At 34.4% G+C, this 72089-nt stretch overlaps 4 protein-coding genes and 1 long non-coding RNA gene across 5 annotated transcripts; 4 read left to right on the top strand and 1 right to left on the bottom strand.

Moving 5' to 3' along the window:
* Window positions 1–31052: 31052 nt before the first annotated feature.
* LOC146957961 (phosphoenolpyruvate carboxylase 4-like) lies at window positions 31053–39392 on the bottom strand. Its single transcript, XM_085739623.1, has 20 exons — window positions 39188–39392; window positions 38771–38934; window positions 38281–38395; window positions 37962–38039; window positions 37783–37851; window positions 37577–37655; window positions 37380–37456; window positions 37199–37294; window positions 36792–36930; window positions 36259–36363; window positions 35935–35987; window positions 35592–35858; window positions 34864–34989; window positions 34685–34786; window positions 34468–34614; window positions 33644–33742; window positions 33454–33542; window positions 32922–33048; window positions 32627–32833; window positions 31053–32093 (listed from the first exon to the last, which is right to left on the bottom strand). Exons 1-20 carry the CDS (start codon window positions 39341–39343, stop codon window positions 31269–31271), a joined length of 3120 nt encoding a protein of 1039 aa, XP_085595749.1. The 5' UTR covers window positions 39344–39392; the 3' UTR covers window positions 31053–31268.
* Window positions 39393–44867: 5475 nt separating this feature from the next.
* LOC146957960 (putative isoaspartyl peptidase/L-asparaginase 2) lies at window positions 44868–48182 on the top strand. The gene is made up of 4 exons (XM_085729054.1): window positions 44868–45029; window positions 47166–47399; window positions 47503–47589; window positions 47703–48182. Exons 1-4 carry the CDS (start codon window positions 44868–44870, stop codon window positions 48180–48182), a joined length of 963 nt encoding a protein of 320 aa, XP_085585180.1.
* A 9983-nt stretch (window positions 48183–58165) lies between these two features.
* LOC146957959 (uncharacterized) lies at window positions 58166–59738 on the top strand. Its single transcript, XR_015024495.1, has 2 exons — window positions 58166–58654; window positions 59290–59738. It is a non-coding gene; the product is annotated as an uncharacterized LOC146957959 (long non-coding RNA).
* A 1187-nt stretch (window positions 59739–60925) lies between these two features.
* LOC146957958 (uncharacterized) lies at window positions 60926–62184 on the top strand. Its single transcript, XM_085729005.1, has one exon. It carries the CDS (start codon window positions 61036–61038, stop codon window positions 62149–62151), a length of 1116 nt encoding a protein of 371 aa, XP_085585131.1. The 5' UTR covers window positions 60926–61035; the 3' UTR covers window positions 62152–62184.
* Window positions 62185–64833: 2649 nt separating this feature from the next.
* On the top strand, window positions 64834–68276 carry LOC146957957 (protein S-acyltransferase 24-like). Its single transcript, XM_085739622.1, has 3 exons — window positions 64834–65089; window positions 65443–65539; window positions 66315–68276. Exons 1-3 carry the CDS (start codon window positions 64871–64873, stop codon window positions 68150–68152), a joined length of 2154 nt encoding a protein of 717 aa, XP_085595748.1. The 5' UTR covers window positions 64834–64870; the 3' UTR covers window positions 68153–68276.
* The last annotated feature ends 3813 nt before the right edge of the window (window positions 68277–72089 follow it).

The raw sequence follows: 72089 nt of genomic DNA, 5'->3' as shown, positions 1-72089 counted from the left end.
TCACCTAACACGTCATTCTTACATCCAGTCAATTAAAACTCAACACCTCATTAAAATAATTAAAAAAATAATTTAAAATCAGTTAGGGGTGGTGGTGTTGATCAGTTAAAGAAATTGGGGAGAGGATAGATAGAAAACGTAAGACATAATAAGGAAAAAAAATCTGATTTTAAATCATTTTTTAATTATTTTAATGAGGTGTTGGGTTTTAGTTGGCCGGATGTAAGAATGACGTGTTAGGTGAGAGTTCACGTAAGAATTTCTCACTTTCTGTTATGTTTTTATTTTATCTATCTATTGTTTTGGTTTTCATGTCAATATTTAATTTTTTTTGTGTAAATTTATGATTGTCTCATAAGTTATCATGTAAATGATTGTTCAAATAACATTTACCATCTAATAAACGTCATCTTTTGCTTTACTCAATTTTGATTACGATGTAACTAACTTTTTCGGTGCAAACGATGTAATTAACTAACTCAACTCTTATAAAAAAATATTTACATAGTTGTCAGATTCGTTTTTTTTTTAATTTATCAAAGTTTAATTCTCCATTCCACTAACTAGCAATATCCACTTCAATAAGCATGATTCACTCAAGGAAAAAAATAAATAATTGTATGCACCGAAAGGGTACAAATTAATTTCGTTACAAATGTATTCTGCAGAAACAATATTTTCATTGTCCATTGAAAAAATAATTTAAATCTAGATCTTCAACTCTTTATCATTTCTAGTTCAAATAAATTGAGTTATCTAACTCCCAGTTGTCCATGACTCTTCCCCATTTTTTTTCTGAAAAATATTGAGAAAGTGATCATTATTATTTTTTTTTGAAAAGACAAGTGATCATTATTATTGATTGAAGTGATACTATTTTTTTTTTGTCAAGATAATAATGTTCATTTTATTCAAGTTTATTTAAATATTGTCCCTTGAATTTACAATGTAGTAAAACTCTTAGCATGAAGCTTACACTTCATAGACAATTGATTGGTGAAACTCTTAATTTGCATGAGAAATATTACACGTGTATTCATTTTTAAGAAAATATTGCATATGCTGATGTTCATCAATGCTCCATAATGTTTGATAAACTTCACACGTGGAAGGATTTAGTTAGTATTATTACAAGTCTAATTCAAAATTTACTTTGTTGAGTTTTTTAATTATGGACAATCCAACTGAATTACCATCCTCACATGTCTATAGCACAAGCTAATAATAGAGCACTTGTTTTCAACCATATAGAGTATAGACTATAATTTAATCAATTACACTGCATAGTGTTGTGGCGGTTGACCAAATTTTGTGAATTTTGCTGTTATAATAACTTGGTAAATTGAAGGGTCGGCCATAAACAACTAGAGCTAGGGAAAATCCTTGTGTGGATCAGGCACCAAACCCTATTGTGTGGTCACAACCAAAGAAATGAGAGAGAAGAGAGAAGAGAGAAAAAATGGAAAAAGTAAAGAAAGAAAGAAAAAACTATGTGTGTGACCAAACTCAATTGTGTGATCCTGGTCCACACAAGTCTTTCTTCTGGAGCTAGATATATCAAGTCAAAATGGTGAATTATATTGGACTATAGTCTAGTGACGTACCATGTATTTTTATAATATTATATCGGTCAAGCTCTCATATGGTCCACCCAAATTTATAATTTATTAATATGACCAATTTACACACGGAAGCATAATTGTTACTGATATTAATTAATTGTTATTATATCGGTCAGCTAATCATGATATTATTATTTTTTTGAGTATAAAGCACAGAAGCATAGCATTAGCATTAGCGTGATCATCATTAGCAATAAAAATGATTTCATCTTGCATTAAGTAGTCAATTGATTTAACCACGTGTATGGACGGATGCAACTGAATTCATTATGCAAAGTCCTGCAATAAGTAGATATTAAAGTTCGAATTTCGAACATCTTATTTATTCACCTTAAAATAGATGGATTTTTAGTCATTAGATTATTCAACAACAAAAATAATATTTATAAACAAAATACTAACCGTATATATACCCCGACACCGAATAAATTACGCTTAGTTTTGGCGTGTTTAATTTGGATTCCATAAAGAGAAAAATAATTACTCCCTCCGTCTCGCAATACATGACCTATTTGAAAATTTGTAATTTTGACCTAACTTAGTTTGACCATATTTTTCTACTAATATAAAAAGATAAATAATATCATATAAGATGTCGTTAGATTCGTCTCGATGAGTATTTTCAAAATATCAAATTTTCATAATTTTTTCTAACATATTATTCAAGATATTTAAGCTCAAAATTATGCATTGGCATGACGGTTAGCGAGCTAATTGAGGATGACGGTAATGAATGGAAAGCGAATGTCATCCAAGAGGTGTTTAATGAGAGAGACGTCGAAAATATCTAGCCATGCCAATTATGGATGACATGGGAGAAGACAAACGGTATTGGAAATTCACAAACCACGGGAATACATAGTTAAATCAGCATATCACTGTTTTATCTTGGTTATCGGGTGTCAAACATTGATTGCGTTTGAACCTTTTTACCGGTGATATCTTATTTTTTCTTGGGAAGGGAAAAAGTAAGCAAAACCCTTGAGAATCGAGGTCCGGGAGTTGTTTTCGCTATGGGAAGGTGTTAGGCACCCATAACGACTATAGTAACCTATAGGAACCGTCTTTAATTTCTACGCGCGCGCTTTTATTTTTAAATGCTATTTGAAAGTATTTATTTAAAACTAAGAGTTTCTAAGTGAAGAATTGGAGGGAGAAGAATGTTTTTGGATTTTTATTTTAGTTGAATTGAAGGAATTTTGTTCCTTGCCTACGTACCCGTTTAAGGGATCAAATCCACCGTAGTTCTCTTCCAAAAAATGTTTTTGTTTTTGTTGGTTGATTTTAAGTTTGAAAATGGGATTTTGAAGAATGGAAAGAGGCCTCAAGGGCATGAGATTGTAAAAAGTGGGGGTTGAATTAGTCATTTGCAAAAGAAGTCAAATATGATTATTTTCATTGAATTTTTGATTAAGAAAATGAAAAAGGACAATACAATGGGATTTTGATCCCAAGGTTTATTTTGAAAATGGTTTGAGTGAAGTTTGTTCAAGTTTTTTTTTGGAAAATGATTTTTCTAAATGTAAAGCCTAAGCATTCATCTAAACATACAATCCTAAACTTACATCTAAACATGCATCTTCTAACTATATACCTAAGGTGAGGTGTGTGCATGTGTCGGTGCTTGTGTCGGTGTACATCATTAGAGTCCATTGTCCTCATTACATCACACCCTAGATACATTCTATGGCCTCTTTGCCAAGAAATTAAAATGGCATATAGGTAAAATACAAAAACTCCTAAGTATTTACATTCTAATTTTTGTATGGAATTGAAACATAAAGTGCAAGAAATAAGACGGAGAGGAGGATGAAGTGTGGATGCTTATGATGAATATGAGACATGAAATGAAATGGTTAGTAGCATAAGGCAATATCAAAAGAAATAAAGCAAGAAAGACACTATAACATAAAGGATGGAAAACAAGCCAAAATAAGGCAAAATGGGTGCAAACATGACTAAAACTTGTTCATAAAGTGCAAGGTTCATGTGACCTATAATTCTCACATTCCAATACACTTTTAAAGGTTTAGAATCAAGTTTTGGAATGGGAATTTAGGCAACATGACTAACTTGACATTTTTAGAAGCAAACCTAAGCACATTTACATTATTTATTTACATAGGTGACTTGTAAACTAGTAACCTATCAAGATTCACAATTATGCAAAAATATCAAACACAAACAGCAGCTAAAGCCCTATGAAATCAAGTGGTATAGGTCACCAATATTCATCAAAAAATTGGAATTGAAATCAAGCAAATTTCACAAGTTTTAACCAAAAAATATCACAAAAATAGCAAGAAAATCAACACATTATTTTTATCATTTTTTTTTTATATGCAAAAATCATCCCAAAACACTACCAAAATATCAAGAAGTGTATGTGAAAATCTTTTAGAATTTGTCAAGGATTTTTTAGACTTGAAAATGTACAAGAAACTCACAATTTGAACAAAAAAAACTAATAAAAGAATAAAAAATGCTATACCTATTTTTATCAAAGTTTACCACATAAAAGTATCACAAAATATTCAAGAGAAGTATCAAAAGCATATGGGAGATTTCATGGAATTTTAAGCATGAATAGAGGTGTTGAAAGTAAAAAAAGCGTCGAAAATAGTAAAAATAAGAGGAGATAGAAAATCTTGCAGAAAAACATGCCCAGGCCCAAGGTCATGCGTGGATCTGGATTATCCATCAGCTATACAACCATTGGATTGATCCAGGTCCAATTTTGACCAAGATCCAAGGGCTGACAACGCACAGTGCATAGTGAATCAACTCAAGCACGCATCAAGACCATACAGCTCATAACAAAACAGATCTAACGGTCTAAACATGAAGGAGCACAGAACGAACACAACACGTGCGCGCGTGGTATCAAAGGCATGGTATAAAGGCAGTTTTCAGAGAGAGAGAGACACACAATACACATACATTTCTCTCTCTAACGTAAGTTAGAGAGAGAAGCTCTGCAACATAAGTCTTCTTCTCCGATCTTCTTCCGGCGAGTTCAAACATGCCGGTACGGTGGTTCGCCGGTGGCGCCGCCGTACCGGTGTAGTTTTTCAAAGCTTTTCACATCTCTGAACTCGTCTTCTCCTCCTCTTTACGGTTTTGAAACTATTTTTTGAAAGGAAGGTTTAGATCGGAGTAGATCTATGATTTCTTTGTTCGGTTTTGAACTTTTTGAAACTTAGAGAAGAAGAAGAAGAAGAGATTTACCTCTGTTTGTTAGGAGAACGGAGATGAACTGCGACGGGAAAGCCTCGTGTTCTTCTGTTGACGGTGAGTTTCTGGATCTTCGTGTTTTCACCGAAGATAAATCGGTGAAAAGCTTCGTATTCTTCTTCTCCTGCTTCGTCTCTGTGAATTTGTTCGAACCGGTACTGATTCACTTCGATTCCTCTTCTTCTCACTATTCGTCCCTGTGATCGTTTAGATTCGCTACTTCGATAGTGAATTTGAGCTTGAATTGCAGGGAAGAAGGTTCGATGATGAGATTTTCTCAGAAAATCACTGAGAACCGACGTGAATTGAACAAACTTTCTTCGAAATTGGAACTGTTTTGATTAATTTTCTGTGAAATTCGTGTTGAATTCGTATGACTGATGATGAATTTTGTGAGAATCAGTGGAGAATTGAGGTTGAATTGTGATGGTTTTGTGGAATTTTGATGAAGATTGATACGGTTAGGGTTTGAAGTTCATATGTTCTTGATGAGTTTTCTGGAAATTTTTGTGTGTTTGATCTTTGTGATTTTGGAGAGAGATTGTGATTGTGTTTGTGAGTTGGCGTGTATTGAATGGGTGTGGCCTCTGTGGATTGATGAGATGGCTCCTTATATAGGCTGCCATGTGTGCTTGTGAGCCAGTGGCAAACTGCCACGTGTTTTGGACTAAAAAGGACCTGTTTGGACTTTGAGGACCTTTTTGCAATTTTCGAAAGTTAGAGGACCATTCTGCAAAACTTTGGACGAAAAAGGACTTAATTGCAATTGACTCAAAAGGACTTAAAAAAAAAAACTTAAAAAAAATTCGAAAATAAAAAAAACAGACTTAAAAGTAGAATTTAAAACTTAGGAGAAGGACTTGAATGCAAATTTTGGAAGTTTTGGACTTAAAAAAAAAACTAAAAATAAAATTGGAATAAAAATGGTAATTTGACTAAACGTAAAGTGAAACGATTAAAATTTGACAAAACGGACTAAAACGAACCAATGGCCTAAATGAGGTACTTTAAAGTAACCTCTCTCTGCCGAAATTTCGTGTGAAATGACCAAAATGCCCCTGGGGTTAAAACGACTGAAAATGACTCGGATACAAATTTTTAAATGGATTTTTTAATAGGGATTTGAAACAAAAGTTTATTTAAACCAATTTGAAGGACTCAGAGACAATTTTTAAGATTTAAACAGGGCTTTGACACTTGAAAAGACTAAAATGCCCCTAGGGGCAAAACTGACTCAAAACGACTTCTAATGCAATTTTTGAAATGGATTTTGACATGAAATTGAAATGAAGACTTATTCAAACTATTTGAAAGGACTCAAACAATTTTTCAAAGACTGAAAGAAATTTCGACATAGGAAATGACTAAAATACCCTTGCATGTGAATTTTGCAAATAATATTGAAATAAAATGCAGAGAAAGATGTAATTGATCAGAGACAGTTCAAATGACTTGAAATGCAAGAAAAGAAAATTTGAGCTAGTATTTTTAGGTCCAAAATTAGGGTATAACAGCTGCCCCTATTTAAGTTTCTTTGTCCGGAGAGTCAAGAGACGAAGTCTTAGAGTTGACGAGACGAAGATACTTAAATATTAACATTTGCACTGCTTTTGGACATAAAAATACGTTTTCAGATTTTCAAAAATATGAATGCCATGCAATATTTTGATTATGAATGCAAGACAGACAACTGGAGTCCATGGAACATGTCATGCCACTGGGGATTCAGGTGGACATTGACAGGGTGGACAACCCAGGGGATAGAAAAAGGGTACAAGCTGTTCTTTGGGTCGAACTAGCCACTTGACCAAGGAATACAAAATAAGAGATAGGTGCAAGCTGTTCTTGGGACCGAACTTGGCACTTGACCGGAAGCATAGACATATAGGCAGATACAAGCTGTTCTTTGGATCGAACTTGACACTTGATTGAAGATACAAACAGATAGGCAGACACAAACTGTTCTTTGGATCGAACTGGCTGTTTGGCTGGAGATATACACAAAAGGGTAGATACAAACTGTTCTTTGGATCGAACTTGCCGTTGGATTATCACCACATCATGTGGGTAGGTGCAAACTGTTCTTTTAGATCGAACTTGCCGTTTGACCGATAACAAAGCATAAGCTGGGTACAAACTGTTCTTTGGGTTGAACTTGTCGTTTGACCGGGAGCATAGGTATATAAGCAGGTACAAGTGGTTCTTTTTGGATCGAACCTGGCACTTGACCAGTAACAAGATACAATTTGAAAGTCTAGTTTAACAAGATACCAATTGAGGGTAAATTGTCATTGACTTGATTTGAGGGTAGACATGACCATTTTTGTTGGCCCAAAAGCAAATTGAGAGTAAATTGACATTGATTTGAATTGAAAGTTGACATTGAAAGAGAGATTGAGAATTGAGATTGAGCAGAGACATAGGCATAAACATTGGATTGAGAGTTGAAATTGAAAGAGACATTGGAAATTGGAATTGAATTGAGACATAGACATTGACATTTGGATTGGAGAGTTGCATTTGACATTGAAATTGGATTGGAATTGAATTGAAAACTGAAATTGGCATTGACATCGAGATTGGATATTGACATTGACATTGAATTGAAATTGGAGATTGACATTGACATTGTCATTGGATATTGACATTGACATTGACATTGAAATTGAAATTGAGATTGCTTCGAATTTGACAGTTGAAATTGAAATTGAGATTGGAAATTGCTTCGAATTGACATTGAATTGAATTTGAGATTGAGATTGCTTCGAATTTGACAGTTGACATGATTTGGAATTGAGATAGGAAAGTTGAGATTGCATCGAATTTGACAGTTGAAATTGAATTGAATTTGACATTGGGATTGGAATTGAAATTGAAATTGAATTTGACAGTTGACAGTTGGATATGCAACATGTATGTATGGTATAGCAAGATTATTGGATGCATGAGCACATAAAATGCATGATTATGCATGTATGAATGCTTGAAATGCATGATTGGCTTGTAGTTTGACAGAGGAATTTCACAGAGGTAGACAAGACATTGGAAGATTGGGCACGTGGTGGCTCGTGCTGCAACATATTCACAGGGGAAAACCTCTTTGGAGAGACCGTCGTTGAGAGACGCATCGAAACCATGGCTGAGGGCAATAAAACTTTGTAACGGAGGGATCCTTGGAAAGTTCTTGGATACAGGTCGCCGTCGTTAGGCGTGTCAGTGCTGGGTAAACATTGGATGTTCGCATCTGTGGTCAATGCTTTTCAATATTTCATTCTTTCATTCTTCATTTTCAAACCCCATTTTTGCCTGAACCGCCCTTTCGGGTTTTCGATTCACCGGGGAGTAACATTCTTTTCACTGCCCCATTTTTGCCTGAATTGCCTTCATAGGTTGTCAATTAGCGGGGTGCTCATTTTTGCCTAAGCCGCCCTTTCGGGTTTTCAACTTAGCGAGCTTTTCACTTTCATTTTTTCAATTTTTCATTTCCATTCTGTTTTTCATTCTTGCCATTGACCACAGATCATCCCGGGGGGTAACCTGCTTGTAACATGTATTGAAATAGACATTGGCATTCATTTATTCATGCATGTTTCATTGAAATGTACCTTATTGCTCAGGCTTGCTTTCAAAATAGACAGAAAAAGATTTTTCAATTTTCAAAAATGTTTGTTTCAGACATTGATATTATCAAATAGAAAGAAAATGTTTTGTATATAGCATTGAAAGTAGAAAGAAAAATAGAGTTTCAAACAATAGAAAGGCTCAAATTGATGTAGGAGAGTGAAAGTCAGCCAGAGGCATAACTCCACGGATTTACAAAGCTTGGAAAATGGTAATTTTATTGGTTGGTGATACATTGAACACGATGACCACTACATTTCATAGAAATTTTGAATTCACAAGCACAGAAGCTTCTGATGAAGATGATCCTTGACAGTCGCAGATGCCCCAAGGGGTGATGGTGATTTGCCAGATATAGTTACTTGTCTTTTATTGTCAACCTCATTTTTGCATGAACCGCCCTTTCGGGTTTTCGGCTCATCGAGGCGCTCATTCTTGCCTGAGTTGCGTACAATCTCAGCGAGCTTTTTCATATTCATTTTTTTTTTTTGCCCCTAACTTTTGCCTGGATCGCCCTTTCGGGTTTTCGATCCACCGGGTAGCGCATTTTTGCCTAGGCCGCCCTTTCGGGTTTTCGACCTACCACGCTGTTCTTTTCTTTCTAGACAAAGTATTTCTTGACTATATCGGCATTAACAGGATTTGGGAGTTCAACACCATCCATGTGTGTAAGAATCAAAGCACCACCAGAGAAAGCCTTCTTGACAACATAAGGTCCTTCGTAGTTAGGTGTCCACTTGCCCCTTGGGTCGGGTTGCTGACTTATCCTTCTTTTCAATACAAGTTCGCCTTCCTTGAATTCTCGAGGTCGGACTTTCTTATCAAAAGCATTCTTCATTCGCACTTGGTACAACTGTCCATGAGCCATAGCATTCATACGTTTTTCTTCAATCAGATTCAATTGATCATACCGACTTTGACACCATTCAGCCTCAGTTAATTTTTCTTCCATGATCACTCGAAGAGATGGAATCTCTACTTCCAGAGGGAGAACTGCTTCCATACCATATACCAAAGAGAAAGGAGTTGCCCCGGTGGAACTGCGCACTGTAGTACGGTAACCATGCAAGGCAAATGGTAGCATCTCATGCCAATCTTTGTAAGTAGTGACCATCTTCTGAACAATCTTCTTGATGTTCTTGTTAGCGGCCTCAACTGCACCATTCATCTGAGGTCTATAAGGAGAAGAGTTGTGATGTTCAATTTTGAATTCTTCACATAAAGCTTGCATCATGCTATTGTTCAGATTGGAGCCATTGTCAGTGATGATCTTGTTGGGAACACCATATCGACAGATGATGTTATTCTTGATAAACTTGACAACCACTTGCTTGGTCACATTTGCATAGGAAGCAGCTTCAAACCACTTGGTGAAATAGTCAATTGCCACTAGAATGAAACGATGTCCATTGGAAGCTTTTGGCTCAATTCTTCCGATCATATCGATGCCCCACATAGAGAAAGGCCATGGGGAAGATATAACATTGAGAGCGTGTGGAGGCACATGAATCTTGTCAGCATAGATTTGGCATTTGTGGCATCTCTTGGCATGTTTGTGGCAGTCACGCTCCATAGTTATCCAGTAATAGCCGGCTCTTAACAGTTTCCTCGACATAGTGTGGCCCGAAGCATGGGTCCCAAAAGTACCATCATGTACATCATGCATCAACTTCTCAGCTTCTTGTTTATCAACACATCTCAACAAGACCATGTCATAGTTCCTCTTGTATAGGATTTCTCCGTCCAGAAGGAATTTGCTAGCCCATCGCCTCAATGTCTTTTTATCCCTGTTGGAAGCATCAGGTGGATATTCATGATTCTGCAAGAATTGTTTGATGTTGTAATACCAAGGCTTTTTATCATTCACATCTCTATCAGCTTGATCTGGCATATTTTCAATAGTAAACACATGAGCGGGTCTATCAAGACGCTGCACCTTGATCACAGGAACATCATTCCAGTGATTCACACGAAACATGGAAGACAGAGTAGCAAGAGCGTCAGCCATCTGATTTTCATCCCGAGGGATGTGGTGCAGCTCAACCTTGGTAAAGTATGTCAACAGACGTCTTGCATAGTCACGGTATGAGATCAGCTTCTCATGATGACTCTCCCATTCACCCTTTATCTGATTAATAACAAGTGTAGAATCTCCATAGATGTCAAGGTGTTTGATTCTCAGGTCAAGAGCCTCTTCAATGCCCAAGATGCATGCTTCATACTCAGCTATGTTATTTGTGCATTCAAAAGTTATTCGAGCGGTGAAAGGAATGTGGTGCCCCTGCGGTGTTACAATGATGGCTCCAATTCCTTTACCATAAGCATTAACAGCACCATCGAACACCAATCCCCACTTGCTATTGGGATCTGGCCCTTCATTGATCAGTGGCTCTTCACAGTCTTTCGTTTTCAAATACATGATCTCTTCATCAGGGAAATCAAACTTAATTGGCTGGTAATCATCAAGAGGTTGATAAGCAAGATGCTCAGCAAGGACACTTCCTTTGATTGCTTTCTGAGCTTTGTACACAATATCATATTCAGACAATAACATTTGCCAACGTGCAATCCTTCCAGTAACGGCAGGTTTCTCAAAGATATACTTGATTGGATCCATTCGGGATATCAACCAAGTTGTATGATTCACCATATAATGACGCATGCGTTTGGCAGCCCAAGCTAAGGCACAACATGTCTTTTCAAGCATTGTATACCGAGTCTCACAGTCGGTGAACTTCTTGCTCAGATAGTAGATAGCATGCTCTTTCTTACCAGTCTCGTCTTGTTGACCGAGAACACAGCCCACTGAATCATCTAACACTGACAGATACATAATCAAAGGCCTTCCTTCCACCGGCGGGACAAGGATAGGTGGCTCCAACAGGTATTCTTTAATGCTATCAAAAGCTTCCTGACATTCATCATTCCATACAACAGGCTGATTCTTTCTGAGTAATTTGAAAATTGGACCACAAGTAGTAGTCATGTGAGATATGAATCTTGAAATATAATTCAGACGTCCGAGGAAACCTCTGACTTGCTTCTCAGTTTGAGGGGCTGGCATCTCTCTGATAGCTCGAACTTTGTCAGGATCAACTTCAATGCCTCTTTGGCTGACAATGAAGCCTAGCAACTTTCCAGATCTCACACCAAATGTGCACTTATTAGGATTCAACCGCAGCTTGTACTTTCTTAGTCTTTCAAACATCTTTTTCAAATACACAACATGCTGCTCTTCATCACTTGACTTCACAATCATATCATCAACATATACTTCAATCTCTTTGTGAATCATGTCATGAAACAGAGTGGTCATACCCCTTTGATAGGTGGCACCAGCGTTTATCAAGCTGAACGACATCACTTTATAACAGAATGTTCCCCACGGAGTGATGAAGGACGTCTTTTCTCTATCTTCAGGTGACATTCGTATCTGGTTGTAGCCAGAGAAACCATCCATAAAAGAGAACACTTTGGATTGAGCAGTACTGTCAACAAGCACATCAATATGAGGCAATGAGAAGTTATCTTTTGGACTGGCTTTGTTCAGATCTCTGTAGTCAACACACATTCGGACTTTCCCATCTTTCTTTGGCACTGGTACAATGTTGGCAATCCACTCAGGATATTCAGCTGTCATGAGGAAACCCGCATCAATTTGCTTTTGTACTTCAGCCTTGATCTTTAGAGCCATGTCTGGACGAGACCTTCTCAATTTCTGTTTGACAGGAGGACATTCAGGTCTTGTCGGTATCCGATGTTCCACAATCTTGGGATCTAGACCCGGCATATCTTCATAAGACCATGCAAAGACATCTGGATAATCATGGAGAAGCTGAGTGATCTTCTTTTTCACTTCTGGCTCAAGTGCAGCACCGATCTTGATCTCTCGCTTGTTCTCCTCGGTGCCCAGGTTGATGAGTTCAATCTCTTCCTGGTGAGGCTGAATGGCTCTTCTTTCTTGCTCAAGCAGTCGAGTGATCTCATACGGTATCTCTTCATCATCATCCTCATCTTCAGCTTCATATACAGGGAATTCAAAATTTGGAGGAACCATAGGGTCACTGTGTTCAACGGGTTTATTATGGTTCAATCTGCATAATATGATTGGGATGATTTTAGAAAAAATGTTTTTTTTTATGCAGATTTTTAAAATTAATAAGAAAATACAGATGTTTTGGTTTTTTTTGGCATTACCATTATTTCCAAGAAAAAGGCACTAAAAAGTAAAAAACAAGGAGTCGCGGAAAAAGACGACAACTTTTATTGATAACGGCAATGCCGAAACAAACATGCCCTTACAATGATATCACTTTCGCCTTGGGCAGAGCGAAAGGATTGTTATTTTGAAAACAAGGAAAAACATGAGCAACAAGACACATTACATGGAAGCATGCATGACTAAAGGAACATCAATGGCCTCCCAATTTCTCACAGTGCCTCCTGGTTCAACAAATGTAGGCACGTGACTACTTCCAGCAGTATCTTCAGCAATAGCGTTGATGAACCCAGCACTGTAGAAAGTTCCAGTTGAAACGCCAGAGGTTGGGGAGAATCCAAGGCCCTCTTTACGCTTGTTTTCCAGGATCTGAATCACTTTGCCCCAGCCAGCAGCTTGCCCTTCTTGAACAACCTTCTGAGCGTCTTTCAACGAAGCCATACTAGCACCAGCCCTTCGGGGTTCTGCACCCTCCACAGTCAAGCCTTGAAACGACGTCCCTTCAGCGGACCCTGCTTCAACACAAGAGAAAGACGACACTTGGCTAACCAGATATGCCTCTTCACCATGTACAGTGACAATCTTACCGTTCCTCATGAACTTGAGCTTTTGATGCAAAGTAGAAGTGACTGCCCCAGCGTCATGAATCCACGGTCTTCCGAGGAGACAGCTGTACGAAGCGTTGATGTCCATGACCTGGAAAGTAACTTGAAATGTCTCAGGACCAATGGTAATTGACAAGTCTACCTCCCCGAGGACATCCTTGCGGGATCCATCAAAAGCTTTAACCAGATAGCTGCTACCCCTCAGAGAAATTCCGTGATGGCTCAATTGCCTTAGTGTGGATTCAGGCATTACATTCAGAGACGATCCAGTGTCCACCAACACATTGGATATCATATCAGATCTACAATGTACTGAGATATGCAGAGCCAAGTTGTGGTGTTTCCCTGTTGCAGGCAGTAATATTACTCACTATCCCATCAAACTGATCCACAGAGACTTTGTGGTCAACATAAGCTTGCTCCAGTATCTTCATTAATACTTTCCTATGAGCTTCTGAGCTCATGAGCAGAGACAGGATGGATATCTTTGATGGAGTTTGCAGCAGTTGGTCAACAATCTTATAGTCACTCTTCTTGATAAGCCTCAGGATTTCGTCCAGGTTGGACTCTTCAATAGATTGGCCTGCCGGGCTGGTGTTCTTGTCAACAGGAGGAACAACTGGTGGAGTAATCGTGGCAATAGGTGTAACCACTTTCTTCTGGAACAAGGGTTGACGGACTTTCCCGCTTCTCAGAGCTGTAATTTCACTAGCAACATTATCAACTGTAGCTGGGGATACCAGAGGCACCTCCACTCCATTCTCAATCATGGTTGCATTGTACTTGTAAGGAATTGCTTTTGTAGAAGCGTAAGGTACAGGACCAGGTAACCTGATCACCAAAGGTTCCACATTCCTTGTTTGGGATACACTTTCAACAGGAGAGTCATGGAACACTGGCACAATCACACATACATCACTGGCGATCAAGTGTTTGTCATCCATCAGCCTCTGGATATCATCTTGCACAACACAACAGCCCATAGGATTTCGGAGACATTATGAACAAGAAGTATGATCATGTTTGAAGAGAGAAGCCTGGCAGAGTTTGGCATGTAATGGCACTAAAGGAGTGACAACATTGCGGACATCCAATATAGGCTCTTCCTGAAGAACAGGGATTCCTTCGAAGGCCTCGATCATGTTAACAGCAGCATGGTTTGGAAGTGGATTATCAAGAACATGAGGAACACTATTTTCAAAAGTCAACCGTCCCTTTTCTATCAGGTCTTTCACAATATACTTCAGAGCAAAGCAACCTTCCACATCATGACCTTGAGCACCCTGATGGAATTCACATGTTAGATCCTGACGGAACCTGGGAGGCAATGGATTAGGCGGAGGCTTTCCTGGTCTGGTGACACAGTGTCCCTTAGCTAGTAGAGTTGGGAGCAGCTCACCATACCGCATTGGTATTGGTGGAAAAGAAGGTCTGGGTCGGGGACCCTATTGTTGCTGTTGTTGCTGTTGAGCAGGAGGCTGTTGTTGTACTTGCTGAGCAATGGCATTAACGGGCACAGGCGGTTGACCCGGTGGCAGAGGATATTGCTGGTAGAATGGTGGGAAGAAAGGATGTTGAGAGTACTGCATGTAGTGATAGGGCAGAGGTAATTGTGTAGCAGCTGCAGATGGGTTACCAGACACCATCCCTACCTCAGATTCTTTCCTCTTATGGTGGCCATTACCGTACTTCTTTGGTGCACTGGCTGAAGATTCACCCTTCTCAAGGACAATAATACCCTCTCGGACAGCCTCCTCTAGGCGAGTTCCCATTGTAACCATATCAGAGAAGTTGTTCGGAGCAGAGACTATCATTCTCTCCTTATATTCCTTCTTCAAAGTCTTCAGGAATGTCTGTGTTAATTCTTCCTCATCAAGTCGAGGGGAAACCCGGGCAGCTGCCCCTCTCCACCTCTGGGCATACTCACGGAATGTTTCATCTGACTTCTGAGACAGAGCCTTAAGAGAGTCCCTGTTCGGCTTCAGACGAGTATTGAATTCATAATGACTTTCAAAAGCAGCAGCGAGTTCCTCAAAAGTATGGATGTTGTCTTTGCTCAAACTAGTGTACCAATCTGCTGCATCGTCTGTCAAGCTACTCTGGAAGCAGTGGATCATTAGTGCATCATTATCTGCGTAGTTAGCCATCTTTCGGACGTACCGGATAACATGGTTGTGTGGGCAAGAAGTTCCATTGTATTTGTCGAATTCTGGCTCTTTGAATTTCTTAGGAACCTCAAATCGGGATACCAAGCATAGGTCACGAGCTTTAGCAGGAGCACCATTGTTTCCCCGGCTAGCCTTGACCTCACGGAGTTCTCCAGCCAACTCCCTCAACTGTCTTTTCATAGCTTCCATTGCGGGATCTTGTCCACGCGGAGTGTCAACATCAATCACCTGTTGCACAGTGTGTACAATAGGGTCGGTAACAACAGTAGTTACCTGAGGCATAGCAGTGGACACAGGAATCTGTCCTTGACCAGCAAAACCAGAGACACCAGCAGCAGTATTAGGAGAATAGTAAGCCGAGAGACTATAAGGACGGTCGTTGGGCATAACAAAACGAGCATCAGTAGCCACAGTAGACAATGGGATAGAGGGAATCACCTCAGCAGTAACTGGAACAAAAGTGGCTGGTTGTTCTTGTGCAGCCAGCAAAGCAGACATAGTGTCATGAGCCTTAGCCAAGTCTTCTTTCATAGCATCTAATTCGGCACGGAGCTGAGCATTTTCTTCTTCAAAGTTAGCCATAATCCTTCTCTTGTGAAATCTTGTTTGATGAATTCTATCTGGTTGGTAGACTTTGCGAACACGAGCCACTTTTCAGACTGCGGCGGACAAAACCAGGAGGCAATGAGCACGAGAGAAGTTTTTTGTGACCGATGAATGCATATGATGCATGAAATGTGTTAATGCATATGCAAAAAAGACTCTTTTTTGTGTTATCGAAGGGTTTTGGACAAATTAGAAATTTGTAAACATTACTAAACAATAATGAACATAAACGGGAAACAACCAACATATAGTTTTACAAGACAATTCCAACATAAACAAATGGAAATAACAACAGGAAATGGAGATCCTCAAGCACAGGAAGTGGAAGCGTCATCCTCAGACTCAGACTCATAGCTGCAGTATCGTGCATAGAAGTCACGGGCACCCCTAGCCCTCTTGGAGTCTCTCATAAGCAACCTATCTTTCTCTTCAATCTCTCTCTTAGCCTTAGCTAACTCTTTCTTCAGTGTCATCACCTCATGAGTCTTCTGCTCATCCTTTCCATCCAAAGTCATGATCAAATTCTCAGCCTCATAGTATCTAGCCCTCCACTGATGCTTCTCCCGACTCTCCATAGCTAGATGCTCCTGATACATCTCCTGGGTAGGTGGGAGTAGAGGTAAAGGCATGGTAGGAAAAGATGCAGACACATATCTCATAGAGGGGTAAGGCATACCAATCTCCTCAGCTTGGTTTATCACCCACTGTGTATAGGCCTCATGAGCAATACCGGACCTTACACCCATATGCTTCACCTCTTTCTTCCGAAGCTTGGACCAAGCATCCATGAAATCCTCTCTTATTCCTGTGGGAGCATTGGAGTAGTGGAAGAAGTAAGGAGTTGTAGCAAGATTGATGGGCTTTTCTTTCATCGGAAAACCAAATTGTCGCAAGGCGAGCTCCGGGTTATAGTTGATTCCACCCCGGGTACCAAGAAGAGGTACATTAAGAAACTTTCCACCACCAAAGATAATTTCCTTGACTCTAGAAGCTGGAGTGAGCCAAACCACTTCATTAGGAGTGAGAGCCATGATCCTCTGTGAAATAGACCAATTCTCCGGATTGGCGTGGAAAGACTCCCGAAGGTGCGAAATAAACCACCTATAGAGGAGAGGCACACAACAAAGAATGTATCCACGACCCTTGCCGGATCGATCATGAATAGCATGGTATGTGTCAGCTAGCAAAGTAGGAACCGGATTCTTGGAGTGGAAGATCATAATAGCATTCATGTCCACGAAGCCATCAAGATTCGGAAAGAGAATAAGCCCATAGATGAGAAGTGCAAGAATAGCCTCGAGAGTGTCCTGACAGGTGGTATTGAGATTGGCTTTCCCAAGAAGATACTCTGAAGTGAACCCTCGGATGCGTGCCTTAGTGACAAGATTCTTGGAGACATCGGTGGTCTTGAGATAGAGATCCTTAGCAATAACCAATGGAGTAAGAGGAGGCTCAAGTCCTGAGAAAGGTACCCCTCTAGCAATAGATAGACCCATCAAGGAAGAATAAGCCTCTAGAGTAGGCACCAACTGAAAGTCCGGAAAGGTGAAGCACCGGTAGTCCCGATCATAGAATTGCACTAGAGTGTGCACAAGCTTCTCATCCACATTAGTCTGGAGAATAGAAAGTAAAGCCCCGTAACGACGTCGGAAACCAGTCGGATCCTCGATCTTGAGTGCCAAATCTCTCAAACTAGCCAAATCCACTTCCTTGAACTTGTAGGAATTAGTCCTCTTCATTCCTATAATGTTTACAAATTCAACTTGTCTAAGCCCTTCGATAACAATGCATGGAAAAAGTTTATGCATGTATGCATGTATGTATGAATGCATGATTATGTTCAAGTTCGGAGAAAACATGGTGGGTTGAAGTTCAAAGTCGAGGAGTCATGGGTGGACACGGCGTCCGGTGAAACTAGGGCTTTAGGATATAGTAACCGGGTTCTAAAAGGTTCCCAAGTTGCAACCTCTCCGACGTATATCACGGTGTCACGAGACAACACTCGCTCCATGATTACCCGTGGAAGGTCTAACTTGAGTGTAGTATCGCGTGACGACTAAAACTCGAGACAACACTCGGTTTAGCCTCCGCACTACATCCTAGAAAATGGCCATGGATGGGTTTGGTTATCTACGGTACATAGCGTCATAGAACAATTAGAAGTAAAGTGCCTAAACGCGACAGCACGCGCCGACAACATCACCCCCAAAATGCCTTAGCTATGTGGGATTGATCGCATAATCCAAAACACGAGGCAACCCTCGGAATGAATTGTCGATTATATCCCTCCTAAATCCTAAGTTCACTCAGCCCGGGTGTAGGACTTTTGATATTCTCACCCCACACGTTTGCAAGAATTTAAACATTTATTCACATAGGAAAGCAAGTAAAAGAAGCAAGTAAAAATACAAGCGCAAGCGTGGAAATGAAGACTAGGCGTAACTCTCGAATCTCCCCAGTGAAGTCGCCAGCTGTTTTATCTTGGTTATCGGGTGTCAAACATTGATTGCGTTTGAACCTTTTTACCGGTGATATCTTATTTTTTCTTGGGAAGGGAAAAAGTAAGCAAAACCCTTGAGAATCGAGGTCCGGGAGTTGTTTTCGCTATGGGAAGGTGTTAGGCACCCATAACGACTATAGTAACCTATAGGAACCGTCTTTAATTTCTACGCGCGCGCTTTTATTTTTAAATGCTATTTGAAAGTATTTATTTAAAACTAAGAGTTTCTAAGTGAAGAATTGGAGGGAGAAGAATGTTTTTGGATTTTTATTTTAGTTGAATTGAAGGAATTTTGTTCCTTGCCTACGTACCCGTTTAAGGGATCAAATCCACCGTAGTTCTCTTCCAAAAAATGTTTTTGTTTTTGTTGGTTGATTTTAAGTTTGAAAATGGGATTTTGAAGAATGGAAAGAGGCCTCAAGGGCATGAGATTGTAAAAAGTGGGGGTTGAATTAGTCATTTGCAAAAGAAGTCAAATATGATTATTTTCATTGAATTTTTGATTAAGAAAATGAAAAAGGACAATACAATGGGATTTTGATCCCAAGGTTTATTTTGAAAATGGTTTGAGTGAAGTTTGTTCAAGTTTTTTTTTGGAAAATGATTTTTCTAAATGTAAAGCCTAAGCATTCATCTAAACATACAATCCTAAACATACATCTAAACATGCATCTTCTAACTATATACCTAAGGTGAGGTGTGTGCATGTGTCGGTGCTTGTGTCGGTGTACATCATTAGAGTCCATTGTCCTCATTACATCACACCCTAGATACATTCTATGGCCTCTTTGCCAAGAAATTAAAATGGCATAAAGGTAAAATACAAAAACTCCTAAGTATTTACATTCTAATTTTTGTATGGAATTGAAACTTAAAGTGCAAGAAATAAGACGGAGAGGAGGATGAAGTGTGGATGCTTATGATGAATATGAGACATGAAATGAAATGGTTAGTAGCATAAGGCAATATCAAAAGAAATAAAGCAAGAAAGACACTATAACATAAAGGATGGAAAACAAGCCAAAATAAGGCAAAATGGGTGCAAACATGACTAAAACTTGTTCATAAAGTGCAAGGTTCATGTGACCTATAATTCTCACATTCCAATACACTTTTAAAGGTTTAGAATCAAGTTTTGGAATGGGAATTTAGGCAACATGACTAACTTGACATTTTTAGAAGCAAACCTAAGCACATTTACATTATTTATTTACATAGGTGACTTGTAAACTAGTAACCTATCAAGATTCACAATTATGCAAAAATATCAAACACAAACAGCAGCTAAAGCCCTATGAAATCAAGTGGTATAGGTCACCAATATTCATCAAAAAATTGGAATTGAAATCAAGCAAATTTCACAAGTTTTAACCAAAAAATATCACAAAAATAGCAAGAAAATCAACACATTATTTTTATCATTTTTTTTTTATATGCAAAAATCATCCCAAAACACTACCAAAATATCAAGAAGTGTATGTGAAAATCTTTTAGAATTTGTCAAGGATTTTTTAGACTTGAAAATGTACAAGAAACTCACAATTTGAACAAAAAAAACTAATAAAAGAATAAAAAATGCTATACCTATTTTTATCAAAGTTTACCACATAAAAGTATCACAAAATATTCAAGAGAAGTATCAAAAGCATATGGGAGATTTCATGGAATTTTAAGCATGAATAGAGGTGTTGAAAGTAAAAAAAGCGTCGAAAATAGTAAAAATAAGAGGAGATAGAAAATCTTGCAGAAAAACATGCCCAGGCCCAAGGTCATGCGTGGATCTGGATTATCCATCAGCTATACAACCATTGGATTGATCCAGGTCCAATTTTGACCAAGATCCAAGGGCTGACAACGCACAGTGCATAGTGAATCAACTCAAGCACGCATCAAGACCATACAGCTCATAACAAGACATATCTAACGGTCTAAACATGAAGGAGCACAGAACGAACACAACACGCGCGCGCGTGGTATCAAAGGCATGTTATAAAGGCAGTTTTCAGAGAGAGAGACACACAATACACATACATTTCTCTCTCTAACGTAAGTTAGAGAGAGAAGCTCTGCAACATAAGTCTTCTTCTCCGATCTTCTTCCTGCGAGTTCAAACATGCCGGTACGGTGGTTCGCCGGTGGCGCCGCCGTACCGGTGTAGTTTTTCAAAGCTTTTCACATCTCTGAACTCGTCTTCTCCTCCTCTTTACGGTTTTGAAACTATTTTTTGAAAGGAAGGTTTAGATCGGAGTAGATCTATGATTTCTTGGTTCGGTTTTGAACTTTTTGAAACTTAGAGAAGAAGAAGAAGAAGAGATTTACCTCTGTTTGTTCGGAGAACGGAGATGAACTGCGACGGGAAAGCCTCGTGTTCTTCTGTTGACGGTGAGTTTCTGGATCTTCGTGTTTTCACCGAAGATAAATCGGTGAAAAGCTTCGTATTCTTCTTCTCCTGCTTCGTCTCTGTGAATTTGTTCGAACCGGTACTGATTCACTTCGATTCCTCTTCTTCTCACTATTCGTCCCTGTGATCGTTCAGATTCGCTACTTCGATAGTGAATTTGAGCTTGAATTGCAGGGAAGAAGGTTCGATGATGAGATTTTCTCAGAAAATCACTGAGAACCGACGTGAATTGAACAAACTTTCTTCAAAATTGGAACTGTTTTGATTAATTTTCTGTGAAATTCGTGTTGAATTCGTATGACTGATGATGAATTTTGTGAGAATCAGTGGAGAATTGAGGTTGAATTGTGATGGTTTTGTGGAATTTTGATGAAGATTGATACGGTTAGGGTTTGAAGTTCATATGTTCTTGATGAGTTTTCTGGAAATTTTTGTGTGTTTGATCTTTGTGATTTTGGAGAGAGATTGTGATTGTGTTTGTGAGTTGGCGTGTATTGAATGGGTGTGGCCTCTGTGGATTGATGAGATGGCTCCTTATATAGGCTGCCATGTGTGCTTGTGAGCCAGTGGCAAACTGCCACGTGTTTTGGACTAAAAAGGACCTGTTTGGACTTTGAGGACCTTTTTGCAATTTTCGAAAGTTAGAGGACCATTATGCAAAACTTTGGACGAAAAAGGACTTAATTGCAATTGACTCAAAAGGACTTAAAAAAAAAACTTAAAAAAAATTCGAAAATAAAAAAAACAGACTTAAAAGTAGAATTTAAAACTTAGGAGAAGGACTTGAATGCAAATTTTGGAAGTTTTGGACTTAAAAAAAAACTAAAAATAAAATTGGAATAAAAATGGTAATTTGACTAAACGTAAAGTGAAACGATTAAAATTTGACAAAACGGACTAAAACGAACCAATGGCCTAAATGAGGTACTTTAAAGTAACCTCTCTCTGCCGAAATTTCGTGTGAAATGACCAAAATGCCCCTGGGGTTAAAACGACTGAAAATGACTCGGATACAAATTTTAAAATGGATTTTTTAACAGGGATTTGAAACAAAAGTTTATTTAAACCAATTTGAAGGACTCAGAGACAATTTTTAAGATTTAAACAGGGCTTTGACACTTGAAAAGACTAAAATGCCCCTAGGGGCAAAACTGACTCAAAACGACTTCTAATGCAATTTTTGAAATGGATTTTGACATGAAATTGAAATGAAGACTTATTCAAACTATTTGAAAGGACTCAAACAATTTTTCAAAGACTGAAAGAAATTTCGACATAGGAAATGACTAAAATACCCTTGCATGTGAATTTTGCAAATAATATTGAAATAAAATGCAGAGAAAGATGTAATTGATCAGAGACAGTTCAAATGACTTGAAATGCAAGAAAAGAAAATTTGAGCTAGTATTTTTAGGTCCAAAATTAGGGTATAACAATCACTATACCATGGAGAACCCGGTGGATAACAACGAGCTGAGAGAAGAGGGCAACTGGATGAAAATTTGGAGTCTTCAAATCCCACAAAAAGTAAAGGTGTTCTTATGGAGGGCGGCAAGGGGATGTCTACCAAATAAACACAGGCTTCAAACCCGCGGTGTACATGTTTGTGACCGGTGTGTGCACTGTGAGAGCTCCTATGAGAATGATTGGCATGTCTTTTTTGGTTGTGCAAAACTAGAGGAAGTGTGGAGTGCAGCAGGTATATGGCATATCATACAAAACAACTTGGAAACGGCGGATGGTTTTGTAGCTCTTTTCTTCAAGTTACTTGAATCTCTACAACACCAACAACTCTTTGATTTCGTAATGACCCTTTGGGGCATCTGGAAACGGCGAAACGACAAGTTGTGGAACGACGTCGAATCACCACCACATATCTCAGTGAATATGGCGCACGAGGTCTTATTTCAATGGCAACAGGTTCGCATAAATCAGGGAATAAGAGAACAAGGAGAATACCTCAACAGTAGAATGACAGATCACAGACAAGAGAGGTGGATTAAACCGGTAGTCCGGGAAGTGAAGTGCAATGTCGATGCAGCAATTTTTAAGGAACAAGGTTGTTATGGGGTCAGTATGTGTCTAAGAGGGGATCGAGGGGAGTTCATTAGAGCGAAGACAACATGGTACAAATGTCTCCCACAACCAAAAGAAACAGAAGCAAGAGGTCTAAAAGAAGCGATAAAATGGCTTGGTACTATGAGATTTCCTTCGGTGGCTATAGAACTTGATTGCAAGCAAGTGGTCGACGGCATCTCAAGCAATCTTAGCACCAATTCCATGTTCGGCGCGATTCTGAATACTTGCAAAGTTTCACTTATGAATCATCAAAACTTTAAGATAAGTTTCATTAGGAGACAAGCAAATAATGTTGCCCACTTGTTAGCTAGGGCGTAATTATCTTATGTTAGTTCCCAAGTTCATGATTATATGCCATCTTGTATTGAAACTATTATTATAAATGAAATGAGTTAAGTTTGTTTCTGTAAAAAAAAACTTACACCCACCTAAAAACACTAAGGTGCAAGTTAGCAAGCTACACCCACCTAGTTTTGACATAAATACCCTCTATATCTCTTTTAAAAACAACACTTTAACAATGGTATTACGGTAACTTGCTTTTTATTTTATTTTTAAATTATTAATTTCTCTTAACTTACAATGTTGTCCTGATTCACGTGACCGTGTTGCTGGCTTAACATTCGTTTATGTTTGCTAACAGTAAGATGATCTCGTCGATTAAAAAATTACTCATAGAATAAAAGCTTTATTTAAGTGCTGCTGAACATATTTTTTTTTTTTAAAGGAAGTGCTACTGAACATGTCAATCACTGGTCACGAATAACTCTACAATTTCAAGAGTTCTATTTTTATTTTTTTGATGCAAAGCATTTTTTTTTGTTACAAAAGCATATCGTTATTGTTCAACTTAATAATTCACGACAAATAAACGTATATGGCTTCCTTAGGAAACGGTTTCACAAGTGACGTGGTAAATTTAACGACAAACCGCTAACCGTTTCTAAGATTTATTATTATTTATTTTAAAATAAAGTTAAATGTAAATTATAAAATTATCCTTTAACTGAAACTTATTTAAAATAGGGGTAAAAGTTTGTATTGTAAAAAATAAGTGGGCGTAGCTTGCTAACTTGCACCTTAGTGTTTTTAGGTGGGTGTAAGTTAGCAGCCTCATATATATATGGTTTTGCTAGAAGACACCTTTTATGAAGGTGTCTTTTAGCAAGGTTATAACTAAAAAGTGGAAATCACACCTTGAGGTGTGGGTTGGTAAAAGACACCTTTATGGGTGACTTCTAGCAAAACCCATATATATATATATATGTATGTATGTATGTATGTATGTATGTATAAGATTATTAATATTCTTTCCTCTTTACAATGCATTAAATTTTATTCCCTTGGAATGTTTTCCCCTAGTTCCATTCCTATTCACATGGTATATAGTTAAATATTGATGACTTTTTTGAGAAAGAAACATAAAGGCAATGGTAGTTTGTGTTGTGTGCAACTGTGCATGGTAATTCTAGACTTAGGTACATTGGATGTATGTATTCACTATTCAGCCAATTTCATGACAGGTTGAACTGAACTTGTTGATTAACTAACCTAATATACAAAATTAAGTATACATTTTGTTATCTTGGTATCTTCTAGCTGTGTGACTTTATTATATACAATACTTTTTTTGCAAAGAAAAGGATATAAACTTAAAAAAGAGACATAGGACAAAGTACTGAGCTCAATATATCATTATAATGTCTCTGAACTGATATCTCTTTTATGATTTTTGGGACAAACTCTGAACCCTATCAAAAATGTTTGTCCCATCATGGTTAATGGAAATCTCTCATACCTTGAAAGTGGACAAAAGACAAAACACTACAAATGTCCAGGTACATGTCATTTTTCATCAACTTGCATTGTTTGTATTGTAGTAGTACTTCAAATTACCATAATATTCTCCACAAACCAATATCATGAAACCCTACAAACCATACCCTAACATAAGTGCCAAACTCTATAGTTTATAGAAGTTCAAAAACTTCAGTCAAAGTTTTAGTGCCTAGAATAATTGTAATTTGGGAAGCAACTAAAGTTGCTCTATGATAGTTTGAGTAGGGTATACAAATTGAACACTTGTAGTGGGTTTGGTCATAATGAGTATATGTTGTTGTTTTGAGTCATTTTTGCACCATTATATGCAATGAGCAGACAAAAAATATTCATTCAAACTCCACTTTTCACCCCTTATTCTTGGACTCTTCCATTCATACTCTTCTACTGTTCCTTACCCTGGCACTTTAACATTGTGGTGGAAGGAATTAAAATTGCCAATATCGGTAGTGCCCACATTCACACAGTCAACACAAGTGTTTATTGGATCAAAATTGAAGGGTTAAGATTTTAAGCTTGGTATTTAGTTTAAAAAATATATATTGAAATCTACATTAAAATTTAGATTGTTTGATATAAATCCAACTATCACTAATGTACTGACTACATGAATGTGGCATTAATGCGGAGTAAATGCAATCTGAATTCGAGGTGGAAGGCAGACAACTAGGGGATTTGGATTTCAAGCACTATCTGAGTGTCAAAGTTTTTTATTTTGACAATCTAATATTAAATCAATAATATAAATTATTTAGTAATAATTTAGTGAATGCGTAATATGAGTTGATTAATCTTAAATCAATAACTTATTAGATCGATTAATGCGTGTAACTATGGACTTTATTTCCTAAAAGTTGGACTCTCCTCCACTGCATGCAAGTTTGTCTATTTACCATTGCATTATTAAGTTTTTTAAGGAAAGAAACATGAAGTACTCACACGGATGCATTGTTGTAGTATTACATCAATGTGTCGATATACCAAAGATGACCCACGTCAATCCTCTCATGTGTATATAGCTAGGGTAGTTTAACAAATTTTGATACATGATCATAATTTAATACCTCCACAAACTCCTTAAGAACATCCATTCAAGCATGGAATAATCACTTAGTTCTAATGTAACTTTTTTAAGATGGTCTAGATTGGAGTATTTGAGAAGAGCAATGCTATTTATCAAGAAAGATTTTATCAAGAAATTGTCCTGAAATTAATGTTAGCCAATAAAATCTCAGCCTGGCCGGAAATCATGGGGTGGTGGGTGTTATATATATATTTTTTTATGAAACTTTAATAAATAAGATTAAAATCTAAGGGTGATTATTCTGGCATGTCATTCTTGAATTCATCAAGAAAATCCATTCTTGATATCTAGCATTTTCCATTTGAGAATTTTGGGTTATTAATCAGCTATATATATATATATATATATATATATATATATATATATATATATATAGGGGAATGCTAATGCACACCCACTCAAAAATTAGAAGGTGTGCATTAGCATTGTACACCTTTATGTTTTGGACTAAAAATCCAAATAACCCTTTTGAAAAACCACTTAATTTAATGGACAGTAGTGTAATTCTTCATCCTTATTAATTGTGGTGCATCATTTCTCACTCTCTCTCCATTAATTGGAGTGAAGGAAAAGGGAAAAAGAAAAAAAAACACACCTTCTCCTTCTTCGGTTCTTCCCTGTCTTTGCTATAGCTTAAAGCAGATTTTTTTTTTCTCTTGTTATGGCTTTCTTCCTCATTTACATATTTTAATTTATCAAATTCTGATGAAAGAAAAAAGTTACTGTTGTTATTTGCTCTTTCTTCATCTTTTGCTAAACTCTAATTAATCTAATTTTGAACAAACCCTAAAAGTAACCAAACTATGATTTCTATTCACTTAAACTTTGAAAAATGAAGCATGTGATATATTCCAATCTTAACAGTTCAATCTTTGCCTTGTGAAATTGTTCCTTTTTTGTTGTGCTACTTCATGCTTTTGCACAGTTAAATAATTCCTCAACATACAAATTACAAGAACTGACGAATAAGCCAATGGTGAGATGTTTGTTTTGAGAGGGATGACTCATTTATTGTAACGTAAGGAGAGAGAAAATAAATAAACAAAATTACATTCCTGCCCATTAAATTAAGTGGTTTTTCAAAAGGGTTATTTGGGTTTCTAGTCCAAAACATAAAGGTGTACAATGCTAATGCACACCTTCTAATTTTTGAGTGGGTGTGCATTAGCATTCCCCATATATATATATACTCCCTCCGTCTCTAAATTATAGTCGTTTAAGGTTTGTGCACGGTTATTAAGGAAATGATTAGTTGGGTTGATTTTGATAGTAAAATTAATGTTATTTACTAAAACACCCTTATTAATTGTAGTTAGTGGAGTAGTTAAGTTGGATGAAATTCAATAAATAAGGGTATATTAATGGAAAAAAATAATAAATGTTGCATTGGTATTCTAAAGTGACAATTATTTTGAGAAAAAGAAAAAATGGTAAAGTGACAATTATTGTGAGACGGAGGGAGTATATTACATCATACTATTAGTTTAAAAGAAATTGACCCAATTAAGTGTCAACTTATTCAGTGTTTAAGGCTCTGACAGCATAGGCTCACAATGATAGTTTTCTTGATTATGCTATTTAGTGGACTCCTTTGCCTTAGAATTAAAAAGAAATATTAAAAATTCCAATTGTTATTAAATAGATTCTACATATTCTACCTTAAAGTTTACAGGAAAAGAAATTGATGCTCTCACATCTCATAATATATATTTTTCATAAAGGACATCTAAAGTAAGATAGGTTATGCCATGTTCCACCTGAGAAACGTGTCATTCCCTTTTATATTAGTTAGGTCGGTTAGCACCTTAAAAATAAAATATAGTCTCAAACAGTGCATTTTTCTCAAATTCTTTACAATTGATAATGGAAGTGAGAATCCTAGTGAAAACAATAGATAATTGAAGGTGAAAAAATGAAATGACTTCACTAATAGATCTAGAGTACATGAAAAAGAAGTCCTAGTAGAATGCTGGTAGTCCTAGCATTAGATTGGCATAAGAGCTTGTACCAAAGATTCAAAATAGGTTGGACACCACTATATTATCACTATGAAAGAGGGATCATTTTGTGGTAGCTTGAGGCAAATTTTAATTATATAGAATTCCTTGCAGTCACCTTGATTGAACCTCACTGTCTTAAATGCTGGCATGGTATCTCCTTTAACTAACATATAGCATCTTCAAGTTTTTGTGGAAAGGAACATACTGAAATGAAAAAAGTTGGAGATAGAGGCCTGTAAAATTGGTGATCAGATTCCATTTCTGTGGGGGACACTAATTCCTTCAATAATAAGAATGAGATAATTAAAATAAGGGAAATGCTAACTTGTAAGGCACAAGTTAATGAGTCAAAAGTAGAAATATTTTGTTGTACTCCTTCCGTCCCATTTTAAACGACCTACTTTAAAAACGTGTACCGTTCATATAACATGTTTTGACTTTATTTTTCTATTAATACAAAATATAGCATATAAGATGTTGTTAGATGTCTCAATGAATATTTTTAAAATATCCAATTTTCATAATTTTTTCTAATAGATTATTAAAGATATTTAAGTTCAAAATTGTGCATTGGCATACGTGACAGAGTCAACTAGGTCACATAATATGGGACGGAGGGAGTAATTAATGAATTTGAATTTAATTTTTTTACTTTTGATTAATTGAATGCACAAAATTTAAGAAAAAGTTTCTACTTTTGGTTGCTTAACATGTGCCTTAAGGGCACAAGTTAGCATGACCCTTAAAATAAATAAATAAATAGATAAATAATATAAAGACTTAGTGGTTATACTCAGGTGGTTTATGAGCTTCATTTATTGACAAATTATTCGAAAAAGTCCGAGTTTAAATTTTAGAACAATCATTAGCCAAACTTTACGTGTCCCTCAACCGAACTTTAGATTTCCAAAACTCATTCATCATAGCAACCCAAGTGTTAAGATCAAATAATATAATTTTATCTAATAATAATAAGATCAATAATAATAATAATGTTTAGATCAAATAATAGGTGAATGTAGTAAGTGGTGACCAACAAGGCTAAACCATACCTTATTGTTACCATATCTAGAGTAAAATTTTGGAAAATTGAAATTTCTTAAATTGAGAGTAGTTTTGATCAGCTTTCAACAAGAGCACATTTCTTTTTAGAAAACAAATTCATCGACACCTAAAATCCTTTGACATGTTGAAAGGAAAAAGAGGTAGAGAACGTGATGTGATAGATGTTATATGTTGTTGATGTGATCGGAAAACAAAAAAAGAAATACAAAGATGTGTTTAAATATAAGAGTTGTTATTTTTATCACACCTCTAGCATGTAGTGGAGACACATGAACCAACCTTTTATTAGTGTTGATGAGCTAAATCATAGTTTGTCATCATTTTGAGATGACACTTGACAGGATCCCATTACAATCAAGTTTGTGATGATAATTATATTAAAGGTCATGCTAACAAGTTATTTTTAGACATTTGTTTAGAAAGTTAAAAAGAAATGGAGTAAATGATAAGTTTTATGAAGAAAACATTAATTTTCAAAGTTTCAATATGTTGAATGTATAATTATTAAGATAATTTTTTTTTAGACTTCTTAACAAGTATCCTTTAACATTTCCATTACAATAATAGTGTAATAAGATATTAAGTATAACTATTGGACCTTGAATCTCTGATGTGTATCAAATTCAGCCTAGTTGAAGTTTCAAGTTGAAACGAATCCAAAAAAAAATGATGCATAGATATAGAATGATGGTTGCTCAATATACATATAGTCGATCAGATGATCCGATTGAATTTTATACATAAAAACAATCCGTAAAGTTACAAGAAACAAAATTTGAGGTATCTATTGAACGAACTTACAAATAGGATACGACTTGAGGACTAAGAATCTAACTTGGATTTGGTCAATCTTCCACATCATTTCATATCTAATTTCTATGGCCCAATTATGCTTTTGTTACAACAACTTACGTGATTTTGACGTAGGAGTAAAATTATTTTTATAATCCAACATTATTAAAAAGTGATAACAAGTTATTTTTGCATGTCAAAAAAAAAGAAGTTATTTTTGCATGTTTTCACATACATTTTAAAACCAATTCAACAATACAAAACATATATAACAAATTGTAGCGGAATTTAGATCTGCTACATTGTAGCCAGTGTTGCACACGATGCAACGAGTTCAAATTAAGAATGAGATCTAAATACATGCAACTACAAATCAAACAATCCATGCAACTAGAAATTAACAGTTTCAAATTATGTTTTGTACCAAATATAATTCATAATGATTTATAGATCTTATCTCATTATCCCCTCCCAAATCTCAAATGTCTCATTACCAATTTTCTATTGAATTTGACTCCTTTGAAATGAGAATAACAAATATTATAGTTTTATTCACTTATGGCTTGTTATTATGTACATATGATATAATATCTTATTTTAAGATGATAGAATATGAAAATAGGTATAAAACTAAAAAATGTGGGTACTCTAATTTCGTGTGCTTTTTTTTGTGTGAAAAAAAAATAAGTAGGTGTCTTTAAGGATATAATTACACGAGCTTGTCCCTCAAAAAAAAAACCAAGTTATATTTCTTTCTCAATAATGAATTTTTGAGTTTATTCATTTTTCATACAATGGCTGTTTTCACAATAACTTTAAAAATGTCTTTTTATGTTCTGAAGTTTATGTATTTGTCATTACATTCATGTAGTTGTATCATATTTATCATACTTTTCAGGATTGCAGCTTGCGAAAGAGATGTAGAAGATTACTTTTGGAAATTTGTCTGCAGATTTTTGGATTTCAAATCTTCAAGAATGGTTAATAAGTAACATGAGAGAAAGCCATTTTGGCCAGGATAGGGACTGTGGTCTTGTGTATTTGGCTTGATTGTTGATGGGATTCGAGGGAACGATTTCATTTTTTCTCTTGTTACTCCGAGTGCGCAATTGATAGTGACCCGGGTGAGGAAGAAACAAACATTCTCAATAAATTAAGCTTTTCCTATATTTGATTGCCCGAACAATTTCTCATGTTCATGCAAATTAACAAACAAGTTCACAAGATGTTAATTTATTGAGAACTTACCAGATTGCAGGAAAAGCTTAATTGTACATAACATTCTAATATTATAATGCATCTCCTATGTACAAAACAAACCATTCACCATAATGGCTAATACCAATCTTTACTGAACAAACCTAACATAAAACAAACTATTCATCATTAGTACTTAAAGTTGTGTCCATTATTATAGTTGTTCAGAAGCAGCGTTAACCGGTATTCCTCATCCCAGCAGCAATCCCATTTACGGTGATAAGCAAAGCATCTCTGAGTTTAAGGTTGTCGTCATCACGCCTCAACCTCTTCAGAATCTCCACCTGCAACAGGTTCATGGGATTGAGAAATGGAAGTCTATTCTCAACCAACCTCCTCAAGCTCCTATTATTCTGCTGAAGTTTCTCATGCCCACTAATCACGAGCACAAACTTTTCAGCTGTCAGGAGCTCGTTTCTTAGCTCACGTCCGAGTTCTTGCCTCTCCTCTGACACAAGGGCTTCATCATAGTACTTGGCTATAGTAGTGTCTGCTTTCCCTAACACCATCTCAATAAGGTCTATTGTACTTTGAAAGAAAGGCCATTCTTTGTACATTGCTTTTAGTTCTTCGCTATGACCTTTCTCACAAGCACCTTTCAAACCTGCTCCAACTCCGAGCCAAGCTGGAAGAACAAATCTGGTTTGAGTCCAAGCAAATACCCAGGGAATAGCACGAAGGTTTCCAATTCCCTTTGTGTTCTTCCTTCTTGCAGGGCGACTACCTATGTTCAGGAAGCCAAGCTCTGCTTCAGGCGTGGCTTCGTGGAAGTAAGAAAGGAACTCTGGATTTTCGTAGACTACATTGCGGTAACACTTGCAGCTGATATCTGAGATTTCTTCCATGAGACTACGCCAATTTTCATCTCGGGGTGGGAGAGGTGGACGAAGGGTTGCAAGTAATACAGCAGTTGTGTATATTTCAAGTTGTCTAACAGCTATCTGTGGCAACCCAAACTTAGCCTCTACCATTTCTCCCTGCTCGGTAGACCGAAGTGTTCCCTGCAATACACCGTGGGAAACATAAATTTTTGCTTTCAAATGTTTTATTCAGAAACGAGCTGTCAGCGGTAAAACTTGTTCCTTAAGACTGGTCATAAGACTCATAGCATGATCTAAAATCAAATTCATAGTTGAGGATTTAATTTGATTATCAGGTAAATAATACTAAATAACAAAGATTAGATGATATACTAGCCTAAAAGTTCTTAAGATTATTGAATGTTCTCCAAAATTCAACCAAAACAGTTTCATGGTTAAACAAATCAAAGTCAAACAACGTAAACATGTATCATTACTCTATCAGTCCAATATTCCAAATGTTTGTCACTTATTTACGATCCAAGGAATCAAGTCCTAGAAGTTGAAACCATTAACACACCAACCTCTCATGTGGGATGCTGGATACATACCATACCATTGATGTACCAAAAAAATTACAGCCACCATCGCCTCATACCATTAAGTTTCAAGCAGGTTATTTTTTTTAAAAAAAAAAAAAAAATGGCAACAATAAAGTTAAATGCATAACCTACCATCACAGACCCAGGTGGTTGGGACTGAATAGCCAGATATGTAGGGCCACCGCCTCGACCAATACTGCCTCCACGGCCATGGAACAGTGTAACTTTAATACCATAATCATTGCAAGCAGCTACAACATCCTCCTGAGCTTTGTAAAGTTCCCAAGCAGCAGTGAAGCGGCCAGCATCTTTACCAGAATCAGAATATCCAACCATAACCTGCATATACAAATTTATAATACTATAACATGAATTTCACATGATAGCCATAACATAAAATTAAATGAATCTCGGATCAAAAAAGCACCTCTTGATGTCCATTGTGGTTCTTAATGACGTGCTCGCGGTACCAGTCTATTGATAAAAGTTTCCGGATAACTGAACCAGCACCTCTTAGGTCCTTCACGGTTTCAAATAGAGGGACAACCCGCAACCTAATGTAAACATGTCATAAGATTCAAATTTTCACAATACAGATATAGGGCCTGTTTGGATTGGCTTATTTTGTGGGACTCTTTGATAATAAAAAAAATTAAAACAGCTTATGACAATTTTCATAAGCTGTTTTTAACTTGTTTTCATAAGTTCTCCAATATGACTTATAAAACAACTTATAGCATATACAAAAACAATTTAACATTATTTTATCTTTTGATATAAAAATAGCCTATGCAAGCTTATACATAAGCCCTTGTCATAATAAGTGTTGGTGCTATAAACTGCAAATAAGCTATTTATCAAAACAGGCCCTATGGGCAAGTAACTTTTTGATCAGCAACTTTTTTTTATCTTAAGCACCATTTTGATCAGACTAATTGAAAGAAAGGGTTCCTACTTACGTTCCACCAGGACATGCTCTTCCCAATTCTCCAATAGCAGCAAGCCGTGCATCCTTCTGTAAAAGCTCTACTGCAAGGACATCACTTGCCTGATAAACAAGCAAAAGTCCATATTATTAGTGTGACTATGGAACAACAATTGATATAGCACAAATTGTAGTCATAATTTCAAGGTGGCAATTATTCATACACTCGAGGCCATAGATATCACATAGGCTCCTAGAAAATCACTCCCTAGTTCAGCAGCGATTCGGAATGTATCCAAGACTTCTTTAACATCAGCAGGAACCTAATAAAATCAAGATACCAATCATAAATTGCCACGAACGTTGAAATGATCACAAGTAGTTGAGCTACTGATTACATTAGATCACCGAGAGTGAAACAAGTACAATAAATTTTTATCTAGCAATCAGTTGTCTCAATATCATGAGACTATTAAGAAGTGAATGGAATGAATAAGCAACCATAGATAAAAAAAAAAAAAAAAAAATAATAATTCTCTACAGAATTTATTCGTTCACTCAGGCAACAAAAGTAATTCCTCTGCATTTCCAGAAACAAGTTTTAGCTTTTCAATATAACTGGACATCAAAATTAGATATGTGTGGCATAATTAGAAGTTGATATAAATATACATCTATTCTAAGCAAAAATATAAAAAGGATTGGAATGATGCAGCAGATCAAGGTTTCTTTAAACAATAAACATCCATTTTGGTAAACTAATTCCAAAAAGAAAGTCTCATTAATTCTCTGATAATAAATACACCAAAATGGTCTATCAATGTTTGTTCACTTCAAATCAGTCTATCATCGTCAATTTTCACAGCAAATAGATTCTCCATATGACATCAAAATTGGACATATTTATCATATTTATCATTAAAAGATGGAATTGATGTCAACTTCTTTCCTTTTCAAAATAGACTCGTATGCTTTCCTAACACAAGATATACAGCTAACAGCTTATTAAAAAGTTGCTTAGTATACTAAAAACTTTTAACTGTCTCACCTCCATACTAACAGGAACTAGTGGCCTCTTTCCTTTCAGCTCTCTTGTTAAGAAGTCCAATTTCTTTTCTTCATCCCATTCACTATAAGTACCCATATCCAAATATGTTGTAACTGCATCAAGTGTTTCAGCATGTCTCCCAGATTCCTGTAATGCAGCTAGTTTCAGGTCATAATTGATTACTCAAGCAACGATAAACATGAAATATAAATCGTACCTGGCGTAAATCAAGCTTCATTAAAACCATTCCAAAGGTTGCAACTCTACGAATGAGATCAGCAAGTCGACCATCAGCTAGCACCCCAGACCCACATGATTGCTGAAGACATGGAGAGTTAAATAGCAATTGTGGAGTGTGAACAAACCTTTCATGAAAGAGAGGGAAGGAAAGAGTACCAGAGATTCATAACAGAGGAGCAGAGGTTCCAAAAGCTGGTCAGCTGTTTCATAATAATCCAAAGGATCATAGTCACATGCAACATCCTCAAGAAGAAGTTCTAACCGTCTATGGCTTCTCTCAAGCTGAAACAAAAAATGCATGCATTTATTATAATGGTGATTTTAATTACAAATTGCTAGCTGCTATCTTAAAACAGAAAATATGTGATTTTGTATCCAGTAGATATTCTGATAATGCATATAATTAACGTAATAATATGTACATCTATAGCTAAATTGAAAACAGCCTCCTGTGTAAAAAACAGGGTAAGGCTGCGTACAATACACCAATAATGGTGGGACCCCTTCCCGGACCCTGCGTGTGCGGGAGCTTTAAGTGCACCGGGTTGCCCTTTTTTTATAGTTAAATTGAAAAGATGGATAGATGTAGATTATTGGTGAATACTTTTGATATATATAGTCTCGCATCCAGTCTCAATCAGAAAATTATGTAGTCTGTTATTCTATCTATTTTCAAACTAGTGTTCACTGCAAATCATTTGAAGCATTTACGGAAGATGTAGAAATGCAAGGAACTTATCAAGTGCGTACAGCCGAAAATGCCAAGAAACCAATAACATGCAAGTATAATTTATTACTCTCATGCAAACAGCAGATATTCGATGACAGCATTGAAAACAGTCACTTTTTAAGTACTAATCACCGGAATCAATCTGAAGCAATACCTTATCCTTTACATTTCCCAGGACAACTCTATAAGGAGCAATTCCAGCAAGTTGAGGGAGCTGTGGCTCTAAAAGCTTCTGAAAACTGGACTTTCCTGTCTGGGATTCTGTAAATTTCCTCTGAGAAAGCGGTTGACTAGAGTTGTAAGAGGGAGAAGATGGAATTGAAGATGAAGAACCATTGGAATTTTCTGAACTTGTTACTGATACTTTAAGACTGGGATTGCCAGTTCTGAGTGTAGTTGGACTTGGAGAAATACCACCGTCCTATTAATTAAGAAAATATACATTATATAGCATGCTAGGAGAATTCAGAACTGCCACAAACACTGAATTGATCTACCTTGTGATCAGGTCCTGGGATGTCTAGTCTAGGATGCTGCGATTCACCATTTTCTACATGAAAAAGATAATGAATTAAAAATCCCCTCATCATTCCTCGTGCATGACAAAATAGAATTTATATTAAGGATTGTAGTGATTCCTAATAATTATTTCTCGTGCAATCAGAAAGGGGAATTATTCAACAGATCATTTGAGTGTCGGACGAACAACAGAAAGTCAAAAATATCTGAGGTTCTTGAAAACAAAAACATTTAAATCAAAGAGATATGGTATGCTGATGCTCAAATAACTAGACAGAAATAATTAAAAGTATTATGTGTACCAGCAAAAGAGGGTAAATGAGCTCTAGCTGGAAGCTGTGTTGGAAGTGACTGACTTCTATTCGTGGACTGATTCCAACTCTCATGGCGATTCTCGTCTTTAGCTTCTGTCAAGAAAGAAGTGACCATCAACTCTTAGATGTGGCTAATAAGATCATCAAACATAATTAGAAAATACTCCGAGGAAACATTCACAAAGCCAGTTGAAGTCAATCTTATGTCATCAAATTAGACAAGAAGTGATAACAGATTAAATGTAAATGAATCCCTCTCCATTCTTAATTCCAATTTTTTGTGCTAATACTTTAGAAGAAAGATGTGAGGTAAAATGTCGCTCATATGATATCTAACAAATCGAAGTAACAAGATTGAATTGGACTAATATTGAAAGCTATCAAATCTTCATGTGCATAACGAATCTGTGTTACTTTCAACGAACAGCATTTGGGAGTCACATGATAGAAGACAAAAGGTGAATGCTAAGTCCCTTGGCACTAGGAAGAATCTCGCCAAAAGTAAAATTCAACAGACAAACCTTCTAGAATTTCATGTGCTAGTCTTGACAACGTATCACTGCACCGATTCATAGATAGCTCAAATCTGAGGCTATCCACTTCCCGAATATAGAGGTCAATAGCCATCCATCTAGATAGAAGTGAAACAGCTTTTGTGACCTGAGGAACAAACAGAAAAACATTTACTCAACCCAAAGTTGAACAAAATATTTGGCAGATTTGATGATATTATTCAAGTACAGGCAACAAAACTAAACAAATCAAACAGAAAAGAATGTATTGCCACCCCCATAACAAAACTACGAAAGAAAATTATAACTTAAACATTGACATAACAATAGGTAGCTCACTTTCCCTCAGTTACTAGTATTCATAAAAAGCAAAATCGCTGATAGTGAGCACTTGGATGGATGTTAAAAAAGCTCACCTTTGCGGTAACGTTTGGATTTCCATCTCTATCACCTCCCATCCAAGTTCCAAACTTTATGGGAGTGCAAGTCAGTGGAAGTGGCTTTCCAGTATGCTGCAAAATGGATAGATTGTATGACAAAAAAAAAAAAATTATAAAAAAATTACAGCTAATTGACCAAGAATTCAAGATGATAGACCTTCTTTAAAGCATTGCTGACACGTCGTAAATAATGAGGAACAGCTTTCCAGAGTGACTGCTCCACTATATTCAAACCTGTGAGAAATACAAATAAAACGAACAGTTCTTAATCTTACACGCCAAATTATTATTACTTTCTTTTAATGTGAACCAGAAGACCTGACATATACAATACTTGATACTCAAGCAACTTACCAGCTCTAGCTTCATCAACTGGAGTGGGTTTTTGGCGCCTAAGCTCATCTGTCTGCCATATTGAAGTTATCTCTCTCACCTACCAAATCATGATGACATATGAAAATACGGCATACATATTTCCACTTAATAGTTAAACAGATAAATTCTCATCCTCTCACAATACAGTGATTTTTTAGAGTGAAAATACAATAAAGAAGTAATACCAGATCCTCAATCAGCATTTCTCGATCTTCAGGGCTAAGATCAGGTCGATCGTTATAATCCAAAAGATGCTACATGTTGAAGAGTCAAAGTAGTTAGAGACAAATATTTATACTATCTTTGAATTTGAAAACTTCATTCCATTGAATTTTTTAATGGCCAAACAAAGTAAAATACTCACAGCAATCCGAATGTGTTTGTATTGCAGTGTTCGTCGATTAATTTGCGTGGGATGAGCTGTAAGAACAATCTCAACCTCCTGAAGCAACAAAAATAAAAAAATGTAAAACAAACTGGTTAACTGATTGAAACACCAGCGGTATAGACATTACATTCCATTCCAAATAAACAAGAAAAACATTAAGGATTGAAAAGAATCAAAACATAGCATTTCACAATTTCCAAAAAAATGCAAGGAAAAAGCTTTATAGTGACGTGCAATGGAAGATCATTTTCTACCATACATATGTAGATAGACATGAAAAGAACAAAAAATGGACCTGTTTGCAGACTGTGTTGTAAAGATCATCCGGGGAAACTCCACCCTGCACAAGCTGGTTAAACACATCATCACAAGATTTTGAAATTTGTGCCATATTCCCTCCTTTACGAACCCTGTGAACACGTAATTTCTGTTAGTGATTACCATTACCCTATGTAGGCCCTGTTTGGATAAACAGCTTAATTAGCTGCTTATAGCATAAGGACTTATCATGATATACACTTATCTATAAGATTTTTATATAACAAAAGACAAAATAAAGCTACAAGTTTTTTTCATGAGCTATCTTGGAGAGCATATGAAAATAAGCCGAAAATAAAAACAGCTGGTGAGCATGTCATAATTTACTTTCATAAGTTCTCATAACCGGTCACACAAGTGCTTATGTTACTAGATAAGCTCGAATAAGCCAATCCAAAACTGAAATTTGGAAAGTACTATTAATTACCAACAAATAATCAGAGTTAGTGTAGCCGTAGATTATTTACCTATGGTGAGTTTCAGCTATACCCATCATAGTAAGATAATGACTGAAAGCACGAGCAAGAGTGAAAGCTTCTTCTAATGACATCTTTGACAACTCTGAAGCTAACTGCTTCTCAAGTAACTCAGCCATGTTCACTATACCTGCTTGCCTCATATTACATGCACTCTGCCAAAAACAAAAATAGGAACATCATTCACTATTACTCACTTCTGATCAAAGGTGTGTCCGGTGTCTGTGTCAGTGCTTCATAGATTTTCACATTCAGCAAGGGGGAAAAAGCAAAACCCCATAAAAGGAAACAGAGCAAAAATCACATAAAAGTAATGAATATTGAAAACAATGAAACCCCATGAAAAGTAAAAAAGTGGGGTATGAAGAAAAAGTGGAAAGTTTGAGTTTTTAAGAAAAAGTTAGTTACTTGAGCAAGGACACGAATTCTTTCGAGTTTGTCAACAAAGGTGGTACCAACTTCACGGTGAAGAATGTCGTTGAGAAGATTACCAAGCAACCTACAATCATCATCGAAGCTCTGGAACGAGATTTCTTCAGCAATATCATCTGTAGTGTCTGTCATTGTGTGAACAAGAACACTGAGCAAGCAACAACAGTGTAATGAAGCGAAACACAAAGAAACAAACGATGATTGTGTTGTAGAGCCAAAAAAAAAAAATGATTGTCAAACAAAGAAGCGACACGTGGCTACTATATTTTGTAGTGTTTTGTGTCTATCTTAGTGCAGCAGTGTTGTGGTGTGGAAAAAGGGAAGTTTGGTGCAACGATTATTTATGACCTCGGAACTAACTATCTATCATATTCATCATGTGATTCCAAGGAAAGGACCTTTGATTAATTGATTCTAAGTATATTCCATTTTGGGGTCCAATTCATGGTGGGATATACTTTACTCAATTTAAGTGGTCCATCTTTTTACACAACTTTTTTTCAAGTAAATTCATCCTATCCTATTATTAAAAGTTAAAATTAATAGAGCAATATAGTAATACAAACATAATTGATTCACAAGTTGACACCAAATCTCAACCTTCAATTTAGTTTGATCTTACGGTTGAAATTAATTCACTCAAACACTACCATGCTGCCCTCTCTCCGGATATGTTTCTTGCTTCTTTCTGAAATTCCCCATTGCCCTAGTGCCTCTGTTTTTAACGGTGAAGAATTGACTTCACCTCTCATGACATATTCCTCAATACAATTTCTCTCTCTTTGATTTGTGCTCTCTCCATTACTCTTGGCATGGCCTTGCTCTTATAAACATATTATTGGTATAACAAACGACATAAATATTATTGTTTCTATTTCATGGATTCCTCCTAGATCTAGTTTTATTTTGATTATGAATTTTGCAGATGCCGCAGATTTAGATTTTTGCCATGATTGAATAATTAAAATATTAGCTTCAATTGGACCTATTACTTTTCTGAATTATTAAAAACAATTGCTTATCTTAAAGCACACCTTGATCTATAAAATCAATTTTGTGGTTTACGATAGAAAACCCATAAAAGAAATCGGGTGAAGATCCTCGCCATTTCCTAAATAAAATGGAAATGTCAATTACTATAGTTTTGAAGTAAATATATGATATAAATGTACACATTTCAAGAATTGAAGACATTAATTGCACATTTATACACCAAAACTTTGGTAATAGAACAAATGGAGAGAACTTGAAATGGAGAGGATCTTCACCCAAAATTTTGTATATAAAAACCCTTTATATTGAATTGAATTGGATTGGTAGCCAATCTTAGTGTATGAATCACTATAGTTGTCGTGTGTGAATAAGGAGGCGATTGTAAAGCTGAGATTAGAGAGAAGACACGTGCTTCAATGGAATTTCTAAAGGAAGCAAGCAACATACAATCATACATATCGGGAGAGAGGTACACGGTGAGACTTTAAGTGAATTAATTTCAACCTTTTGATCGAACTTAATTGAAGGTTGAGATTTGGTGTCAATGAATCCGTTTGATATTTGAACTCTTGATTCACATAGTAAGATATTTGAACTCTTTAAACAAGTGATAAGAAGTTTGATATTTGACTATTGTTTATCGAGAAATTCGGTTGAAAAGGAATAACTTATTTTGTTTATTCTACATGCCTTAAAATCTCATCGTTTGCAAAAGTCTAATAAATTGATTCTTGTTTATTGTATATGCCAGAGGTGAAAGCGTGCTCGCCAAGGTTATTATGAATTGAATGAATGTAGTTCAATCATTCCGCAACGAGGAGATTACAAAGTTCTATTTATACATAAGAGGTGTATTATGCTAAGCTACGATGCAACTAACTGCATCTAATAATTGTAACTGACAATTTTGGTAGATAGTTTTGCGGTGTAAGTAAACAAGTTAACTAGATAATTTTACTTTACTCTCTTCATAATGCAATATCCCTCATAAATTGTATGTTGGTAGATGACATTGACAATAGTTTGAACATTCTAGCTTCTCCCTCATGATGTGACAATCTATTTCTAAGTGTTTGGTTATTTCATGAAAGACATGGTTAGCATCAATATGAATAACACTTTGATTGTCACTGTACAAGACTGTTAGCTTGGTATTTTTGACAGGAGAATTTCTCCAAACAATTCCCCTGTCAAAAACAAACAAACAATTTTTAGCAAATGGCGTTAACCCATTTGAAAAAATAGAGTAAAAAGCAAAAGCTAGACCGTTAACCCATATGAAGAAGTTAGTAAAAAAAAAATTCCATGTTCAGATTTTTACAAATTATTTCTAAGGTTAATTATGTTTTAGGTCCCTATAAATAGGCGCGTTTCCAACATTAGTCCCTACTTAAATTTTATTAAATTTTAAAAAATAACGTTCTTAACACGTCTACAAAAAATTGTTAAAAAACTTAAGAGTTTAAACATAAATTAAACAAATTTGAATTGAGCAGCGACTAATACTGAGTGCATAGTATTTTTGTAAGGACTACAACAACTATTAAAATTAAGTAAGGACTAAACTTAAAATGCCTCAATTTTATAGGGACTAAAAACATATTTAACCTAACAAAAAAAAAGTCAGATGTGGCATCCACGTGTGCTTCACAGTTTGCTCAATCAACAACAATTAACAGCGAGGAGCTATTTTGCTAACGGAAAAAAACGTTGGGGACCAAAAATTTAATAAAATTTAAGTAGGGACTAATGTTGGAAACGCGCCTATTTATAGGGACCTAAAACATAATTAACCCTTATTTCTATTAAATCGGTAAAAAATTATTTATACTATAAGCAGCTGCGTATATTTTTTTTTTCTTCTTTCTGCATTGTAATAGTCATATTTATTTATTTTGCATGTAGACGACCACTATAAATTTTCACTGACAAATCGAAAAATTCTGGATTCGAATTCAAAAAACTACGAAATATTCTTGAAAAAAAAAAACATATGAAATATATCCAATCGCAAGGTTTCGACATTACCGGCTGCGTTAGGTATTACTCCCTCCGTCTCACAATAATTGTCTCTTTACCCATTTTTCTTTTTCTCAAAATAATTGTCACTTTAGAATATCAATGCAACATTTATTATTATTTTTCCATTATTATACCTTTATCTATTGAATTACATCCAACTTAACTACTCCACTAACTACAATTAATAAGGGTGTTTTAGTAAATGATACTAATTTTACCATCAAAATCAACACAAATAATCATTTCCTTAATAATCGTGCATAAACATTAAACGACTATTATTCAAAGAAGGAGGGAGTACAAATTTCATCGTTCATATCCCCTAGCTAAAAAGATTCAACGTAACACAATATATATTTCTTCCAAAAATAAACATGAAATTTTATAAAAAAAAATAATTGAGTATTTTTTTTTTTTAGGAAAGGGGATAACTGTAGAGACTGCGAAATCTTTTTTTTTTTGGTAGGGTTACAAAGTAACGAAAAGAAAAAAAGAAAAAAAAAGAAAAAAAAAAACTAAAGGAAACTTAAGTTCCTAGCTTGTCTCTCAAGAGGAGAGACTCCATGTCTGGTGGGGGACGATCCCAGTTAACAGTAGAAGTCGAATGATAGGCTTCTTTAGCCATGAAATCTGCACACATTTTGCTCACGCAAAATATGCACCAAAGTATAGTTCTCTTCTTGTTGTAAGGCATCGGAGATATGGAGAATGGTTGAAGCATGAACATGTAAGTTATGACTACCGGAACCAATGAAGATCTTCACAGCTTCCAAGCAATCACTTTCACAAATCACATTTGTGTAACCTCGATTATGACAAATGTCAATTCCTATTTGTATAGCACGCAACTCAGCCAAGAGAGCATCCCCACCAACCTCATAATGGAAAAATCCAGCGATCCATTCACCCTCGTGGTTTCGGATGACACCACCAGCGCCAAGGCACAAAGAGTCTTCCAGGAAACTACCATCTACATTAAGCTTAAACGTTCCCTCAGGAGGTGAAGTCCAATGAGCCAATAGACGTGAAGATGATATATTATTGCCATTGTGCGGGTAGTAAGTAATGCAATTGTCGTGTAAGAGAAATGTTTTTCTCACCACCTCATGTATTTTCCAATGTTGGTGTTCAAAAATCATGTTGTTTCTCCAACACCACACTTGCCATAAACCTGCGATGAAAAGGGTTGAGGTAGCACCACAAGCCATATCATCATGAATCCAAACTATGACATCTGTTTGAAGGAAAAAATTTGAGTGAAGGCTCATTCCCAGACGAAGCCATAACTCTTTAGAATAAGGGCATTCACGTAAACAATGAAAGAGGTCTTCCATAGGTGATGAGCAACGGGTGCAGTTGGGGGAAGCTGCCATGTTGCAATAATGCCGACGGGCATTTGTAGGGAGGGCATTATGGTAACAAAGCCAGATAAAGTGTTGTAGCTTTGCTGGGACTTTAAGTTTCCAAATCCAATTAATGTTGCAATTAACATCCCAGGTTCTCTTTTGTTGGAGAAGTCAATGATACCCACTTGAGCAAGAATAAACACCTTGTTTTGAATGTTGCCAAGTCCACTCATCTGGAAGCCTCACGTCCAGTCTTGCAGGAGCATGTATCTGGTGTAGATAGTCACGAACTTCATGAGGAAGCATTGTACTAAGACTATGAAAGTCCCATCTACCATCAATGTATAAATCCCGTAAGCACAGTTTTGTATCACTAATGTGAACGAATGGGACAAGTTGGCAGAGAGGTCCCAACTTAGTCCAATCCATGTACCACAAAGACGAACCACCGGCTCCTGCTCGAAATCTATACTCTTCCGCAAAAGTATCAATTACAATACATACAAAAAAAGAAAATATGTTCCCAAAAAAAGAAGAAGAAGAATATTTACAATACTGTACTCTAATAAAATTATTTCAAAATTTTGCGAAAAATAAATTATTTCAAAATTATTGATTTTTTCGTGAGATATGTGGATGCTAATATACATCCTTATTACTTCTATCTTTTAGATGGATGTAAATCAATCATCTTCTATAATTAATTTACTGTTTTCACACTAAAAAACATATTTGACATTCTGATTGCTCTAAATTGAGTCACCTATTTGTTTAGAGCGTAGAATGATATTAAAGGAACATCATAATAAATCACCTATTTGTTTAAATATCAATTTTTTATTTTTTTTATTCACTTTACACTTTAGTTTAATGGATCCAAATTCCTAAAAAAACTATTATGATTTCTTATGTTTTTGTTGACAATCTTCTTTCAAATAGATATACGGGTCTTGTTTTTTATTTTTAAAAGGACGGGTCGCAACATAAAAAAAAAAGTATACAAAAAAAGATAAGCTATCATATAATATAGGTTTTTTATTTTTTATTTTAAGAATCATATAATATAGTTTTTTGTCAAAAATAATATAGGTTTATTCCCTAAAAAAAAGGTTATAAAACGTGTCGAAATATTTTCAGAATATGAAATAATTTTATTTCTATAATGAAGATTATACGCTTACAAATTACAACTCCAAAAATATCTATAAAGCACCGACCAAACTCTTTGTGGTCTCATCACACTCACTCTCTTACAAACAAAGAAAGAAAGCAAAATAAAACCTAGGGCAGAGAAAATGGTTGGTTGGGCTATTGCTGTGCATGGTGGCGCAGGTGTGGATCCTAATCTCCCACCACAACGCCAGGAAGAAGCCAAACAACTTCTTACTCATTGTCTTAATATTGGCATATCTGCTCTCTGTTCCAATGGTTCTGCTGTCGATGTCGTTGAACTTGTTGTATGTTTTCTCATCCAATCTCTCTCACCTTAACGAACTTGTATCGTGATGACGTGATTAAAACTTGTATCATGATTAATTTTGCATATAAGCATATATAATCATATTATATGTATGAATATTTGTTGATGTTTAGTGATGACTAATCTTTCTACCATATTGAAATAATTTTATACATGCTTGGCTAAAAATATATTCATGTACGTATATATGAACGTACCGAAAAACATTAAACCTTCACGTTGTTTTTGTTTGTACTAGTTATAGGGTTTTGCTTACTATTTTTTAAGGTCGCCAAACTCTGGTGTTAACACTTTTAAACTCAGTATTACAATTTTAGGTCGCAAAAAAAAAAAAAAAACAAATTAACTCTTATGTATACTATATTTTTGATAAACTCTTACAAAAAAATTTAAGCAAAAGATGGAGTGCATAAGAGTCGTGTGCTGCAACACTCTATTCATATGTTAATAAAAGCAATAGAAAGAAAAAAAAAAAGTGTGAAAAGAGGGGAGTCATAAATTAAAAGTTTGGATATTATTACATGACCGTCTTTCAACTTTTTATAACGTGATTCAGAGGAATGTCGTGTGGAAGGATATATCATAAATTTGTTTTTTTTATTGTGTAAGTTATGTTATGGTAAGATGTTTTGCCGTGGCTAGACATTAGTTGTGCTTTGTTGAAAACAACTCTAGTCATGTTACTTAGTTTTTCAACTCAATTTATGGATGAGTTACTTGGGAATTGTTTGAAAGCGCCGTAATCAAGGGAGTCAATGGGGTGAGGTGGGGATGAGGAGCACTTTACTGCCATCAAATTGTTCCTCATCCTCGCAGATTCCGATGATCCCCGCGGAGCTTCTTCAACATGAAAAAATAATTAATAAATTTCTATTATTTTTAATCAATTTAGTTGGTAAATAAAATTAAAATTTAACTATAAAAATATAATATTAAGACATTATATTATAGTAAACATTATGTTTAAAAATTTGACTTCTTAGGAAAAAATATTATACATAAAAGAGTTTTCTACACATTATGTGTGAAAAGACAAATAAATATAACATATGAATTCTCAAACACGGTGGTCCTCGCGAGGATCCTATTTATGGACGAAATTGGCATTATTCTAGTAATCAAGTTATTTTTGATAATCAAGACAGTCTTAAAGGTTCTCTTGTTGATTTGCCGAAGTTTTTGGTTTGGTCTTGGACTAAAACTGAAGTTATAAGGGTTCATCCTACAATTTATATAGCTTTTGGTTTGGTCTTGGATTAAAACTAAAGATAAGGGTTTATCCTACAATTTATATCAATGGAGTATTGAACCCCTTATATGCTTAGTTTGCTATTGGATTAAAACTAAAGATAAGGGTTTATTCTACAATTTATATCAATGGAGTACTAAACCGCTTATATGTTTAGGTGCGACTCCTCTTAGAAATTGATTTTTGTTGGCTTGGTAGCGCCGTTATGTTTAAGCGCTTTTGTTTTTTGACTTGTGTGTCATTTCAATTTTAACACTTCTTTTACTTTGATTGTTCTATTTAATATATTTCTTTTTCGGCCTCTTAAAAGTAAACTCGATAAATAATCTCTCAACTATACTAGAAGTTTACGAGCATACGATTCTACATTGTTTGATATTATCTCACTTGATTATTTAAGTTAATATTAATATTTGATATCTCACTTAGTTATTTAATAAAATTTTAATTTGATATTTTTTTGATATCTAGCTTAATTAGTTATTTATGTGTTAATCACTTATTTGATATATTATTCTTCAAATTAAATGATAAATATTTGTCTATTTAAAAACATTTTGCTTTAATATGAAGATAAAATGTTAAATTATTATTTAATGGTATTATATTTTCTTGATATGTCATTCACAGGCTAATTTAATATTAGGTAAACTCACACTTTTAATTTTACGAGTCCGGTATCTGAATTCTACATAGGTTCAATGATTTTACCTAGAACATTGAGTTTGACAACATTGTTTGTAATAATATGCATCAAACTTATTTCTATAATTGTAGATTATTAATTAATTTAATATAAATATAATAAATCCATGAATAACAATAACATGTATTTAATGATTTTGGGGTCTCTTTTTTTGACAGGTGAGAGAACTGGAAACAAATCCTCTGTTCAATTCTGGGCGTGGATCTGCTTTGACAGCAAAAGGAACAGCCGAAATGGAGGCTAGCGTCATGGATGGTACAAAGAGAAGATGTGGTGCTGTTTCTGGTGTTACCACCGTGAAAAATCCTGTCTCACTTGCTCGCCTTGTCATGGAAAAGTCCCCTCATTCATACCTAGGCTTCTCTGGGGCAGAAGAATTTGCGAGGGAACAGGTTCGTATAAATTATATCAACAATTGGATGTATAAATGCATACTTCTTTGGAGTAGTAGCCATTTTGGTCCTTGAATGTGTAACAAGTAATTGTTTTTGCTAGGGTGTGGATATTGAGGAGAATGAATACTTCATCACTCCTGATAATGTTGGTATGCTGAAACTTGCAAAGGAAGCAAACACAATTCTGGTAAGATTTTTCAAATTGATGCAATAAATACGTATGCATTTTTACCACAGTAAGTAAACTGTGGATTAAGTGATTTTGATTAATGAATGTGTTTGATGGACAATGATTTGCAGTTTGATTATCGAATTCCAACAGCTGAAAACGAAAAGAGTCCACTACAAATGAATGGGCTGCCACTAAGCGCTTATTCTCCAGAGACCGTCGGGTGTGTTGTGGTGGACAGTGAAGGAAGGTGTGCTGCTGCAACATCGACCGGAGGACTAATGAACAAAATGAATGGTCGAATTGGTGACTCACCTATCATAGGCGCTGGAACGTACGCATGTGAAGTGTGTGGAGTCTCTTGCACTGGTGAAGGGGAGGCTATCATACGTGGCACTCTTGCGCGTGAGGTGGCTGCAGTTATGGAGTACAAAGGTTTTGGCCTTCAAGAGGCCGTGGACTTCGTTATCGAACATCGTCTTGATGAAGGGTTTGCTGGTCTTATTGCTGTGTCTAGCAAGGGTGAAGTGGCTTATGGATTTAATTGTAATGGAATGTTTAGAGGTGTTGCTACTGAGGATGGGCTCAAGGAGGTGGGAATATGGAAATGATAGTAATAATAATACTTATTATAAATACTGCCTTTGCAACTCTTTCTTTTAATGGGGTTTTGAGGCTTAATTTTGGTTAATTAGTAGTAGTCATTTGGGTTTTAGATGGAACTTTTATTCTATTTACTACTCTTAGAATGCTACTTAGTTTTGTTTTTTTTCTTCTTAAGAATTGAAGTTGTTACTTATTTTTGTTGCTATTTACTACTCTTAGAATGCTACTCTTCCATATCCATCCCATGACTCTAATCATGATCACAATCCTCATTGATTTTATCATTACTTTTTGAGTCTATGCATGTATGCTGATTTTGCATACTATATATATTGATTTCTTTCATGTCCATTGTATATAGAATGTTGACTGTGGGCTAGCTGTGACTGACCAATTGACTAGGGAAAAATAAGTTTGATTATTCCTTACTACTATTTCAAGTAATATTTACCAATCTCCATAAAAATGGAGACTATAGGTCTTCGGAAAATGTTAATGAATCATGTTAATTGCTTGCTCCACACCAAATAACAATGTGAAGGTTGATTGTAGATTATGACTATTTGATGGAAAATGCAGATATTGTTGTCTATCGTTTGAAATACCGTAAATGAAGCCAGTGATGCAAAATTAAACAAGCTAACTCTACTCTGTGCCTGTGGTTATATTTTGATATACAACATTGTGTCCTTTCTCTATTGCCTCATGTTTAGAAATAATAAAAGTAATGAGTTATTATACAGATAATTAAAAATGTTTATGACATGATAAATCATTTAGAACTAAAGTGATTGAGAAGGAAAAAAGGAGAGATAACAATGGATTGTGGTTCTTGTAAACTAAGTGCTTTTAGAAACTGAACTGAATATAATCTATTATGTGGTAATTCGAAGTAAGTCAGGTTAAGAATTGTTCCTATTAAAAATTGAACTTATTGAATGATTCGTCATAAGATAATTTCATTAACCACTTGAGCTCAATCAATTTGTTAATAAACCATCTATTCTAGTAGTCTTACTAAAATACTAGTTTGATAATTATGTTAAACTGAAGGGAATTATTGTTACTAGGTTGATGCAATTCATACTAATTATTAAGGCTTAATGATCTCTCCAAGACATACAAAGATTGTGACAGTCAACTTTTTTTTTTTAGGGAATTGTGACAGTCAACTTGTAGGTAGATTCATGCTAGTTATTTAGATTAATGATAATGGTGTTGCATGAAAATGCATAGTACAACAATGTTTGGTCATACTAGTATAAATGGAATTTGAACCACATCTCATGGAGTTTGTTAAATATTACTCCCTCCATTTCAAAATGAGTGTCGTTTTAGTCAATTGCACAAAGATTAAGGAATGTAATGAAATAATTATTAGACATAACACTTTTACTAAACTGTCCTTGCTTTATAAGAAAAAGACAAACTTAAAGTTGCATTAAAAATTGTGAGAGAAAAGTTGGAGTATTTGTTGAGGGTAAAGTTGGAAAAAAAATTAAAGTTGTATTGGAAATGTAAAGTGACATTCATTTTGAAACAAATTTTTTTGGCTAAAGTGACACTCATTTTGAAACGGAGGGAGTATAAGAGTTTACTATCTTATACCCACCAAAAATATTACCAAATTAGTATAACTTGTTTAAAATATTATCTCAAAAAAAGAAAGATTAAAAGTTGTTAAAAATGATCATATTTAAAATAGTATTTTTTTTTCTTTTAAAAATATGATACAACTAGGCCTATATTATGCTTCCAAAAAAATAACTTGGCCTATATTATGTCAATAAAATAATTAATAATCATTATTAATTAATATTTTATTTTATGTTAAATATATTTTAATCCTTATCAAATTACGATATTTCAAATTTAACCCTTGTAGAAATTTTTTATTCGATTCTAAAATGTGTTTTACTCATTTAATGGGGACTAAGGGACGGAAAATATCAATTGTTTTTAGGTTTAATCATAATATTGGTCCTCTTATTTTCACTCACTCGTGAAATTGGTCCATACTTTTTTTTTAAGGGAAATTGGTCCCTAATTTTAAAATCACGCAATTTTGATTCATTTTTCATATTTTTAACTCGTGCGTCATACGTTCCGATGATGTGAAATTATCACGAACTATGAAACTATCAGAAAACCCCTAAAAACTTCAATTTGAATATGATACATCAAAAAATCTTAATTTAAAAAATATGATAAAGAAACCCAAACTTTGTGATTTTTTAAATGGAGGGATCAATTCGAGTGATTGAAAATAGAGACCAAACTATAATTAAGCCTTGCTTTTATAAAAATGAGAAAACTAAAAACTAAAATCTAAAATTGAATTTTTTTATAAAAAAAAATTTAAAACAAAATCGAATATTTTTTTATAGGAAATAAATTAGAAACATTTGTTTTATAGGAAAAATAAATTAAAAACATATTTAACATTATGATATTTTTGGATCTCCTCAAAAAATAAATAAAATAATATTTTTTAAAACAATCTTTAATCAAAGATTTCTGCAGTTTATAAACCCTCTAACCTGTACACCAAAAAAAAAAAAAAAAACCCTCTAACCGTTCCTTATTTAAAACCCTACGGCTCCTCTCAATTCTCTCATTCATTCTCTTCCTTCCTTGCGACTCGACTAGGGTTTCAGCAGCCTAGCTTTTTCTCTTTCTTCACAAGGTAACAAACCCTTCCCTTCTATTTCGTTCTGTTCTTATCGATCAATGATCAATGTATTCTTATCATGATCATCGATTCATTCATACGCTATTTCATGTTCTGTACTTTACTTTACATCTTCGATTGATTACATAATAATGCTTTTGTTTTTCGTGTTTCTCATAATCTCATAATTTTAGGGTTTCCAAAACAGCAATGGCGGACGTCGAAACGCATTTTCAATCACACAACAATCAACAACAAGCAATCCAGAACGAGGAAGAAGTTGAAGTTGAACTGAATCTGCGATACATCAGCCACAGAGACGCTGATTTGGTTTCAAACTTCATCGCTTCTCATGGCTCCGAAATAACTCTGCCTACTTTCAAGTCTCCTGAAGTGAAGGGCTTGGCATACACAACCTTGGCTGAACTTTTACTTCTTCTCAAAAACCATTCAATCTTAGATCTCCTTGACAATCAACGCTCTCTACTCATTAAGTTACTGGAAGATCTTCACCATACATTTCGTTTTCGTGGATCTTGGCTTGATTCTCTTAAGATTCTCATGTTCGAGAATGCTACAAACGATTCTCGCACCTTGAAAAAACTGAGGGGACTTGAGAAAAAGTTTAATGAAATTATGCGTAATTGGCCGAGAAAGAGTAAAGGGACTGGGTTGATGCAATCCTTTAGGAAATTGGTCAAATATCATCTTAAGGTTGTTATGGAAGATAGGAAAGCTGTTTCCGATGCCAGAAAGTCTTTGAACTTCTTCTATCCTATTTAGTGTGCTTTTTTATTTTGTTATCACCAGTCAGCACTAGACTCCTATTTTGATTTGCTTTCTTTTCATTTTGTTATCAGCACTAGGCTCCTATTTTGATATGCTTTATCTGATATAATCTAGGTTTTCATTTTAAAATATGTTCTGAATGATATCATCGTTTGATTTTGCTTATTATGTTTGTTTCTCGTTTATATTATCATTTTTCTATAGATTTTGATATGCTTTCTCCTCCACTTGTGTGTGTGAATTTACAACGACTATTGTCATTTCGTCTATCCACAAACAAACAAACAAAATTCAACTAACACTAGAGTTCAGATACAATGATTTGACTATATATGAATGGAACATTGTATTACACTTTTTACTCATTTATAACTAGCTAACAAACTTCTAAAGGAGCACAGATTACCAAAACTTCTAGCTGAATAACCAAATCTACAACATGTCCTAAATTCTAACGGTTCTATTAAAAAACCAAACTCTGCTACAAGATATATCAATTTGAAAGTAAAGATCGATAAAATCTAAATCGATGCTCTTTAGATACAGAGTTTGACTATCTATGGAATATTGTATTAACGCTTTGTAGCTGGTAGGACTAATAATAAAGATGATTGGGATGATAGTCAAATACACCGGTTGCATTTTGTAACATAAAATTCATAACTAGATAATAAACTTCCAAAGGAGAACAGATTTAAAAAATAAAAAAAAAATATACAGTAGGAAAATGAAGGCAGGCGGAACCTCAATTCTAGACCTTCATTTGCATCTTTGGATTGCCCATTTATCTTATATAATGATATAACCGAACGACTAGATTTTCATATATATGTTTTCTATATGTTAATATGAGATTATTTTCCAAATAATAATATCTCTATAATGAAACATGTAGCTGATCTTGGTGCACAGGTTATAGCAACATTTTAGTAATTTGAACTAAGCATTGGCCATGTTTTGTCAGAAAACGATGAGTAGTATTCCATTGCTGGAAAATTTGATTGAGATTAATTGGTTCTCAACCAACCAAATTTGTTGAAATTTGAGCTTTTGAGCCCGAATTGATTTTAACACTCAAATTTGTTGTTCAACTCACGTTTACAAAAATGTATTTAAACGTGGATCACTTTATATTCAACCCACTTTTAGTCAGAATCAATTTTTACAGAATTAATTCACTCAATCAATTTTTGCCACGCGGAACCAAATTTACACTTACTGTGTTGAGTTGTCTTCTCATCTCATCTGAGAGGATAAATTTAGAGTTTCTTCAAATGCCGCGCCTCAAATAATGAGGAAATGAAGACAAAAGTGAACTGGAACTAAGATACATCAGCCTCAGAGACGCTCATTTGGTGTCAAAGTTTATGGATTCTGATGTGATGACAACCATACAACTTTGCCTGCTATGAACTCTCTTGATATGAGATGCTGGCATACACCTTCTTGGCCAATCCTCCACTTCTCAAGAACCAGTCACTCTTAGACATCATTAGCCTAGCTTCTTGCAGATTGATAATGGAGTAAAAGATTGAATAAAATAAATAAATAGGAAATCAATAACCTAGTTGAGAACGAGCATCGTGCCCCTGCTGAAAATTTAGCTGACATGTAAAAAATGTGATGGATGCAAGCCAGCAAAACTTCCCCTTTCCACTAACTACCTTGGACTAAGCTTCTCATTAAACTATTTCGCCAATGACTTCAATTTTCATCTTGTGCAATAGTTTTATGTTCAATATATAAAACAATATTCTGATTTCTCCTGTATTGGGTTTGGTGTTGACAATTGTGGATCGGAACCGTTTGTTCAAATTTCGCTATGCAACAATGTTGTAAGCTGCTATTTCAGAATATTTTGTACTAATTAGCATACGGAACAATTACAATTTGATCAAATTGCGCTATTCAATAAGGCTATGATGGTGTTATAGATGCTAATTAATAACACTGACGGAGTTTTGATCATACATCTTCCCACGTTTGAGAATGAAATGGAAAAGGATGTAGCAAGGGATCCTGCAAGCCTCATAGCTTGATATTTACTCCGTTACAATATTTACACATTTCTGCTCAAACTTCTCCATATTTGTTCTGTTTTCTCACAATACCCAAATGCCCCACATGAGGCGATGAGTGGAGTTCATTTAAAATAGAACGAATGCCTGCTAATTTTGCAGACAATAGAAACATGTCTTTATGCCACAAAAAGACTTGGCTAAAAGAGAACCCAATGTGTGAATTAGGACTTATTTGAATTTTTTTTCCCTTTCTATAAGCTTGAACATAATGCAATAATAAACATGTGTGCCTATCATTATTTGATCAACCTTTCACAATGTCAGTGTTTAATAAAGTTCTTATTTGATATTTGTCAATCTAAATAGTTTTCCTTTGATTCGATGTATAAATTTTGTTTGAGATACCTTTCCCATTCTTCTCTAAACTCTGAAGTTAGATTTTGGCATAAATATCAGAGCTAGTTTGTCCAAACCTTGCAAATCAACCAAGATAAATAAAAATGTTTATACATCGAAGAATGGGAGAATCCTTGCCAATCTAAGCTTTATGTCATTTTGGGAGAATCCTTCGATTTCAATTGCGATTTTACAATTTTCATTTTTGTTATCTCATATCAATCCTATAAAATAGTTGAGTAAAATCTTCGATTTCGATTGTGATTTTACAATTTTTTATTTTACTATCTCCTTACGATTTGAAGCAAATCTCAATTTTGACAATCTTGTCCCTCAAACTTTTTTTTCAAATTTCATAAATGAAAAAGAAATACTACTCCATAAGTTTTATGTCTTGCAAATTTTCTCAAATCTTAGAAACGAAAACTTACGTAAACCCTACACGCTGATCACAGTTATTCAAGCTCAAAATTGTAACAGCTTCGCATGTCGATTTGTGTTCTCTTACCCTGATTTTCAACACTACACGCCACAAGATCAAAACTAGAAAAAATCTCCCATGTTTTTTACAAAATAAAATTTATCCCTCTCAAACTCATAATCTCTAAAAAACCGTTCTCTCTTTATTTTTCTAAAAATTATTTGAAGTTAGGATCACAACTTCACAAACATAGATCTAGCCACCTTTCAAAAAAAAAAAAAACGTAGATCTAGCTTGATTCAAAAGCCGCCATCATCTTCACCAACAATTCAGAGACTAAAATGGTTGTTTGGTTATTATTTTGCAACATTTTTTCTTGGTTAAATAACCTATTATTGGTTATAATAAGGTTTGAATCTTAGTTTTGAATTGTGCTTAACCAGCTGAGTTATCATCCGGAGATACAAACTTTTTTTTTACTCAAACAAGTTATTTTCTATGAAAATATTATTTATCAATTATATTAATTAATTAAACAATGAATTGTATTTGGAATATTTTTTTTGGTAGTGTCCGAACCCAGATCTTGCATATATTATGCATTGTTCTTACCAACTGAGCTAAGTTCACGCATAGTTGTGTTTGGAATATTATCATGAACGAAATGTGTTGAATTTGTTTGAGTAAAAAAAATGAATACGGATATTGACTCTAAACAGATTGCCGTGATACTCACGCAATTAAAAGAGGGATAGCAAGTTTCGTATCATATTTTTTTTTTTCCTTCAAAAAAAAATTCAGTTTTTTCCCGAATTTCCCGAATTTTTTTTACGATTTTTTCCCGAAAATTTTTCAGTTTTAATTTTCACAGTTTTTTCCGATTTTTTTTTTACTTTTAATTATTTTTTCAGATTTTTTTAATTTAAAAAAGAATTTTCAAAATTTTGAAAAAAAAAATTTGAAGGAAAAAAAATTAGTCCAGGGGTATTTTTGTCAATTCCCATGCCATTATGGTAATTTTGATGACGTGGCAGTCATTAACTGGGTCAAGGGATGAATTTTTAACTGATTAAACTTTGCAGGGGCAAAAAAAAGGATTAACGATTGCAAGGACAAAATTTTAAGCGAGCCCTATTTGCAGGGACGAATCACATATTAAACCCTTTTTAATTTTATCTTCCCTCAAGAGTCTCATGTTTTCACATGCTTTCTCATTTCCTGTTTATAACTAGTAAAAAAACCCGTGCTAACGCACGGGTACAGTTATAATTTGAGAATTAAAATTTAATGCATATTTTAATTACCAATATGACATTAATTATTTATGCTACTTTTGAGTTAATTTAGTTAGTGATAACTTATCCCGTGTATTTGAGTTACTTTTGTAATTTGCCCATTTCTCTCATGTATTTACGTTATTTAGAAAATTTTAGACAATGCTCACTTATCCCCTGCATTTTAGTTGATGAGAATTCAATGTCATTGTAAAATTTAAATGAGGTGATATTCTAAATAGTATGAACGCTTTATCATGAACAATTATGATTTGATGAGGATTCAATGTCGACATAAAATTTAAATGAGGTGATATTCTAAATAGTATGAACAGTTTATCATGAACAATTTTGATAAATGACAACATGTCCTGTGTATCAAAGTTAGTTTAATCAACATGTCCTGTGTATCAAAGTTAGCTTAATCAATTCTGTAAATTTATTAGCTAAAAATTGTCAAGTGCATTTTTGAGCAATGACAACTTGTCTCGTTTATATCAGATATTTTAAAATGTGTATCAGTGACGACTTCGCCCATGCATTAGAGTAATATTTTTAAATATTGAGCAATGACAACTTGTCTCGTCTATATCAATTATTTTAAAATGTGTATCAGTAATGACTTCACCCATGTATTAGAGCAATTTTTATATTTTTAGTAGGAACATTTTTTTGTTAATTGCATGTATCAAATTTAGTTTAGTTAGCGACAAACTTATCCCGTTCATTTACATGACTTTTGAAATTTTAGTCAATGCTCACTTTTCTTATGCATTTTAGTTATCAACAAAATTTTATTGAATGTCCACTTATCCCGTACATTTTTGTTGATAAGTGTTCAATATCATTGTAGAATTGAATTGAGGTGATGATATTGTCAATAGTTTAAATGTTTTAACAGGAACGGTATTTACAAATGACAACTTGTCTTGTAAATCAAGGTTAGTTTAGTCAACGACAAATTATCATGTGCATTTGATTTATTTTGGAAATTTTAGTCAATGCAGTATATCTCGTGCATTTTAGTTCATGAGGGTTCAATATCATTATAGAATTGAAGTGAGGTGATATTATAAATAACATGAACAGTTTAGCAAGAATAATTTTTTATAAATAACATATGGTTCCGTATATCATAGTTAGTTTAGCCAACGACAACTTATCACGGACATTTACGTTTCTTCTAAAATTTTAGTCAATGCCCACTTCTGCAATGCATTTTAGTTATCTACGAAATTTTAGTCAATGTCCACTTATCCCGTTCATTTTATTTGATTCCTATTTAATATCATTGTACAATTGAATTGAGGGGATGATATTATAAATAGTTTAAACGTTTTAGCTGAATCAATTTTTTTTATAAATGACAACTTCTCATGTAAATCAAGGTTAGTTTAGTCAAAGAGAATTTATCTCGTGTATTTGATTTATTTATGAGATTTTAGTCAATGCTCACTTATCCCGTGAATTTTAGTTAATGAGTGTTCAATATCGTTATACAATTGAAGTGAGGTGGCATTTTAAATAGCATGAATGTCTTAGTATGAACAATTTTTTCATAAATATCGTATCAACTATGAATATCTTTGATATTTATTAAAATTTAATAATTATATTAAAATTTGTATCAACAATAACTTTTCAACGTTTATTTTTTATTTTTCTTTTTAAATCTTTATCAAGAACAACTTGTCTTCTATGTAATAATTTTTTATTTTATCTGTCATATATCTTTATGTGTTAGGTAATTAATTTCAATTAATGAATCAATCTGATGCATTGAATATGTGTTTAGTAGTTTATTTCTTTCGATCAATATTATAAGAATAAATCATATTTTAGATTTATTGAATAATTAATATTTTAGAATAAATCACACTTTAAACGACTATTGAGTTTTAATGAATAAACCATCAAATTGGTCATTTTCTTTTCAAGACACTCTCAAATTAGTCAATCATTCTATTTATATTTCAAAATAATATTTGTTTTTTTTCAAAAGTTTCTTAATTAAGTCCTTCGTCTTGTGAGAATAACATAAAAATAGAGATTTAATTGAACTTTGCTTATACTTTTGTCAAAAGTTGCTCAATTAAATAATTCGTTGTGTGGCATAAACAAAGATATAAAGATTTAATTGATTTTTTTTTTGACAAAAACTATTTTTAAAATTATTAATAGAGTGAGTTGAGTAATTTAAAATTACTTCAAAGGACATGGAACAAATTGGTAATTTACTCATTAATTAACTATCCCATTAAAAAATATTAATTAATTGTAAATTTGTTTGGTAAAATTACACTTTTAGTCCCTTAACTTTATTTTAGGTAACAGTTTAGTCTTTTATCTTTTTTTCATTTCATTTTTGTCCTTTTGATCCATTTACATAAGAATTTTTAAGCTTAAAATTTTGATCCATTTAATTAATTTTTTATTTAATATTATTTAATAATTTGTTTATTTTTAACAAAAACCTATCAGTTTCAGCAAAGTCACGTATTTTCCCTTTCTCTCACCCTCTCTCGCCTGAAACCCATCCATTTCCATTCACATCTTATTCCTCTCTACCATGAACCACCGTCATCGCCAATTTCCGACCAGATCTACATCTTTCCGGCGACCTTTACCAAAAAAAAAATACATATTATTAATCACCTCATTCTCCTCTATCTTTCTATCCAATTAGATTTTCAAAAGGAAACATCTTGAGAATTTCTCATTTTTAAAAATGAGATTTCCGGCCACCGTTTGGATGCACCACCACCACCACTAAACTAATCTATCCATTCTATATAAAACATGCTTTTTTATTTCTCCAATTTGTCATAGTGATTTTTCAGACCGCCTGGACCATTGACAATTTCCGGCCAACCACCGCATCGGAGTAGTGTATTTAATTTTCTTGGTAAATCGTCCACCTCTCTTCTTTGTAAATCCATCTTATACATGGTTATGTGATTTTGTTTAACTATATGATTTATCTTTGTTTGTTTACCCAAATCATTAAGATTTGATTTTTATTTCAAATCCCAACCTTTGTCCTGTTCAAATATGAAAATGAACATGTTGTATTTTTTGATCAATTTGACATGAAAAAAAAATATGCTCTCACTCTTCCCTCACAAAAAAATAAATATGTTATCACTTTGGATTTTGTAACAATAACAATAAATAATATTAGATTTAGAGTTCTGTAAAAAAAAAAAAAAGATTAGATCTAAAGCAATAAAAGAATGGTTATTTCTTCTTGATCTGGATTTTCTTTCTTACAAAAGAAATTATAATATATTTTACAGAAGAAATTATAGATGTTATATTCAGTTGTTGGAGTGTTTACTTGCATCTTTTTTGCTTCTAGATTCTGTTCAAATTGTTTTGTATAATTTTCATAATGATATAGTTGAAGAACCTAAGAAAGAAAAACATGGTAGTATGTTAAAGAAGATATGAACAAAATAAGAGAATAATGAAGAATGCATGTGTTTCTAAAAAAATGGTGTTATTGTCATTTACTTACCCATTTCCTTCTTGGTTTTGCAGAGTTGAAAATCTTTCAAGTTTTCTGCATAAAAAAACAATCATCAGTTAGAGATATCAAAGTTTAAGATTACAAAGGGAGGAGGAAAATGAAGAGCAAAATGATAGAAATAGAAGAGATGTAGACAGAAAAAGAAACTGAAAAAGGGATAAATAGTGTGAAGAAAGAATGAAGGATTGAATTTCAAATTTGAATTTCAAATTTGAGAGCCAAAATTTTGCAGAAGGATTGAAATTGAAAATGTTTTAATGGTGTTGAGAAGTGTGATATTTTTGACATATATTGAATAAAATAGAAGAGTACAAAAAGTGGTATGGGGCAAGTTAGTACATGACATTAGTTATCTTTAAGTGATGTCATCCAATTTTTCAATGTAGGAGAACAGACCAGATTTACCCCTAAATATGGGAGATTTACATCAAAAAGGATAAGGGCATAAATATATTTTCCACGTTCTAATTGTTCAATGTAGGATAATAGACCAGATTTACCCCTCAATATGGGAGATTTACATTAAAAAGGATAAGGGCATAAATAGATTTTCCACAACATAGTTTTTTCTTATATTAAAGGAGATATATCGGATTTGTGGTTGAGACATTTATTATGAATTTTATCGTCCTTTCTATGTTTATGCATTTAGATTTTGCTTATACATTCTTCTATCTTTGAATAACTATTTCTTGATGCAAAATGCCCGCAAGGATTTTACGAACTCAACTCCTAATGTAGAATGTGATTGTGGAAAAGCTTACAAACCTATGAATTAGGTGTCTCTTCATGTCAAACTCGTGTTTGACACACATGCCATTCAAAAAAAAAAAAAAAAACGAGTTTGACACACATGTGTCGAAACAATGATGAAATGAAGGTGAAAGACTTTAGCATAGTTATTTTGGAGTTCTTGATGAAACAAAATACTCAAATTTGATACACAAATATACATTTTTTCTCAATTTAGATATTTTATTTAACCATCCTTTCAACAAAAAAAAAGATATTTTATTTTAATAATAATAATCATAAGAAATAAATATGTATTGTCGATTATGTTTTTTACATTGAAAGTGTCATTGTATCCTTATCACTGCCGAATACGACGGATATTTTTTCTGTAGTTTTTTTTTTTATAGTTTTGTTTGTGTGTGTGTTAAGTTAACACTCCTTTTCTGGAAAAAAAATTAAATTTTATATAAAAAAAAAAAATTGTATAAAATATTATAAGAATCTCTCCCAAAAAAATAGAATTTTTTAACAAAACTTGAATTAAAATAGTGACCAAAAGTAGTGATTGAAAATTTTAAGGACTAAAAGTTGAAGAAATTTTTTAGAGATACTAAACAAAAAGTTGATATATTTATTTATTTTTTTTGAAAGAAAAAAGTTGATATATTTATAAAGACCAAAAACATATATATCCCATTAATTATTCTTAATATAATATACGTTTACTAAATAATCCTTAATTTCTTTTTTGACACAATTCTTGGAAAATCATATAATGATATGAATTGAACATCGAAGATAGTTATCAAAGAGACGAGTTATTTTTATATGGTTGTAGATGGACAATTGGACATGGGCATCAAGTCAGTCTGATAAATGATCCGTGGGTTCGAGGTGTTCACGGTAGCTGGATCCAATCCCCACAAAGCCAAGATGTGCATAGTTTATGTGTGTCTGATTTGATAGCTGACGAGGAACGAGTTTGGGACATTGATAAGATTGAATCTTTGTTTTCAGATGATATGGTGCAAGCTATTCTCGACACACCACTGTTTGCGGAAGTTCAGAATGTTAGAATAACTTGGATGATGGAACGTAACGGGAGGTATACTGTTAAGACTGGTTATAAACTAGCTATGATGGAGTTGTTACACACTGATCGGTTTCATGTTGAGAGAGAGTGGCATAGAATCTGGAAGGTGAATTCCCCCCATAAAGCACGAAATTTGTTATGGAGGATTTGCGGGGGGTGTGTTCCTACTCGTCTCCGACTTCGATCACGACATGTACAATGTGAGGTGATCTGCCCCTGGTGTGATACAGCTGTTGAGGATGATTGGCATGCTTTTGTGGGCTGTATGGTTGCACGTGAAAGTTGGTATTGGGAAGGACTTTCGACTGTGCTGCAAACGCGAGTTGGAACTCATAGCAGCTTGGCAGATTTTGTTTTTGACATATGTTGTTCAGAAAGCCGAGACATTGCTGGTCGGGTGGCTTTACTTCTTTGGCAAATTTGGGCTGCACGTAATGATGTCATTTGGAATGACGCTCATCATACTTCAACAAGCATTGGGAGGACAGCATTAGATGCATGGCAGCAATGGCAAGAGGTTCATAAACATCCATCACTATCGGTTGTGCAACATAACCAGAATAGAGTGCAAGGTAACAACTCAGTTTGGGAGAAACCGAGCGAGACCTGGTTGAAGTGCAATGTGGATGCCGTGTTCCATGACCGTAACCATCTTACATCTTTTGCATGTTGTGTTAGAGACTCCCGGGGGCAATTTATTCGGGCTCAAACGAAATGGCAACGGGCAAATATGACTGTTTTGGAGGGGGAGGCAGTAGCCTTACTCGCCGCTATTCACTTTGCTGATGTGAACAGATGGGACCGAGTTGTCTTCGAGTCTGACTCTGCTACTCTAGTGCAAGATCTGTTATCTCCAGGACATGGTGATTCAGAATTCTTTGCGATTGTTTCTAATATTATTTATCAGTTATCTTTACATTCCAACTTCAAGGTGAAGTTTGTTAGGAGACAAGCGAACATGGTTGCTCATACTTTAGCTAGGGCGGCTTGTTCTTGGGCTAGTCACCGTATTTTAAATTCTTATCCTTCTTGTATTGAACATTAGTTGATTAATGATAATAGTTAACTTTGTTTTGGTCAAAAAAAAATCAAGGAAACGAGTTATCTACCCAAGTGGGTTTGAAGTGTGAAATTAATAAGAAAATACAAAATTTGCAGTTGCATGGTATCCATGATAGAAAATACAAAATTTCAAACATTATTCAACACTTAATAAGAACACTCCAAACATTGTCACTTATTATAAGAAATGGTATACAATAGCATTTACCAAAATAACAGCAAAAAACAGAATTGAATGCTTTAAGATAAGATGAGTTGGGCAAATGACTGGAGTAGCAAATATCAAATGTAGACTCTCAACCTTAATTTGAAGCAGTTTTCTCATCAATCCAAAAACATTTGATATAAAATTTGAAATCTTACCAACTATGAAGCTCAAAAGTTGAAGTGGAAACAAAAATTTGAAAACTCGGATTGAGAGAGGAACAAACAAAAATGTTGCACTTCAACATATGATAGAATCCTAAACAACTAAAACATCACTCAGAAGTTTTTTATCCGTAACATAATATATGAATTATGAAGACCGGATTGGTCAAAGGAGCGTATATGTAGAAATCTTAGAATTCAATGTCTGAACTGAACTAGATTGAGTTTTAACAGGTTGGTTTGGTTTTATGTTCGATCCAACACTCTATGGTTTTAATGCTATTTGAACACAAAAAATTGACAACAATATGATATTTGGGTATTTATATGATGAAAAGTACTTATTTTTGTCATTTTTTAAAAAATATTATAGAAGAGAATTTTTGTAGCACAAAATTGAGTTGTGTCGTTAATCAATTTCACTACGACAAAGTATGCGGTGTTAATCAATTGTTTAACATTAATATCTCATTAACCACTTTGACTATTTCATGAATCACAAAAATACAGGACATCAAGCACTTACTTTACTTAAATCTTGGTACTTCTAATGAAGTAATCAAATTGATTAATGAGATGTATGTTAAAAAAAAAGATTAATATCATAAATTTTTGTGGTTAATGAAGTCATGAAATTGGTTAAAGGCACAACTCAATTTTTGTGTCACAAAAATTCTTCTCTATAATAGTTTTTTTATATAAAAAAAAAAAGAATATTGAAGAAAAGAAACTTCCAAAAAATCAGCATCTTGAAGAAAATAATAAATAAATAAAAGACTTAAATGTGTGTTTAGTCCCTGCACTTTCACTCAATTTTGGCTTTGGTCCTTGCACTTTTTTTTTGGCATTTGTCCCTGCACTTTATAAAACTTTTGGCTTTAGTCCCTCTGTCAAGTATCTGTTAAAAAAAAACCAAAACTAACGGTGGACCAATCATAGCACGCCACGTGGCACACTAAAAGACAAAAAAAATCAACTTTTTAATTATTATTTTATTCCTTGCACTTTGGTATTGGTCCTTGCACTTTCAGCATTTTTTTATATTAGTCCCTGCACTTTGGCATTGGTCCCTAAATTTATAAAAAAAAAAATTAAAAAAACATTTAATGAAATTATTATGTTTCATTATTTTTTATGCGCTAACGTTAGAAAATTATTAACCGTGTTTTTTTAATGAAATTTTGACTTGGATTAAAACTAAAAATATAAATGTTTGTTGCTTTCAAGTTATAATAAACTAATCATGATTATTTATTTCAACGATACCAACGATATAACAAAAAAAATATAATCTAATTTTTTTTTAATGACACCAACAACGATCTTTATTATAGAAAAAGTTGTTTAAGGGTATAATTTAGATAATGAAAAAGTAAGTATAAATATGCTCATAGTTTGTTACACTTTTTAAATTATAAATGAAAAAACTCAGACATATATATATATATATATATATATATATATATATATATATATTCATATCGTGTTTGTTATATTTTTTTAATATTTAAAATTTAAATTTATCTATTTGTTATATCTTATATGTGTAATTTGTATTCAAAATTGAGGGCATTTTTGAAAAGAGAAAACCCAGCCAAAAAAGCTGAAAGAGGGTGTTTTCTTTGTATATAGTATAGATAATCATAAAAAAAAAAATGAATGTGATACAATTAAAGCTTAATTTTTTTCAAAAAGATTTTTTTGATTTTATTTTTTTATGATTATTCTCAATAAAAATAATGAACAAAACAATAATAAAACATAATAATTTCATTGAATGTTTTTAAAATAAAAAATAAAAAATTCTTGGACCAATACCAAAGTGCAAGGACTAATATCAAAAAATGCTGAAAGTAAAAAGTTGATTTTTTTTTGTCTTTTAGTGTGCCACGTGGCGTGCCATGATTAGTCCACCGTTAGTTTTGGTTTTTTTTTTTTTTAACATATACTTGACAGAAGGACTAAAGCCAAAAGTTTTATAAAGTGCAGGGACCAATGCCAAACAAAAAAAAGTGCAGGGTCCAAAGCCAAAATTGGGTAAAAGTGCAGGGATCAAACACACATTTAAGCCTAAATAAAAACAGTATAGGTGTTGTAAAGAATTATTTTGCTGGTAACCAAAGAAAAGAAAGCAATTCTAATTTCAATATTGATGACATGCCAAATATTGACAAGAGAAAAAGAAGGTTGGACACAGTCACAGACGCAAGCCAAAAAAGAAGGCTGGAAAGTGGAAACATTCACACTCACTAATGTGTATTTTTAGAAGTTGCACAACTAACTAATAAACAAACACCAACCGCTCAGTTACGGTTAATTCAACCGTTGAGGTTATGGCGTTTCTGCACCGAATCGGGCTGAAAACCGCGTCATTACAATTTCGAAGATGTTATACTCACCTGCTTCATGCTTCTTTCTCAAATTCTATTCCCAAACCTAAAACTCTCCCCACGGTAATGCCATATTCGCATTCGCTTTTCCACAATACTAGACCCATAAATGTTTCTCCAATTGTTTTAAATAGCGTGAGGTGTTATGTTGCACCCGTTCAGGTAATTTTACAAACTTCTATAGTAGTTGTAACTCGGGCTTAATTATGAAATAAGAAACCAATGCATGAATCTTGCGTTAGGAACAATCGCTTTTCAACACTATCGAAATTGTTGTCTTTGCTATTGGGAATGTGTTTCATTGTGATTTTGATATCGTGACAATCTTGTTTTTATTCATGTAGTGTACACAAATCATGGTCGTGTGAATCAATGGTACATATCATGTCGTGCATTTTGTGTTTGTGTCTTTAGTAAGCTTGAGCATTATCCTTCACGTTCTGTGTTTGGTAGCTTAGCTCTGTATGGTTGTGTTGGTTGACGATGTTTTTTTTGGGTTTTCTTTTTCATTTCAGTTTCAACCAAAGCCCAAGAATGAGGATCATGACACAGACGAGCCACGGATGAACGACCAAATCAAAGATGAATATGTCAAGCCCGTGGAGGATGATGGTAAGCATATAACAATAACTCCGTCATTTCTTTTACCACCAGACCAAATTCAATGAAGTAGCACCTTAATTATATTATCTTCATCCTTAAACATGTCATGATAATTTCGTCCCTTTTTATATGATATTTTTTTAGTTTTTAACTGCATTTATTAAATATCTTAAGCTAATATACTATTTTTACAGCTACCAAAAAATACTTTTATAGTAAGACAAATTATACATCTTTTACAAAAGATAAATCTTAAAAGAAGAATTTGAATATTCGCTTTGTAAAAGAAGAATGAAGGTTTAATATTAAGATTGTGATTTTGTGGATAAATAATCTTCACTCTAAATCTTTACTTTGGCAACAATAATTTTCCTTTTTGGTGAAATGATCCTCTAGTAAAGACACAGAGATTGTTATGGATGAATACATTAAATATATGTAAGATATACTGTTTTCTTTTTTCTTCCACAAAATGAAGAATACATTGTTAATGTAGTTAAAATTTGATGTTAACCATCAATTCAAGTCTTTTAATTTTTTTGGTATTAACCATTACGTCAAATCTACAGTTTTGTTTTATCAAAAAGGCCAATCAAGTCACTCTGCAATTTCAATCTTTAATGTTCAAAGAGTTTTTTTCTTTTTCTTTTCCACTATCAATGTTAATAGTTTTACGCCATCAACAATTTTATATGTGAATTTACAAGTAATTATGATTAAAGTCAAACATTTTAATTGATATGACATTTATTTGATTTACCGATATTCTTACTTAATGGCTAAGCTATGACATCCGAAATCGAGGTTGTAGAGGAGGTTCAATATGGAGATCAACAATCAATACCATCATCTTTCGCCGGTGGAGTCGCTGAAGACAGACTCCAGAAGGATGTGTACATTGCGACTGCTTATGGGGATTTAGAGAAGCTACGTAGATTGGTGGAGCAAGAGGGTTGCCTCGTTACCGAGCCTGATGCTACGGGTTATTACCCGCTTCAGTGGGCTGCACTCAACAACCATACTGCTGTTGCTCAGTACATCATTGATCATGGTGGAGATATAAATGCAACAGATCGTAGTGGCCAGACGGCATTGCATTGGAGTGCCGTTCGGGGTTCTGTTGAGGTCGCAGAGCTTTTACTCAAAAAGGGTGCTCAATTGAATTCTGCTGACAAGTATGGGTATCAGACAACACATGTTGCAGCTCAATATGGTCACACATCTTTCCTTTACAACCTTGTTTCAAAATGGAATGTTGAACCTGACGTTCCTGATAATGAAGGAAGAACCCCCTTGCATTGGGCTGCTTACAAAGGTTTTTCTGATTTAATTCGTCTTTTGTTATTTCTTGATGCAAATCGGGGGCGTATTGATAAAGAAGGTTGCACTCCTCTCCATTGGGCTGCTATTAAAGGTAACTTGCAGGCATGTATTCTATTAGTACATGCTGGAAAAAATAAAGACCTAATGGTGACCGACAATACTGGCCTTACACCGGTGCAGCTTGCTTCTTATAAGAATCATAGAGAAATTGTTTTTTTCCTTGAAAATTACCGGAGACGTCTTGAAAAACGCTTAGACTCTAACAGCCCGCTTGGAAAGATATATAAGTTATTCATCAATGTTATTAGTACACCCATCATTTCCATTTCGAAACACCGATTCAACACTTCATTTTCTCTCGATATCTCTTTTTCAATCAGATCACTAACTTATTACATCTATCACATCACTTTCTTTATCTCTACCTCTCTCAAGGTGTCAAATATCATTTGGATGTACAACGAATATTTTCCTAAATTATTAGGACTTTGGAGCCTAACTTTTGTGTTATTGGTCACCTATACTCATTGCGTCATCCTTGCAAAAAATATACCAAAGTTGACATCTGCAGCTTGCCTTTTTGCATGGTTTGGAGTGTTACTAGCTACTGTTGGGTTGGTGATGTCTTGTAGGTGTAGCACCAAGGATCCAGGTTATATTGGAATGAATGGGCATGACACTCAGAGTCAGAATATTAAAGATAACGAGCCTTTTTTGCAGTATAAGATAAATAATCCTGCTTTGCTAGCTGGAAATTGGTCCCAAATTTGTGCAACATGCAAGATTATCAGGCCTCTTCGTACGAAACATTGTGTTATATGTGATCAATGTGTGGAACAATTTGACCATCATTGTCCTTGGTTGTCTAGTTGCATTGGCAAGAAAAACAAACGAGATTTCTTTGCTTTTCTTGTTTTAGAAACTTCAGCAATGTTGGTTACTGGTGTAGTTTGTCTCAGGAGACTAGCTCATTCTCGCCGTCCTTCTTCATTTGGGTCATGGATTAAATTTGTTGGTTCAATATTCTTTCTAATTGCTGATTTATTCCTCTTCTGGCCTGCGTTGGATTTAACAGTTATGCAGGCTAGTAATATATCAAGCAATCTTACAACAAACGAAATGATAAATCATGAGCGGTATAGCTACCTTAAAGGTCCAGATGGAAGCTTCAGAAACCCATACGATCATGGTATCAAGAAGAATTGTTCTGATTTTTTGATCAATGGGTACAATGAAGATATAGAGTATGTTGAAGAAACAAATGGAGACTCTTGTTCTCATAATGCCAAGGGCAACTGAAATTAAATGGCTATGTTGATATTAATGTAAATTCAATTTTGTTAGATTACATTAATTCAATTTATTGCGCTTCTTTTCTACCAAAAATAATATAGATCATCTCGGGTGAGTGTTAATTGTTTTACACGGTAAACAATCACAACAATTACATGTGTGAATTTAAAAGTAATTATGATTAAAGTTAAGGTGGTTTGGGGGGATTGTGCGGAAAAAAAAGCCAATTATATATATATATATATATATATATATATATATATATATATATATATACTTTTTGTTTTGTTTAGTTTGTGGAAAATTACGATGAGTCAAAAGGTGTCAAGTCTACTTGCTAACTATTTAATATTCGTAAGATACATCATATTTTTTGACAAAATGTTGGATACATGACAATGAAGTAAAAATCCTTTACAAATAGTTTGGTTAGTATTGGTACATGCTCAAGAGAGGAAGTGGCAAGATTTTTTATGTATAAGTTCCCTTCACAGGAGATAATCCAATCAAAGGCAGTGACACAAACTAAATATGGATACAACTTGTAGATGGCATTCCATATTTTATTTGTCTTGTTGTTAGAATCTAGCACATTCTGTTTGATTGAGGTGGAAAGGTTTATTTATATCCAAAACCATATCATATGCTCCAATGTTAGCAATGAAGGAAGGCTATTGCAATCTATTTTGTGGAGTGGATAGATGAGATTAGACAATTTTATTGATTAGACAATTATATTTAACTTGCGCTAGTGTATTCTGAGCTCATGTTAAGTCACGCTACGTGACTTAACATGCGTTAGTGTATTATGAACGTGACTTAAGTCACGCTCCACTTAACACTAGCACAAGTTAACTCACGCTAGTTGGCCGGTGAAGAACAAACGTTTTTCCAACTTTGGTCAGCTTTTCAACATTAAAGAAACACGTTTTTTACCACTTTCACACTTTTTTTTACCACATTTATGTTAGATACAACCTAGGTTTCCATTTCTACCTATATGGTGAAACGTTTGTTCAAAAAATTTAATGAATAAGTTCAAAATTATTGTATGACAATTGTTGTAATGTATGAATTATTAATAAAATAAGATATTGTTATATGCATCAATTTTATTCATTTATTTTATATTTTCTTTTATTTTCTAATATTGTATTTACTTTTATTAATATTTGTATTTATTTAAAGAATAATATCGAATCAATAATTTAGATTAATGTAAACAAAATAATTTCAGAATAATGTTAATAAAATAATTTAGATTAATGTAAACAAAATAATTTCAGAATAATGTTAATAAAATAATTTAGATTAAAGTTAAGAAGTTAATTTAGATTAGAATTAATTCATGCAACGTGACTTAAGTCAAGTTCATAATACACCAACGCATGTTAAGTCACGTAGCGTGACTTAAAATGAGCTCAGAATACACTAGTGCAAGTTAACTTGCGCAGCGCAACTTAACTTGCGCTAGTGTATTTCTGTTCATAATACACTAACGCATGTTAAGTCACGTAGCGTGACTTAACATGAGCTCAGAATACACTAGCGCAAGTTAAGTTGCGCAGCGCAACTTAACTTGTGCTAGTGTATTTCTGTTCAGAATACACTAGCGCATGTTAAGTTACGTAGCGTAACTTAACATAGGTACAAAATACACTGGCGCAATTTAAGTTGCGTAGGGGCATTTTGGACTTTTACTTTGGGACTGAGCAATACTGTTTGGGTAAAGAGCAGGATTCAATTGTCAATGTTCGTGCTTCATAAGAACGTAGTCATTTAGTTTTGATACTTCGTCAAGTTAGCTCAATTGTGTCAACATGCTTTGCAAAATTATATTTATTTATGAAACATGTGTCTTATCTACCCATAACTCAGTTGTTATTGCCTCCCAAGCGAGCAAAATAAGCTCAAATGGACCATAAAACCTTGGACTTAGCTTCTCAAATGTATTTTGATTTTGCTTATTACATTCCTTTTCTCTCTCTCTTTTTTGTTTTTTTTTTTTTTGACAAGTTCCTTTTCTCTTTATAAAACCCTTTTCCGTTATGCTCAATTTTTCTATATTTTTATATTATGTTGCAATAGTTTCATATGCAAAATGGTTGTTTACGACTGTACATGTTTTGCTTTTTTCCTTAGCATTTCCTTCCTAACAATCTAAAGTCTCGTATTTTTAATTTTAAGTGCATATATAATGTGATTTTCTCGTACCTGATTTGCATATGTTAAAGTGGAATGAAGGTTTTCTAACAGAGATGAGTCATCGCCGTATACTATTATGCTTGCTGAACAAGATGTTTTTTTTTTTTTTGGCTTTCGCACCGGTTTCCGACCCACCAAAGGTGGACGACTAATCCGACTCGTACGTAGAGGCATGCATACTGGCCAAGCGTTGTTCCCCAAGATGTTTCTGCCCTTACACAGATTACCCGATTAGTATGTTCCTAAATATTTTCATGCCCTCGCCAGTAGGTTGCTATTGTTGGAATATAGAAAAGAAATTCAACAAGACTTATCAAAATAAAACTAGGCATAAATTTGTAACAATCCATTACCATAATTCCTATAATTAAACCATAACTGTCATAACCATAGGAATACTACAATAAGCTCTAGTGAAAGAGCCTTTGTAATGATGTCTGCCAATTGGTCTTCTGTCTTGCAATATTGTAACAAGAATGACACACATCAAATAAAACCATCTAGAACAAAGAATGACACACATCTAGAACAACCATTTTGCATATGAAACTACTACACAATAATATAAAAACAACTGAAAATTGAGAATAACACGAAATAGTTATACAAATAGAAAAGGAATGCAATAAGCAAAATCAAAATACATAGGCAGAGAAAGGACAAATAATGATCATTTCAGAATATATTAGAAACTGTAAATATGATAAAACAAACTGAAGGAAGGACATGGAATCGGAAACAGCTGACAAAGTTCGTTCATCCATCTTTGGAGGTGGCGGGAGACTCTTTGGAGGTGGCACGTATCCCTGGTCCATACTTTAATATAAGCCTAACTAGTCTTTCACTCAAGTTCTTAGATTCATGTCCCATGAGATCATAAACCGTAGCCAAATCTTCATCGGTCAGGGGAGGTAAAGCAGCAGCTATTTCTCTCTCCTTCTCCTCCACCTCCTTGGAAATCAAATCCATCATCTTCCTCCTTTGTTCCTGTCGTCTTTTGGCGATTTCCTGACAAAACTTGTCAACTTCTTCTTTGCTAGGAGGTGCTTCTTCGGCTTTCTTCTTGTTGTATGCCGCTCCAGTCCAGCTTACCAGATTCATTCGCCGCCGCCATTGTTTTCTTTCACGAACCCTGGATTTGATTGAACACGCGATTCTGCCTGTAACTATGTTAGTACAAATTCGCAACTTTGATAATCCATTAATTACAACGCCTTGGTTCTTTTATAAAATTAAATTAAATTAAATGGTATTGTCTGCACATGATAATAGTAAATTGATCAAACCAAACACAAATTTTATTGAAATAAAAAATTGAAAGCTTTGTAGTAAAAAGAAGAATCAAAGATTGGGGATATTTATTTTGTTAGCAATTATTCTTTCCCCGTGTTGTAATGCTAAAACATGCGTATGTACAAAATTGAAGGTTGTGTTGCAATGAAATTTGTGGGGTGAAATCCAATGATAAAAAGGGTACAATTGAGATTTTTTATTATTTGTACTTGTACAGGTGAAAGTGAAAGTATAAATGTAGGAAGGGGTATATCATATAATTTCCCGTGTCCGCCCATTTAATTGAATGGTTCATATATCATGAGCTTTTAACACCCCCAGTGTTCTTAAAACACCTCCATTTCTATTATTTATTTGAAAAAACTACCCCTCCCTAGAAGTATATTATTATTTTCATATAGATAGATGGATGGATGGATGGATCTTGTCCGAATTTAGACTTCCA

Source organism: Medicago sativa, chromosome 1, assembly GCF_051527215.1.
Source record: "Medicago sativa cultivar Bolivia chromosome 1, Bolivia_mono, whole genome shotgun sequence".
NCBI lineage: Eukaryota > Viridiplantae > Streptophyta > Magnoliopsida > Fabales > Fabaceae > Medicago > Medicago sativa.
Note: the sequence above shows the minus strand (reverse complement) of the source record. Positions and strands in the feature narration are given on the sequence as shown.

Bases quoted from the DNA above. Each gene is read 5' to 3' on its own strand.
- LOC146957957 (XM_085739622.1), top strand. From the start codon at position 64,871: ATGGCGTTTCTGCACCGAATCGGGCTGAAAACCGCGTCATTACAATTT. The intron at 65,090-65,442 runs GTAATTTTACAA...TTTTCATTTCAG, and splicing joins GTTATGTTGCACCCGTTCAG to TTTCAACCAAAGCCCAAGAA. The intron at 65,540-66,314 runs GTAAGCATATAA...TTAATGGCTAAG, and splicing joins CAAGCCCGTGGAGGATGATG to CTATGACATCCGAAATCGAG.
- LOC146957961 (XM_085739623.1), bottom strand. From the start codon at position 39,343: ATGACAGACACTACAGATGATATTGCTGAAGAAATCTCGTTCCAGAGC. The intron at 38,396-38,770 runs GTAAATAATCTA...ACGTGTTCACAG, and splicing joins ATAGCTGAAACTCACCATAG to GGTTCGTAAAGGAGGGAATA. The intron at 35,859-35,934 runs GTAGATCAATTC...CTTAATTAATAG, and splicing joins TCCCAGGACCTGATCACAAG to GACGGTGGTATTTCTCCAAG.
- LOC146957958 (XM_085729005.1), top strand. From the start codon at position 61,036: ATGGTGCAAGCTATTCTCGACACACCACTGTTTGCGGAAGTTCAGAAT.
- LOC146957960 (XM_085729054.1), top strand. From the start codon at position 44,868: ATGGTTGGTTGGGCTATTGCTGTGCATGGTGGCGCAGGTGTGGATCCT. The intron at 45,030-47,165 runs GTATGTTTTCTC...TTTTTTTGACAG, and splicing joins TCGATGTCGTTGAACTTGTT to GTGAGAGAACTGGAAACAAA. The intron at 47,590-47,702 runs GTAAGATTTTTC...AATGATTTGCAG, and splicing joins AGGAAGCAAACACAATTCTG to TTTGATTATCGAATTCCAAC.